The sequence below is a fragment of the Taurulus bubalis genome, assembly GCF_910589615.1.
Source record: "Taurulus bubalis genome assembly, chromosome: 19".
Lineage (NCBI taxonomy): Eukaryota > Metazoa > Chordata > Actinopteri > Perciformes > Cottidae > Taurulus > Taurulus bubalis.
Window position 1 is genome coordinate 7,375,317 of NC_136607.1, and position 66,469 is coordinate 7,441,785.

Consider the following 66,469-nt stretch of genomic DNA (forward strand, 5'->3'; position numbering starts at 1 on the left):
TCATGAGTGGGCACACACAAAATCACAACTGACTTTAGCCCCGAAGGTGCCATCACATCTGATTGCACCAAACCGTTGGTTTGGGGAAATGTAGTGAAAAACAAACATTGACGTTTTACCACCAAAGAAAGGGGTTTATCTTTTGGCATTTTATATCATATCGTTTGAGTTTGGTGTTTATTTAAAAGTGTGGATGATGACATGTAACTGACCTTAGTGCTACTTTGATTGAAGAAATCTTCTCTGGACACAGAAGTAATATTTCAGAATTCAACAACATATTCTAAGTCCCAGAGGTGTCTTTTCAAAATAAACTTCAGTGTTGTTAGGGAATGTTCAGTTTCCTCTGATTTTCTGTGTTTAAAATCATCATTGGTTGCATCATTGTTGGTGTAGTTATCATCAACGCCTACTCTTGTCCTGTTCAACATCATTGCTTTTACATGTTGAATGTATTTAAAGAAGATAATATGTTGCTTTTTTTTTTCCTGGTGTATTCTCCACCCTCATCCTGTATCGCATATACCTATATCCTAATTTCCGTCACATACAATCTACCACTAACACATCGAAAGTATTTCCAAGCACCCACAAGAACAAGACAAACACATTGCCAAACAACACAATAAGGAGATGCATCACCGATAGCTGACTGCTAGGGGGTGGTTTGAGGTTCGGGGGCGTTTTTTTTTTTTTCTTTCCTCCTCAGACATATTATAAAATTAAGCCGACGACACCTCCACGAGACAACAGTTTCTGGCATCCCAGAACCACCTCCACACCCGCTGTCGGTGCTAATCAGACCCCTACATGCCTAAAATACTCCACCGCCATCACCACCCTGGCGTTAAACCTTCGGGTTCGGTTGTGCTTGGCAAGCGATGTTTATTGTTTACCGCAATACGGACAACATTTGAGATTTGAAGATGCTAAAATGAATGTCTCCAAATAGGAGGTGGGGATTTATGCATCTATCAGGGTTGACACAGGAGGTTGCAGTGAGGTCACTGGAGATCTGAATGTGTGATTCTAGAGGGATGAGTGTGTGTGTGTGTGTGTGTATGTATGAGAGTGGGAGGTGGCAAGCAGGGTATGCCACAGGAACATCACCCAAAATCTCTTATCAAAGAACCTAATTGCACCATGAAAAATAGGCAAGACAAAAATAGAAAGACAAAGAGGAAGAAACTGTGAGAAGGATGGAATACAGAAGGAAAGGCTTGGAGAGAGTGAGAGAACATGAGCACTGTGTGCATTTTCTTAAACACATACAGGTAACACCCGATGGAGAGACGTGAGAGAAAAGGAAGATTGAATAGAAGCAGGGATCGGAGCCAAGATGCTATTATCATCTAACAGTTTTATGATCCCATAGATATAAATTAACTGAACACACTGAGGAATCATGATGATGGGACTCTCCTTTAGAGAGCCTTAATCTGGGGCGAGACTGTTTCACTTCAACACATATTTACCCACGAAGCAGACAAAGAAACAAATGCTCTTTCACAGTTATGGTGTGAAGAGTTGGCGGACGCTGTGTGTGTGTGTGTGTGTCAGAGATGGGGGTGTACAGTTAATATATATTCACACTTTGAAGATGCGTGTACCTACAATGTTCTGAGGGACTTTATTTATTGAAGGGGCTTTTATGGGCACATTTAGGAAAACAAACTGTTGCTGTCTCGGTCCAGACGTCCCTTTGTTCAGTCATCTTAAGCTTTCAACCAGGGAGGATATTCAGTGAAATAGCATCCTGAAAACCTGTTGGCTATAAAGGAACACAATACAACACAAATATGTGGATACAAGTAAGTTAAATTGATGTCTATAGCACTTTTCAAAACCAACAATGTGGGTCCCTGTTACAAATACCAAAAAAGAGCTTGTTAATATCATGAGAACAAGTAGAGGAAAAGAAGCATAACAAATCCATTTAGCTACTAGTTAGATAACAAAAATATTGACATCAGGACAGCAGAAAGTCTCTACATCTTCTGCCGCAAACTAAAAACACATCTTTTTCGACTACACCTTGAATAAAGAAGTAGCACCTTAGTAGCACTTAAATGGCACTTACTTATAGCACTTTGTAGTTTAACTTTCTTGAAGAAATTGTACTTTCTTGACTCTTATTGTTCTGAGTTTGTACTGATTGCAAGTCGCTTTGGATAAAAGCGTCAGCTAAATGAAAGGTTATGTTATAATGTTTATATAAAGAACCGAAAAACCCAGCCCATTGTTGCAAACTGGTTAGCCAAGTCACTGACAGCCCCGTCTCTGCAGGCCTCACGCCAAAGCCACTCCAACAAAATTATAATAATTAACATTGACAACTAACACGTCTATTGTACTCACAGGTGTTAGGCTAGCAACTTGTAGGAGCGTCCAGTGACCCGCCATGAGTAAGGTTGGGTACCGAGAACCGGTGCCATACTGGCACCGGTTCCAACACGTCCGGTTGTTAGAAGGTGTGTGGTGTTGAGGACCCAAATGCACAGACACAGCAGTTCAAGTTCCAAGGGCGGACTTTATTGCGACAAAACACAACGAATAGACAAACTAATACCAACGGTAATGTCCAGCGAACACAGGAGATCCACCTCCCCTGCTCCAGAGTCAGGAGGGCAACTCAACCGCTCTTGTGAAGGATGCTCTTGAAGCACGCCGGACGAATTCCGCTCCAGAGTCGGGAGGGCAACTCAACCGCTCTTGTGAAGGATGCTCTTGAAGCACGCCGGACGAATTCCGCTCCAGAGTCGGGAGGGCAACTCAACCGCTCTTGTGATCCACTCTCACCTGAAGAAGCAAACCAGACTGGAACTGGAACAACCCGACAAATGAGCCAGGTGCGCAGTGGTCCCTAAATCACCTGCCGGTGATCAAGGCAATGCACAACAGCTGGGATGAAGGAGAGGGGCGTGGCAGTGGGCAGAAACCGGGGGTGGAGACTTATGAGCAGACAGGGAATCCAACACGGTACCTACCGGACAGAAAAGCAACCCAGATTTCGGTGCTTCCTTCCGGTGCTTGAGCCGATTTAATACTTTTTTTTTTTACACTACTCTGTAAAGTTGCACGGTATATAGATACTAAAAAGGTAGCGTGGTGCCCGTACGCTAAAAACGATTATTAAAATAGCGGATCAGAGCACACTCGCTGCTCTGCTCTCTGTCTGCCTGCATGCAGAGTGGGGCTCGAGGGGGCGGGGCTTCCAGCGCTCACACACACAGCGCGCGCACACAGAGATCGCTGGAGACACGAGCACGAGCTTTTGAACGTCCGTCCTTGGCTTGATGGAACAAATCTCTCCAGTTGATATTAATGATGACGTGTAGTCCAGTAAAGCAGCAGTTTTAGGATCCAACAGTGTCTGAGTTCTGTTGCACCAGTCCCATCAGGCCACCTGATGCTTGTGTCTGTTTTTTTAAATATATATATATTTTATAGTTTGAAGTTTGAAGCCATGAGTGCATGGAAAGAGTGCGCTCAGGCAGAAAGTTAGGAAGGTATAGGTAGACGGGTCATCGAATCATTCAATTTAAAACAATATATATTTATATATTTTATCGCATTTGTTGAGAATTTCAACAAATACAAAACAAAAGTCAAAGTCAAAGTCAGCTTTAATGTCAATTCTTCCGCATGTCCAAACATACAGAAGATTTGAAAGTACGTTCCTCTCCTGTCCAACATATAGTGCATACAGATAATAATAATAATAATAATAAAGTGCAAATAGGTATAAAATAAGAGAACATATAGACCAGTGATTGTCAACCCCCAGTGTGCCGTGAGAGATCGTCAGGTGTGCCGTGTGAAAATGTCCAATTTCACTTAATTGGTACAAAAAAATATTATTTAGTTGCTGCAAATGATTTTCCATTGTTGACCGTCTGAGCTGCAATATAGTAGCTGACAGAGTAATATATAACAGGTCTACACCTTGTTCTGTTATTAAACAAACTAAACGGCCGTATGTAATTGATCTTACACAACAGCATGTCATTTCTGGGTCGCATTACAACTCTTCTCTGCTCTCTGTGTCACGCACGGCGGAGTTCCGCCCCGATGCGCTGCACACAGGTTAGCACACAGGTGAAGGTGAGCACACAGTGGACAGAGAGAGCGCGGCGGAAAGTGTTGCGTGCTTTTCGCAATGGCATTTGCTGCTGAAGCTATCACTATTTTAAGCTATGAGCTCTCACTTTTAAAGCCCAACGGTTCATGTATTTGCAGGTCAAGACAAACATCCAACTGCCGTTTCTGAATTTGCATATCGAGAGGCTCTGGAAATATTCTTCCATACGCCCGACAAACACACTGCAGTGACAAAGCCTGCACACTTTGTGGTCGCCATTAAAATAAATGAACACTCTGTTTCCTTTAAGTCAGTATTTATAAAACTGGGACGGTATTTATTACCGCCTCACCTGTAATTAATCAGCATTTAATTACAGGTGGGGCAAGATGAAATGCTGATTTTAAATGTTTACCCTCCGCCTTTAATAGGTTACGCTCGCGACTCGCCGATTCTTGTCATTTTGCCAAAAGCCGATCTTTATGAGATCTCCGTGAGGCCGGCTTTCTGCTGTCGTGTCTCAACATTGAGCATGAATTGAGAGCCGTATCAAATCTACAAGCCCGTTTATAAAGATGTGTACAGGAAAGCAGCTCACTGCAGCCACTAATACTGATACAATATCTGCACTCATTCTGTTTTGCAAAAAAAAATGTTTATTGTTTTCCAAAATAAGCTATTTAGTAGTAACTAAATATGAGTTATTTTTTGCATGACTTTACTTTAATTTTTCAACAAAGTGATAACACTTTTTTTTTGTGTCTGATGGAGCGATCTGGTTTACTTGAAACACTGAATACTCTTCCATGCCAGTAGGTAGCGCAATGATGACCTACCATACATGCTGTATTATGTTACAATGTGACATTTTGTAACTTTTTAGGTTGTTGGTGTGCTGCAGGATTTTTTTGTTATAGAAAATGTGTAGCGACTCAAAAGGTTGAAAAACACTGATATAGACAACATATGTTATATTAAGAAAACTATCAGTCTTTTGAAGAAGATGACCTACCCTAGCTTTAACCCAATGTAAAACGCCGTTACTTTTGGAAGTGGTAAGGAGGCAGCAGTAATAAAGCTATCATTTGGAGCAGCAGTGGAGTTCACCTGTGGAGGTGTCTGTGATTGGAGAGACTCGCGCTTCACTCCGCCCCCCCCCCCCCCCCCGCCCCGGCGCGCTGCCCGCCTCCCCAAACCCAGAGCGAACACTCGCTCCTCACTTGCTTCCTCTCGCCCGCCGCATAACATGAGCTCCCTTCCCTTTAAGTGGACGTACGACGACACAGATGGTTTCCCAACGGCATCCCGCTTCACGCTGACCGAAACTGCTGTTATTTAGGAGAGATATCCCCCCTCTCCCCCTTTTACCGGTTGTGAGCGTGTGTGTGTGTGTGTAGTTTTTGTTGTGGATGCACCATGCAATCTCGCCGGTGGAGTTGTGGCATTCGGCTGGTGGCATGGACGTGGGTTTGGAGCCTGGCGTTGCTCGGAGCGTGGAGCATCCCCGCAAACGAAGGTAAAAACACGCACGGACACTTTGGTGACACGCGCTGTTTTGCTTCCACGACCTTAATTGGCACCGACTGGTTATCGGTCCGTCTCTGGGGCTCCAGACCAGCCAACAGTTCCGACGCTGTTTAATGAAAAATAATTAGAGCATTAATGTTTTTATGGCAGCTGTGTCCCCGAAAGTCCGCAGACTGTAAAAAGGACCTTTGATCAGAGTCTCTCCAGATAAGCAGTCTGGGTAGACAGACGCGCAGTGCGCTGCGAGATTCTCTGTGAGCGTCTTAAACATCAACGTGCAGCTTACTGTTGGATTGGCATTGACCTTAAAGTGCTTTATTGTGTTTTTGAAATAAAGTATAAAGTCAGTCATTAAACGTCATGTTTGACAGCTCTTATAATAATGGGAACTTTCGGGTTTGTGCTGCGATATTTCTCTTGATTCTCTTTTCAAGGATATTCTAGGTTTAGTCTGACATTCTGTCTTTAAATATGCAGATTAAATCCCTTTGTAATGCTATGAGTTCAGATGGCTTGGATGTTACTTTTCTTGTCAGCTATTAACAGTTTCACTTGGCACCACCACACCATTTGTCGCAATTACATATGCCCGCGGCGAAGACTGTTTACTTCTGAATATAAAATATGGACATTTGCAACGAGGCTGGAAAATGGGAAATAAGTACAACGTATGAATCGGTGTGTGCAATATTGTTCCCACGCCATTGTCCGCAGACTGAGCAGCATTTTAATAGCTCGAGATTGAATGCCATTGTTTGGGGGCTACTAGACGGCATTATCCGGGAAAGAAAGGACATCCATCAACCTGCTTATTCTTCACGTGGCAGATTTATTTAGTTCAGATTAGCTTCACAAAATCGTTTTCCAAAGTGTGACCATGGGACACTGGGGGGTCCTGCAGGGCATCTTTCCATAACACGTAGAATAGTTCACGTTACCTGACATGTAGATGCTACCTCTTTGTGTCAGTGTAGTCTGATTTATGTGACTGTGGGTTTTCTGGTTTCATGGAATGAAAGTACATTTAGTACTGTTGCAAACTGGCATACAAGTTCCACAAAAGAGTGCAAAGTTCAATACAATTACTTGAAAGAAGCAGTAGTTTACTTGAAATCTATCCAAGCCAATTACTCAAGAGGTTTGCTGTCTGTACCTGCAGTTGAAGATACTTGAATTCCTGCCTTGTTAAAATCCGGCTTCAGGCTGTGAGAAGTGTGAATCAATGGCAGCCAGGATCACAAGTTTATGTTTTGACTGCAGTGAGAGAAAAGAGAGAAAAGTCCTCGACAACACATGATCCCTCACATCATCTTGTAATGAGCCAGACGTTTCCTTTCCCCAGCTGTCTTCATTTATCACACGTATCCTTTGTTTTGCTCTGCAACGGCACATTCATACTATTATTTTTTTCCTGTAAGTGCTCTCTGTGAAATTTTGACTGAAAACATTTCCTCTTATATTTCAAAACCCCATCAAATACAACATTTAAACACATCACCCCTTTTTGCCAGATTCAACCAAAGAAATCAGCGATTGTGGCACATATTTGTATCTCAATGGATAATCACACATTAAATGCATAATTGGAGCGGAGGGTGAAGCCCATAATTAAAAATAAGTGCTCTCCTCTCATTGGGCTAATTTATTGTAATTGAAAAAGTCATATGAAACCATTTTTCAGCTCGCTTTAGACGTCTTGGAAGAATCATCGGGGGACTTTGGCCACTGATGTTTTAATGCTTGTGTGAACAGAATAAAAAAGGCCCTGATGCCTCCTTAATAGCAGTGAGGACGGTTACCCTGCAGTGGGGCTCCACCGCTCATGACTGATGCTGCTGAGGAACACTGTACACTCTCTGCCAGCGTGATTAATTCCCTCTGTTGAAGCTAATCCATTCTTATTAAAATCAATCAATGTAATGCAACATCTTGATGCAGAGGCAGATGCCTCACGTCTGTTGTAGATCTTCTTTTTGTGTTTCATTAATAATAATGTCTGACTAATGAGGGGTGCGTGAAGTGACACCTTGGGGAGTTTCAAACTCATAGCGTGGCTTTTTATTGGTAATGGCGCTGATGAAATGAGGACGGTAGATTCTGGTTGTAGAACTACAGTAAACCTGACCTCTTGACCTCTTACCTGCGGGTTCAAACATAACACACACACTGGGAAAATAAAGGCAAAAGGGTTGAGCAAATTACTTATTTACTTTCTTACCTTTGGTTTCAGAAGTAAGATAGCACATGGTTTCAGACAAGATTTTATTGATGTTCACAGAGGTCAAGTTGGCACTCAAACCCCCACCCCCTATAGATTGCTACAAATGTGCAATTAAAAGTAAATGGCAGCCATGTCGCTCTCCGATATTCAGCGTTAATTTCAAGGAGAATTCTATCTGTACTCCCCATGCTGAAAAATCCACTCGCTCTTCAACGTTTTTTGAAATATTTATACTGTCCTTGAACTAATGTCACCACAAGCCTTTTTAAATCAACTCACTCATTTCAACGGCAATGACTTTTAATAATAAGTTCTGTAGATCATTGTCGCGGCTGAGCTCCAACTTGTTCGGTGATTTGTTCCTTAGAGGGAGCGAGTGAGCGTGAACGAGGTAACGCATCCCTTATGATCTAGTTCAGCATCACTTATCTCTTCTTTATGGCCTAATTAGTTGTCTAACCGCCTCCTAAGGACATCTTTTATTATTCTCCGCAGAGCAGCGGAGACCGTAAAACTAGTGTAGTGTTATATATATATATATGTGTGTGTGTGCCTGAGTTCTTGTTCCGCTCATTCCACCTTCCCACTCTGGACGTCTATTCTTTTGTTGACACCGGGGCAGGGTTGATAAGAGGATCGGCCGTCTTGTAATAAAGCTTATCATAGGACTGGAAATATTGTGCTCAACAGCTGCTTTTAAGACGTGGATAGTATTTATGAGGGTAAACCTTTGGACGATTGATTGAGTCTCTTGCAATGCAGTGTTGGCCTTTGTTCTGTATTAATGTTGCGCGAGAACACTTCTTTGCTGGCTGCTCCAACCTGGCTACTTTGTGAAGTTTTATCATAACCAATGGAAGAGAGATGGGGAAACATCTAGCGATGTGGACTCCAGTGTCCTCTGTAACTAACACTCACTCACAATTCAAATTTGGCAGATCCCGTGGGAAAAGATTTGAGATAATCCAATGTTCAAAATTGAAATTGCGCCAATAATATGATATCCACACAGGTTGTCATGGATGGGGCATTAGTTAGGCTTGTCAGTGTTCGGAATTTGCATAGCTACACTTTATAAAACATTTCAACTATCACACTCTTGGGAACATATTCTGCATTTAAAATATTTAGAATTTGCAAATAGGAATATTTTTGGATCGTTGGCCGCATTGCTTGTCAGTGTGATCACACTTTATCCCAGTATTTCAGGTTAGCGGGCCAAGTTATGAAGACAGCTGTGAAGTACAATTTAAATCGACAGTCACGTGACTCATCAGAGGAAAAAGAGTGCATGAACCCTGACCCTTAACTTTCTCGCCCATTAAAAGGAACCCAGAAGCAGATCAGTTACACTAGATCACAAGTGTCAACCAGGTTCAGTGAGGATGATGTGTGAGCGTAGATGACCCTCCAGATATTGCATGGAAAAGCATTCTCCAAACACCTCATCAGGTTATGACTGCTTTGAATTTGTATTGAAGCTCCCACCTTATTTGTATCCTTGAAAAATTGAAGCGAGCGTCTATTGTGACTTTTAAAGCATGTACAACAGGTTAAAAGGGAATTTACAAGTAGTTCAATATTGTGTGGAGGTTCTGAAAGGCAGATATCCCAGACCAGTTGTAACATAAACTACTTGTTCTATTGCTAGTATGCTGAAATGTCGAGCTCTCAATCTGCTCCCATTACACAGAGACGCTTCACACTGAAGCGTTCATTTCGACTTTCCCTTTTATTGTTTGAGTGCCTGCCGTGTCAGACACTGAACAAGCCAAATGTTATCACAGATGAGATAAAGAGAGCTGAACTCCGACCTGACAGAATTTGAGGCTTTTTAAGACAACGGGAAGATGATGTAGAACTCACGAGACTCCGTGGTCACCGGGGCTGCACCAGTGGTCGGGTTATTGCGCTGGACAGCTTTCAATAAAAAAGGCTGATGGATTAACGGATTGGTTCGAGCCGAGAGCACCGCCGAGCCACTGAACCGCTCGGAGGGTAAAGTTTGGCGGTTTTCAGGTCCACAAGATGCACAAAAGAGTCAAAGTAGATAATATCCACTCTTCTTAGCACAACACTGCAGGCCAAGTGTTATGTGGACTCACGGCGTGGCTCTTTCAAACTACTTTTGTACTGAATTCCTTTCTAATGCGCACACGCTTTCATTTAAGACCAGTTTAGTATGTTACAGAAATTGAAAGTGGTCAGAGAGACACTCTGAGTATGAATTCAATATACATTACTTGAGACGTGACAGCACCTGTCCTGAGATCTGGTCTGAGGAGCAGATCTGGAGTGAATACACAGGCCCACAGTTATTTTTCAATCTTCATTTTGTGATTTAAGATTGTGTCATTTCTCCAAACTCGCATCCAGATCTACACAGCAGTCGGGCTTGGTGCTGCACAGATCATATCAATACACATCATGATCATGAATGGTTTTGTGTTGGTCGTTTATCCATACTTAAGACTGCCTGTGTTTTTTATCTTCAACAGTGAACCTGCTGGATTCTCGCTCTGTGATGGGAGACCTAGGATGGGTGGCCTATCCTAAAAATGGGGTGAGTGGCTAATTGCTAAGATCTTTCAATTCTAAAAGAAGAATAGAATTTGACGAATTCTGTTGTGGTGACGTTTCTTGATTGGTTGTCTGTTTGGAGGCTCCTGTTGAGTAGAAGTATACACATGTGTTGTTCTTGTGTCCTTATGACATGACAACAAAGCTATGTAGTTCATATATCTCTGTAGTCTTTGAGAATATTAATTAGCCATCAGCAAGGAATTGATTATGTCTCACAATAAACTTTTAAGTTGTGAACTCACTCTCTGTGTGTGACCAAAGGCACATGTGGCGTTATTATTTCACTCTGAAGTACAGGCTCTTCATTTATTTCATCAAGGTTAGTTCAGGTCATTTCATTTCCAAGAACTCTCAGTTCATTATCAGGGTCAATTGAATCATGAATAAGATGTTGAAAGTCACCATGGGATATATTATTCTCCAGCCAGGAATTTAGATTCTATTACCATGTATTCCCCTGGCAAAGGATAATTAGAGAATGACTCAGTAGAGTTGGAAAATACTTATTTCGTGGTATTATATAGTATACTGTATGTACTAGCATAACAAACTAAAATGTATTAATGTATTCTGGACTTGCCTACCTCGACTCATGAGACAGTAGCTGACAGACGAATCTGCCACCTTTTCTTGAAAATAAATTAAATTCCCCAACCTCCCAAGGGATTGCTAATGCTGTGGTCGCTCTAAACAGGAATTAATTTGTGCATCCATTTGATCCACATGGAGAATCTCTCGCATAGTCACCACTCCTGTTGGCAAATATGCAGCAATACACGCCGGACCAATAGTGCTGACCATAGCGTTTTGTCAGCTCTGGGTATTCAAATCATGGCCCACTCTGTGGCTGTATGTAGATGGGAGAGATAGTGCTGACAAAAGCAGCCGTATGCACATTTCATATTAATGAAGATGTGATTATGGCATGTGGCTTCTCCAGTGCAACTGCATAAATAACAGCTTTTAGGGGGGGGGTGGAGGGAGAGGAAAGAAAAGCCGCGATAATGCGATGGAGGGATCTCATAATGACATCCTCTCCTATTAGCTTGTATGTTTTTATTCAGCTACAGTTTCAAGTTATTCCCCCCCAAAATTCCCTGGTCAAGTTGACTGACACTGAAAGGACAAACATGTCTGACAAAATAGATAATGTATTCCTTGTTTGGCATTTTAAATAACAGACGTTATCGTTGTTGGCCATTATAATTCCCACCATGTATTGCACATATACGGCAGAACCCAATCTGCAGCATACTCTGGCACGTTACACACACACACACACACACACACACACACACACACACACACACACACACACACACACACACACACACACACACACTTGGCAGCAGCAATCTTCCGTGGCTAAATAAGATGTTGAAGTTTTTATTTAGTCATGTTCCAGATGGTTTGTTTCATCCCTCGTTTTCTCCTCCTCCTGCCCCATTATCATCTCTTCTCTCATGCTTCATATTTTTTTCTCCACTTCTCATCCCTGCCCCTCCCATCCTTCATTGTCCCCGAACATTCACTTTTACTGCTTATCCCAGTTTTCTTGTCATCTGCTCGTCTGTTCTTTATCCCGCCATCTCCTTTCCGCCGCGCTCTTCTCCCAAAGCTTCAATGTGCTTTGAAAGTTCTTGAAACATGCATTTTAGCAAAAGGAGATGGGAGTGAAATAAGGGATTTAAAAAAAAAATGAAAAAAGGTTTGCAATTTGATGGATGACCTTGAAATGTTATGACACATTTCAATGAACAGCCTGACACTTACGTAGTAGATTGTAAAACACAAACATTTTGGATTAAGAAGTTGAGTTTTCAATGAAAACCTTTCTCGCCTCATCTATGATGAGCCCCATGAACTGTGCAGAGTTCTCCTTCTCTTCTGCATACACAGCCTTCTTTATACCCAAGCATAATGTAAACTAAAATTATAAAGGCCTATTACAAAATCTACTCTGGAAGTGTGGCAATGCTGAGAGACGAATGTGGAGTAGGACGGAGGTGGAGAGATGGAGATCTGCAGACTGTAAGAGCTTGAAATGGTTTGTAGGAACAACAAGGAGGATTATTAGGAAGAAAACATCCACTGAAGTTTGAGGAATTTACTTGAGCTACATTTGAGCACATTTGATTTATAGTTGGAAGACGCTGAGCTGGTACCATTGGAATTCCAGTTGGCTCACGAAAGTGTACATCCTCCCTATCTATATGAATGTAGTGTTAGACCAAATAAGGGAGAATATATACACATATGAAGGTGTAAAAGAAAATTGGAGGCTCATTTGGAACCATTTGCCTGTCAACCCTTTGTCATCTAATGCCTCCACTATTAGTACTTCCTGTTCCCATTGCATTGGAGGAGTGCTGGTTCGTAGATTGGCTGGGTGGCCAATCATATGCATTTTGGTGGATGCTTTTATCCGCTCTCAGGAAGGAAGGTGCCATTTAAAGGGATGGATCCCACCATATGGATTATTGTATTCTCTCCATCTGTCTCAATTACCTCCCATTTTGCTCCGTCTTCATCCGAACATTAGTAGGCAACGGCTCCCGGGCCTGTAAAGAGGCTGACACACCAAGCCGACCTCAAAGAACATATTGACAGAGGCTGACTGATGACACATGTTGTGATGCCTCGAGTCACCTCAATTCTGCTGTTTTGTGACAAGAAAACCCAAAGACTACTGCCACTCAAGACGAACAAGCCAAACTAGCCCACCATCGTGAATCTGTTAGAATGGGCTTCAAACAGAACACAAAATGGGACTACGTCTGACCAAAAATTGCAAATGAGACTGTTACGTTCTCTTCTTTCCCTGCTTAGTTTTTCCATTTTGCTGAGCGATTTGAGGAGACTATCTCACCGTGATTTTTTTTTTTTTAAATATCAGAAAAACGTTTATCTCTTGTGACTTCAATTGTCTTGTTTTGTAGAACAACAGTCCACCATCCTAATATGTTGTTCAGTTCACAGATATTTTAATAAATAAATAAAAACAGCAAGACCTCCCATTGGAAACGCTGCAACCAGAGAATGCTTTGTATTTTTGCTTTCAGAAACAAATTAAACGTTTAATCAATTATTTAAACATTTAATTTTCTGAAGACTAATGGACTAATCGCTGCCGCTGTAATAGCAAAAATAGTTCTGACCAACATTGCAATTTAACTGAGATTAGTTTCTATCAATCAAACCCAGTCTTGTAGTTGTGATAGACACATATTGCAATGTGTTGCTGGCTTTGGCCAAGTATTTTATGTCCATGTTGTTTTATGACATGATTAAATGATCATTGCCATTTAGATATGGGGCAGACGACCCTTAACGGTTGACAGCTCTGCACTTCAATCTGCTGAAGTTGGCGATGGATGATTAGTTCAAACATTCAGACACAAGTGCGAGAAGGAAAAAAAAAAAAAGAAGCAAGAAAAGAAGCAAAACAGAAAAGAAGGTGAAACGACGCTAAATTGGTGTAACGCGCTCGGCTGAACAGCCGCTCTGAGAGCTCCCTTTCATCGACCGCCTCTTGTTGATGCAGCATGTTCACTTGACCAAAGATAAAGGCGAGGAGCATCAAAGGTGCTGAACACACTGCAGAACACTCTGGGCAGCGGCCAGGCACAGACACCCGATGACGGCTAACAGTTGGCCTGACGTGTCGGGGGGCCTAAACTGTCCGTCCCTAATGAGGAAGGGCAGCGGCTGTTTGAACAGTTCAAGGAGTGTTTGCTTAGGGATTCGTTGTGATGCTCCTCCTATACGCTATTTAGCAGGCTTGGTTTCACATGACAGCACCATGAAGAAGGGAAGACAAGGTGGCGTAAAAGGGAGAGGGGGGCAAGGCTATATAGGAGCATGGCGGAAAATTGGAAGACACAGATGTGACAAAAAAGATGGAGGGAAGGAGAAAAGCAGAAATCAGGGACAAGGAAGAAGACGGGAAGTCGGAAGCTGCAAGTTGAATGGGAGCTGATATGGAGAAGGGGGGAGCGGTCGAACAGTGTTTCTAGGTTAGACTTAAGATTGGATAATTAAAGGAAGAATAGAGGACACAGAGGGGAAATGATGATAGACATGGATGACATGAAAAGGCAGCGGAATGAGGCACAAGAAGAGTGATGTTGGAGTGAATTGGAGGGAAGCAGAAATAGGGGGTGTTCTTGCAGGCATAAGGAGGGAGAGGGACAGTTCTATCACAGTGTCAGGACGGTCAGCGGTAATGGGCGGTAATAATAAGTTGGGGACAGCTTTATAGACTTAGAGCCAGGAGGTCACTCAGCACAGCCACAGGGGGTCTGCTGACGGATGTGACTCGCATGCGGAACCCGCACACACACACACGCTAGTCAACAAAACACACACACACACACACTAATGAGGAGCTAGCGGGATGCCTTTAGGGACAGTTCAGTGTAGGGAGCGAACTGAAATCGAGGCTAGCGCTGCGTGAGGAGGTCTGATAGAGCTGAAATTAAGAACCTCTGATTATTGGGACCATTCACAACCGTTGGGACCAAGAACTGTTGGCTCTTTGAATGGTATCAATTTACCCAAATCCCACCAAAACAAATCGTACTTGCTAGTGGTAGCTGGCCATGCAGATCATTTTGTTGTCAAGGTTTTGAGGTTATCGACCCTGAACCGTCTGCTTCCAATTTATTATAATGTAAGCAAATGGCTTTTTGTTCATGTTGCCCAAAGCTTTGAAAACACGTCAGAAAGGTTTCTTTAAAACAAAAAGAAGCTGCGCAAAGCAAACTGCATTATTCGGAGTAAGTGGGATCTTGAGGAAAGAAACAGCAGGAGTCCTAGAAACTAATATGTGGAAAGTTCATTGGGTGAACCTGAAAGTGTCAGTGTGGCTCGATCACGCAAGGATTTCTTTCTTTCTTGGAATTATGAATGTAGTGACCCTTTTAAGAAGAGGTTGTGTGAATTGCATGACAGTGAGATGACTGGACTGAAGATGTCATGGTCACATTTATAAAACACATGGATGGTGAATTGCACTACAGAATGATTGAGAGACAAAAAGAAATAGGTCAAGCAGAAGTAGATCTGCTGTCAAAATGAACCTTCAATTGACGTTTTAAAAGCTACACTATTGTTTCTCCGGGGCCTCACAGTGTGGGTGGTCCTGACCCCACAGTGTTAGTATGTTGCTCTCTGCACCAAGCTTTGTGAATGACCTCCCCCCCTAATACCATGTAGAATAGTTGTAAAGATCCCATGTTATAAGCATTTGGACTTAGCTCATTCCTGGAAAACCATGCTCAAAGTCAGCACACTCTCTTCTGCGACTACTGTACCAGATCAGTCTTTTTCTCAATATATAATAACCATTTGTTTTTGTTTTTTTGCTTAAGATGTCTCATGCCCAGCCTTGAAATGCATCAACGATTATGGTTATAATTTGATGGAACCTTTTATTTTTTAAACAAAAGGAGTTAAACCCCCGCTTACTTGACTGGAAGTGTGTGTGTGTGTGTGTGTGTGTGTGTGTGTGTGTGTGTGTGTGTGTGTGTGTGTGTGTGTGTGTGTGTGTGTGTGTGTGTGTGTGTGTGTGTGTGTGTGTGTGTCAATGCTCTTTTCAAACTTGCAAATGGCTCCTGTTCAAGTGTCATGTCAATTTACATTAGTAATGAAACACTGTTATTACACTAGAGCTTGCAGCTCTAGTGTAATAACAGTGTTTCAGTGCAAGTGGGAAGACTTCCAGTGGCAACAAATGCAACCACACTTTATACACAGATACGGATCCCATTTGGTTCCAGGCAAAACTGGAGATGGTCGTCTGTTAAACTCCCTGCTGGGCTACTATGATGATGATGTGTGTGTGTATATGTATATATGTGTGTGTATGTATGTATGTATGTGTGTATGTATATATGTGTATGTATATATGTATGTATGTTAGTGTGTGTGTTAGTGTTAAGCTGTGTAAAGCCCGGAGCAGACTGGTGGATCTGTGTGATCTAACCAGTAAGAGGCTTAATGTCTGCACTGGGACTGACTGGGCTGGACTGGGAGAGATCAGGACTCAGTCACACTCGAGCCCCCACAGATCAGGTCTGTGCATCTACAGTGTACTTGTGAGGACATAATGGATTTCGTCTAACCTTTAACTGGGCTCTGTCTAACCTTTACTCTTAATGCACTAATTGTCAACCCTTCAAACTGCCCTTTGACGAATTCAGGTTGGTTGAAGTTCAAAAATGTGTCTTTCTTCACAATGTATTAAATAAATATTATTTCTGGCGATGGGGTTAGCAAACGTGCTAATCCCATTTTAAGGGTTGTTGTTACCAGCTGATTTTGCAGCAAGCAAATGAGTGGTATCATGTCACATCTGGCCCATGTTCACAAAAGTGATCTCTTGAATAAACACAGTACTGTCAGCTCTTTGTCCACATTACCAGACAGGCAGACAACGTGGAAAATAAATCATTCAACTGTTACTTTTTATTTATTTACTAATTTGCTGTTCTCTCCGCAACCACAGAACTATCCATTCGTGGCATAAAATTGCACACTTCAGGATCCTCTTAACCCCGCGTGTGTGCACCAACGTTAATTGTTTGTTAGAGAGGTATTTAACAATGTAGCAGGACGCGCAACAGAAGTAATTCTGGCCAGTCATAAACTACAGGTGGAACGTAATCCATCAAATCACACTTTAAGATATTCTCTTAATAATGATTCGAAGTGGAGGAAAAATGTAATAAAATAAATAAAAATGATTAATTTATCATTTTACTTTTATTTTTAGTCTGCTATTTAAATGAACTGTTTGTTTGGTAGTACTAAAACCTAACTTTTTGAGTTTAATGTTCAGTGATCTAGATTTATTTATTCAGGCATGAATACTTTAACTTCTGTCTGTAATAGTCAGATTGTTCATTTTAAATGTATTGTTCTTTTTGTTATTTCCAGACGGAGGGATATTCCTACTCTAAACTATTGTTACTATATCAGCCTGTAAAATCCTTTAAAATGAAAATGTCCTCACTTTCCACTCTTGATACCTAAAACTCATATTGGCCCTGTAAAGCATGCACGCACGCACGCACGCACACTGACTATACCTTCATTCATCCACAAAAGATTCAGAAACTGAATGATAATACGCAGAACGGAAATGAGGCTGACTAAAGCAGGGCGGAATGAAAAGGAGAAAATCAAGTCAGACCGAGAGAACAGAGAGAAAAGACAAAGACAGAAGGTTGTACACAGCGGCTCAAGCAAGGGTTGATTAATATGGGCTATTAAGCTATAACACCAGATCATAGTCTGGTCCCTCTGGCCATATTACAGTGACATGATGAAGCGCCTGTATTAGCCATGGGAGAGTGCTAGTGATGCAGATAATAGCCACCTCCCAGGAGACTTGCAGAGGGAATTAATGCTGCTGTCTGACACACACAGACACACACGCACATGCACGCTTGAACACTGACGGAATCATTTACATATATGCACACATACAGGCAGGAACGAACACACACACACACACACACACACACACACACACACACACGCTTTATGGAGGTATGTCTGTGCACTACACACCGATGAACACACCTTAAGTGCAAGTTAATTGTTTTTTAAAGAACTCCGCGCCTCATTCATAGTAAATGCATATATACCCTCATAACACTTTCTCATTCTTTTCTGTCTGTTGCAGTAGGAGGAAACGAGGTGGAAGGGATGAGGATTATTCTTTTATCTATACCTAGCCACTCACACTCACTCACTCACTCACTCACTCACTCACTCTCTCTTTATAATTTCCCTGTCAGCGTTAAGCCTCTCGAACAGGTACATTCCATGGTTATCAACTCATCAATTTATTACATGGGTATCATTCAAAAATATTCTGATATTAGCACAGATAACAGAGCTTTGTCGATACATTACTACAAAGTACTGTAATTAAGTACAATTACGAGGTTCTTGTACTTTACTTTATTCCTCTACTTAATTACACAGCAGCGAGAACTATTTTACTCATTACTTCACTACATTTATCCGGCAGTTGCTCATTACTTGTCAGGTTAAGATTTTACCCAAACAAAACATAATGCAATGCAATGCAAAGTTGGAGAATAAACCTTGTTGGCTTGTGACACTGTACAAGAGGTGTGTAGCAGTCACATTTTCACATTTCCAGATTATTTAAATAAACATTTATAGCATAAAAGGTTAAATTATCTACTATTTCACAACAATTAAAGTCTACTATGAATATGATGTTGTCTATCAGAACTTGTTTGTCCCCTTTACGACCCGACCATGTCACGACAGCTGAACTGTATTTTATGACCCTTCAAAGGCACGATTAAACTACCTGAGTGTATATAAAGTCGGTATTAACAAAGTAATGGGGTAACATATAATAATATATCCATCACAAGGGATAATTGTCTTTGTACTTTTTACAGTTTTTACCGTATGCTACTTTTGCAGATGAATACGAATTAGAATGCAGGATTTCTACTTGGAGTGGAGTATTTTCACACTGCTGTATTGGTACTTTTACACACATAAAGGAACTGAATGCATCTTCCACTACTGTCGGTCAGAACCCAAAAAAGTAATGAGGTTGGATCCCTGTCTCTACCTCCCTGTTATCAAAGGGAAGTCCTCCTGTTTGGTTGTATATTTCCTCTCTTTTGTGCTCTTTCCTCATGAACCCCCCTCTGCTCTCTTTCTCTCAGTGGGAGGAGATCGGGGAAGTGGACGAGGACTACGCTCCCATCCACACTTACCAAGTGTGCCGGGTCATGGAGCAGAACCAGAACAACTGGCTGCACACCAACTGGATCCTCACCGAGGGCGCCCAGCGCGTCTTCATCGAGCTCAAGTTCACCCTGAGAGACTGCAACAGTCTGCCCGGCGGGGTCGGGACCTGCAAGGAGACGTTTAACATGTACTACTACGAGACGGACGGCGGCGAAGAGGAATTGGAGGACGGAGAGATGAGGGATGGAACGGGGATGTCGGAGGAGGAGGACAGGGCCATGAAGGAGAGCCGGTACATCAAAATTGACACCATAGCAGCCGACGAGAGCTTCACCGAGCTGGACCTCGGGGACCGCGTGATGAAACTCAACACCGAAGTCCGCGACTTGGGTCCCTTGACTCAGAAGGGCGTCTACCTGGCCTTTCAGGATTTGGGCGCCTGCATTGCTTTGGTGTCGGTGCGCGTTTTCTACAAACGCTGCCCGTTTCTGGTGAAGAGTTTGGCCGAGTTCCGCGACACCATCCCGGGTTCGGAGGCCTCGCAGCTGGTGGAGGTAGTGGGCCGCTGCGTCAATAACTCCCTGCCTTTGTATGAGCCTCCCAGGATGCATTGCAGCACGGAGGGAGAATGGCTGGTGCCGATCGGGAAGTGCGTGTGCCAGCCGGGATTTGAGGAAATCAACGGATCGTGTCAAGGTAAGAGGAAGTTTGTGTGCAGAGTAGTGCTCGTACATATAACTGATTCATTGATTCATTATTATTATTTTTTAATCGACAGCAGTAATTCTGTCAAGTCCCAAACTCATTTTAAAATCTTTTTTTTTACTTAAAACATCTCCCAGGGTTCACACGTTGGGTCTTTGTTGGTTTGTGGGTGCGTGACTGTTTGCTTTGGGTTGCAAGCTTCATCCTGTTTGTTTATTTTTACATCCATGCACATGTTTGTTTTTAGTATTGTGTGCTTGAGTGTGTGTGCACGGACGGGTTTTATTCTTTGACTAAAAGTGTTTCTCGCTGTGCATCTGTGCGTGTGTCGCTCCCGAGCTTAGTGGAGGGAATTCCCCCGAGCCCAGCAGCACTTTGCTGCTCTCATCCAGCCGCTGCTCTCTGCTCCGACTTCGAGCCCAAACATTCTGACCTTAACTGCCATTTCCACGGGCGCCCAGATTCTCTCTTATTTTCCTCTCCTTCACTCCTCTCTCCAATCTTCCCCCTGCTCCATCTTTTAAATTACTCAATTTTCAGACTCAAAACACTCGACTCTACTTGTGCGACCAAGAGCATCTCTGAGTGGCGTGGTGAACATTTCTGAAAAGATTCCAGAGATGTTATTATAGCGGCATAAGGCCGCGTGGTAAGGAACATCGAATTGTGTGATTATTTGGTGGCTCTCGAGTGTTTCATCTCCACCAATCGAGTGTCCGCCTCAAGCGATGAACTAAAAGATTGCTCTCAAATGCTCAACTTCACCTGGCCGACTCTTGAACAGTACATGCAGAGGTTTTGTTTTCATTTTTTTTTTGCTTTCCGAATTTGCCCCTTGCATATGGGTGAGTGTGCATGTGCAGTATGATACATCATGTCTTGGCGTTGATAATAAGAGGGAGGCTGGTTGGTGGCGTGCAAGGCTCACTGCTTTCAGGGAGCACTTCACAAATCAGATGTTCTATTGAATTCATCACACCAAGCCTCCAGAAGTAAAGCACGGCTTTTAGGAAGCAGCATATGTCTTCTAAAAAAATAAATAAAATAAAAAACAGTGTAATAAAGTGGGCACTATCTCCAGCTTAACTTCGTAAGACATGGCGTCTCTGTGGGGAGATCATTAGGGAAGAGCTGTCAGTGTGCCACTGGCCTGCCTGGAGTCATACTGCCACCGACTGTACGGTAACACAGACCTGTGGCTGACAAGCCTGGGAAAAATGAATACAATAAATATCTCTGGTGTTTTTGTTTTTTTCTGTACCGTGTCCACCAGGTTGTGGCCATGAGTATTAAAAAAAAACATCAACCCAATTTGTGTTTTGTGTTTATGAGAGCAGCATCTTTGAGGATTTTATGTAACTGTATACTTTACTCAAAAGGAACATATACTGTATTTATATAGCATACAAATGTGTGCACTTTAGAATCAATCAGAATACTCAGAATTAAATATGTATAGTATTGTCATAAAACAAAAATGACACTGTGGGCTCTAAGGATTGGACTTCTAGCTTTCTGCATTATTGGCAATGTGCTTTAGTTGTTGACATACTAATGCTGACAGAGTTACTGGCTTCGGATCACCCACCACCTTGCTCTAGACTGCAAACTAATTAGATGGGTTGGCAGGGATTTTGGACAGACGTTAATTGACTTTTTTTCTTTCTAAATATTTACAACTGTTGGATGGATCATCGTGTACATTGATGCGTGTATTCTAACATGTCCTCACTCCCAGCTGCTCAAATACAGCAGCTTGGACAGTGGCCTGACGCTCAAAGTAGTAACGTTATGCAACTGGAAAAAAGTCAACATTGACATTTGGTTTCACACGGGACACCAACACCAGTCTCCCGGGTGAAAGTCCCGTGTTTGTTTGACCCCTCCATCCATCCATGGTGAGCTTTAGCATGGTGACGCTAGCAGTAACGTCTATAAGTGCAGCCTCACCGAGCCACAAGCATGGCAGTAGACTCGTAGTATTGTTCATCTTAATGGTTATTTGAAGTAAAATACATATTTTTTATTATTTACTGCACATCCAGCACCATGTCAACTGCATGTGCAACATCTGTTTATGTATACTGTGTGGCAGTTATAGAAGTATGGGTTTTAGCAGCACTTTAAACTATGAAATCAAGCGCAGGAAAAAGATCATTTGAATGCATAGTTTTACAAAGAGTATATATTTTGTATTTTTCCCTGTTCAAGATTTAGATATATTATCAGAAGTGTCATACTGTGGACAGGCATGTGTTATAAACCCAACATGGAGGACATTATTTTTCCATCTTCATTTTCTAGTGGGCAGATGATGCTAAATGATCATTCACTAGGATCAAACGCCTAGGAATGTATTCACATCCTCTTATCGATTTAAAAAAAACAAAAAAAAAAAAACACTACTTGTGTGACTGGGAAGTGGTTTGCGTTTGTGTGGAGCACCAGCGAAGATTAAAACGTTTTTTTTTGTTTCATCAGACATCAATTAAAAACCACAAGTGAATCTCTTCTGTTGTAGAACGGGCTTAAAAGAGACAGACGGAAAGTGGCATTCCTTTTGAACCTCTATCTTCAAGTGGTGTGAGTGCGTCGGTGAGATGACGATGTGATTAAAGTCTGACCCGGCCGCCGTGTTTCACACGACGCTGACCATACGCCTCATGACGCTTTTTCGCCGCCATGTTGCAACAGAGGAAAGTTTTGAAGCGGCCAAAAGGATTACATTATTTTCATTTTAATGAGTTCTGCCTTCCATGAAGATGAAGCTTTGTGATATGCAAATGTGTTCCATTGGTTGAACGTTGAGAATGAAAAACATATCCGGTGGTCACAGTAGAATTGATTGATTTTTCTTTTCCTTTTTTGTTGTTGTATCGTGGTTCATACGTACAGCCGAGGTAAGTAAACAGACTTAATAGTGAGCAGTCTGAGTAGAAACAGCCTCCAAGCAATTATTGAAGCTACAAGATGATTTTCAGTTTCGTATGCAGATGAGACCGACGGCCTTTGAAAGCGTCTTCAGAGAGAAACATGGCAGGATTTCCTCTCTCTGAGCTTTGTAACCATATGTGTTCTCTGCTTTTGAAAACACTTCTTCATGTGCATTTCGCTCACTCGCATCGCTGTATTAAGAGTTGAATTCCCTTTTGAGAGCTTGCCTGGACTCCATACTGCGAGGAGTTTTGTATTCAGCTTCTTTGTGTATTTTGGGGACGGTTTCTGCTTTTCAGATGTGAACATCTGTTGGTCTGGATATGAGAACCTGCACTGGGTCTAGTGGCTTCATCCCTACTCTATTATGTCTATTTTACCCTCTCGGTGAATGTAAAAAAAAAAAAAAGTAGAAGCGTTTTAACAAAGACATGCAGCATTCATAATATAACCAACTTCTTCTCTACAGCCTGACCAGCCGTTTCAGTTAGTGCTTTGAGCATGTTTGTGTAACAGTAGTCTGAGTCAGTGGGTTGCAGGTCGGAGTACAGTACAATGTGAGAGAAAATGTGTGTGGATCCCGGCTGTATTGGCTGCATGTGCTGCCTAGTGGAGCGTGATTTTAACGCAGCCTCGGTGAATGTAGGACAGAAATCGTTACGTACAGTTCCTCCTCCCCCGCTTTTGTCTTTTTTCTTTCTCGCATCAAGTTCTTTGTCTCACTCATTTGCTTTCTGTCTCCACCTCCCTCTTCTGTCCTTCTTCCCCTGTCGTTCTATCTCTCACTTTATCTTTCTCTGTATCACTCATTGCTTCTCCATCCCTCCCTTCCTCTTTCTGTTGCCACTTCATCAGCACTCTCCTGTTTATTACACACAAAAATAACAGTACTACTTCTCCATCAACAATCTTATTCCGTCTCCGTACTGATTGTTGGACATAACACTCGCTACACAATAACATCTTTCCAGAAATGCATTGTTGGATTTGTGTTGTTATTTTGTTGGTTTTTTCTGCTATTGTCCAGACTCCGTGTTTTGTTTATTGGAGTACTTTTTATTATCTCCTCGTATGGCATCAGAGGATTACACTGACCATGCGTTTCCATAGTATTTGTTTGTCATTTTTGAGTGCCAGCGTAGCAAGAGTGAGAGACACAGACGGTATACATTTACATACGAAGCGTGTCACAATGTGTCTCCTCACACCAAGGATGGATGCTATTGTGTCAGATGACATCTAAAGACATTGCATGTGGTTGTGTGAGATGTATAGATGTAGGCACAACTTTAGCTGGGATAATTGGTGATGGCCTGCAGCACTGTCAGCCCAGTGAGACTGAAGAGAGGGGATGGGGGAGGAGGGGAGTGCATCCACGGCTAGATGGATGGATAGAGGGACGGATGGGAGGATTACAGAGAGGGGAAAGTGATGGCACAACAAGGGGACCCAAGATAAATTGAAGGTTTCTCACCACAGGGTGTGAGGGCAGAGAGACAGAGAGATGGATGAGTGTTGTTTCAGCACTGATTGCAATAGAGGAAGGATAACTGAGGATAGAAGTGGGCAGATGGATGAGGTAGGAAGGGAGGGAGGGAGGGCATTGTAGATTGAGTTCAGCCTCGCAGATGTGATTTAGGCTGAATGAACACTAGAAGGAATGTGGGAATAATGGCTGAATGAGACATTGGAGGATCGTTTGACTTGAATGTTGGTTTCTTGGAATGAGAGCTGAATGGTTTGGATCATGGTCGTGGAGTGATGTTTGCATGGAGCGTGAGGAATCCTGGTTATGTCTGTAGTTTATTCTAAGCCAATTTCTGTCATTGCTTTATCATTTGTTTACTTTGAGCAGTTAAGAAAGAACCAAGTTTGTAGTCCTGGCTGCCAGGACTGCATTAAACCCTCCATGCATTACAGCTTCTCCATCTGACCACCAGTAATAGAAGATGAAAGCCACAATACCATACAACTAAACCTTGATATAATTCTATCAAGATTACATAATGTATCATTTTCATTTCATTTTTTATTTTATACTAGGCAAATTTAGCTCGGATGGAGGAGCATGCTGACCAGAGAACTGGATAAGGTGTTTATCTTGATAAAAGTCGGGTCGGTTAGAACTACTTTAAGAGATTTTTGTCATTCTGGGACCAGGATATGATGCATCCACGTGCATCCACAAATACAAAACATTAAACCAAATGGTAGAGTAAGGAAGTGAATGATTGTTTGTTTGACTTATGGGTTTTTGGTTACAGACAATGTTGCTGTAATGAAATGAGTGACACTATATATATATATATATATATATATATATATATATATATATTTTTTTTTTTTTAAAGATGGATGAAAGGTTGGCTGTTCCTTGAATGATGGCATATTTGTCACATGAGCTGAGTGAAATGTTGTAATGCCACTAAAAGAGCGTTGCACACTGTAATGCTGGAATAACGGCTGGAATTCATTGTTGGTTTAATGGAATAAGGGCTAAATTGGATGTTGGAAAGACGGAATAAGAGTTGAATGCCATGTTGGGAAGATGAAATACAGGCTGAATGGAATCCTGTGATTGACAGCTTTGTGATGTTCGTATTCAGGCTGCGCTGGATTCAAGTGACAGAAGAAAAGACTTAAGGTATAAGATGGGCAGCGAGAGGGGGGAGGGCGTTCGGGAGTAGGCAGAGAAGAGGAAAAAGAATGACAGAAGATGAGGAATACGAATGACAACGAGGACGACTGATAGCATCATCAATTAAAAGGCTCGTACGAAATGATGAACTGCCTCTCACTGGGAGACGAACAATACCGCGGAGCATTCCTTTCCTCGAGCGTCGTCTTAAGTGTGTCGCGGGTAGAGCTGGATTCCCCTCGACAATACTTTGTTTCAGTGTCAGGACTCCCCTGATGTGCCTCCGTGTTTGCCTGCCTGTCAGACGTCACTGCAGCATCATGTCAAACTCGATCTGGTCACGCTGGTGGTGCTGCCGCCGTCAGAAACTGTCTCACTGGTGGAGTAATGCGAGGAAGCTTTCTGCCTTCCGCCTCTCGGGAATTATGGGGTAGCGAACGAGCGGCTCACACTCTCAGTGCGGGGCCTGCGGTTGATGGTGACAAGGGCATTACAGTGGCTTGCGTAACACAACAGAGGTACACTCATGATCGTGACGACATCTGCCAGTTCAATATGTGCCGATAAGGGTCTGACCTCCAACACCTCCTTGCCATGGGTTGCTTTCCTTATTTAATTCAGTTGGGTATTTATTTCAATATCGTTTTATTTTAGTGTCGAGCTAAACTTTGTCATTGGTGGGAAAAAAAAGATAATTAATATATTTTCTTATTTCTCATACACGTTTTGCCCATTTAACCGCCAATAATAGCCCCACTGTCATGGTTGCATTGTGTGCAACCGAAAAGTGCAGATGCAAATGTCTTTATCTGAACTCGCTGAACCTGAATGGCATCGCGAGTCAGATATTTGCTCCCTGCAGCTATTGCAGTGTGCCTTTTTTGAATTCTCTCCATCGGTATTCAGAAGGCTGTGCTCATCCCCGAGTTCCACAAGAGACAGAAAGACGTGGTGAATGATAGAGCAAAAATCTGCAAGTGGCAGGAAGCCTTTTTTTGATTCTGTCATCTCCTGAAATATGAATCGACTGGATTTATTGCATAAAGAGCTGCCATTCATCTTTTAAGATCCTGTTCAATTGGAAGCTGCTCCCGGACTTCTTTCAATACACTACTCTCTTTTCTCTGCCTCTCTCTCCCTCTCTCTCTCCTCCATCTTCCTCCCCAGCTCCCTCTCCATCTCCCCATCAACTCAACGTGGTGATGCTGTCATGACAACTAAAGTGCTTCCTGAGTGCTTGTTGGGTAAACTGACTTTCCCAGAAGTGCTTCCTCCCTGTTCCCCCCCCCCCCACCCTCTCCCTACATGCACACATATTCACTTGTTTTTTGTTATACTTGTGAGGACCCTCATTGACCCAGTGCATTATCCAGCATCTTCAGCCATAACCAACATAGCTAGGTGCCTCTCCGCATTAGCCCTAACCTTCACCGGAACCTAATTCTAACCTCGCCCCTAAAACCAAATCGAAACCCTCAAACACGTCTTTGAAGAAATGTGGGCCATGTCCTCTCAAAGATATAAGCGCACACACACACACACACACACACACACACACACACACACACACACACACACACTCCTGCAGTTGGTGAAATATTAATAAAATGCTTCATTCAGCAGCACCAGCTTCTTTCCATGAAAGCCTGGTCGTCTCCAGAGTCCCAGTCAGCGCCGGCTCGTAGGACTGGTTAGACTGGTAGTCGTGGACACGTTTGATGCATTTAGGTCAGGCGATGAGTTTCCCAAATGATGCGCTTCGGCAAAACCATAACAGTTTGACAACATTGAAAAAAAAAATCTCCTTGAACCTTCTTTAGACGTCTGGAAAGAGGTGAAGGTGAAGTTGAAATGCAAATTTTTGCCTCATTGTTGGATACATATACAGTCACTGTAAAATATCCTGGCTATACATTTCTAATGCAGATGCTGAAAAAAAGAGATAAAAGTAACACAAATGTGTCTGTCTCTAAATTACCTGATCATTTATTACAACATCTGACTGTTAAAAAAAACATCAAAACACATTTTCCTGGGAATGGAATGAAAGTGCGAACGGCATCTGGTGACTTTAGGTTGGGACTTACATTCAGCACATGTGCGTCTGCAAACCTATCATAGCAATGTAATATTGATGTGCAAACAAACACAAATGGCCCCGCACACATTTAAATGGGTCAAAATAAATTATTATTGGATTCGCAGCCGATTTTGCACGTCCATCTCATGCACTCATGTCTGACCTGACGGCCCTCCAGCACATGTCTCAGGAGTATTGTAATGGCACTGAGATCCTGACCCTTGCACACCTAATCTGTGGGCGCTTGTAATGTGTGTTTGCAGTTGTGCGTCCGTACATTTATCAAGTGAATAAAAAAAAAAGCTGAAAAGGCATCGTTGTTTAGCATACTCTTGACACTTGACATTATGATGTATTGCTAATGTTTAATCTCCCCCGACTGGGGGAATAAGTTGCTTTATGTTGGAAAGCTATTGTGACCTGCCGGCCCTCTGGGTGTCGGCTTGTGGCCTGAGAATAAATGGGTGCTGAACAATGACCTCCTCCGCCTCTCGACAGACAAGAAACCCCATTGACTTGATTGTATATTGTTGTGGTATTATCATCTGGCTTTTGTTTGTGTTCACACACAGACACACACAAATATCGCCACATACAGATGCACACATGCGCACAAACGCAGCAATGCAACAGTAATGCATGAAGGTATGACACCATCATACATGCCAACACACACACACATGCTCTGTTTATGTTCCTTTTAGGCCAGTATTTCGCTGTGGGACAAATGCAGGAACAGGATATTTACTGTGTTTCCTTGCCCGATTTATTAGTTCACAATAGTATCTGTTAACAACATGAGCTTTGTGTCGAAACTCAGCCTTGCCATTTTTTTGTCTGTTTTCTGTCAAAGTTTACTTTCATGTCAATCCTGCTGAATCCGTGCACAGTTGGAAGAGTGACAGGAAAGATGGAAATATGAGTCCATGTCACGTTCGATAAATAGTGGGGGAAGTTTTTTCTTATTTTTGTCTGAGAACCTGAGGTCGGAGCATAGAACCTTGAGATCAGGGCATCCTGAGGTCAGACAATAGAACACTGAGGTCACTTTAACCAGCATGCTATTGCATAAGTATCAAGCTAATAATACACTATTTTATCATGTAACAATGCCTACATAAAGTGTACTTTGATACGTTTAATTCAGTTGCATCTGTACTTTGAAAGCATGAATTATGTAATTGGGTCTTCACACATTTTGGAATTGCTACTTTTGTTCCTTGTCCACTGCAGACAGTTCTCTCCTTACTATTGTCTACTATTTAGTTAGCCAACCACCCAACTGGCACTAGTCATGTCTTCAGAAGGTGAATACTGCCCCTTGATCCAATGTTGTTTTAGGAATTTATTTTAATATTTGCATCCTTACTGCGTCTTTGAATAAATTAATTTAAATCCAACGTTCTCTTGATACACACAGTATGTGGCCCTTAACTTCTTTTCTACCCCCTTCCCCCTTTTGAGTATGCCTCTCTGCCTTAATCGCTTACTCCCTCTAATCCCACCAAACGACAGCCAGTCATATAAATCAACATGTTTACAATGAAATGTTTCCAATTAAAGAGGACGCTCGTTAGGAAGCATCAACGGACACCGCTGGATCCTTAATTGCTTGGGATGCCAGTGTGTGATGCATATTAATTACGTATTAACCTCTCTCACACACACACACACACACACACAGACGCAGGCACATTAGTGTGTGTTGCATATTAATTACCTATTACCCTTTGTGCTGTGCATTAAGAGCTGCGTGGCATCAGAAAGACAGCTTGCCCAAGGGCAACACACACACACACTAATACCATCAACGCCGTTTATTCACGTAGCATTCTCAATGAGGAATGAGCCATTTCAGCCAGCCGCCCATGACCATAACTAATGTCACCCCAAAAAGTGTGTGCATGTCTGTGTTTGCTCGAATACAGAGATGAGTGAGTGGGTGTGTCCCTTTAAGACAATTTAACGAGTTTCATCCAAAGATCTAAGCCTTTCCTTGCATCTGGAGTTGTTTCATTCCAGGACATCTAACAGGATGAATAAGGAAGAGATGATTCAATTAAGTGAAGAAAATAGATTAATTCAAAGTAAAAGAGAAAATTTATATGAAGGGAGTAAAACTGTGTGGGTTTGAGAGTTGAGATCTATGGTACAGGTCATTTTAAAGACTCTGGAAATCTGTACTTCATTTGCCATTTTAGTAAAAACATATACATGGATATGGAAATTCTCCATCAAGAGGTCACAGTTGGCCATGTGCGCTCCATATATGTATTTTTTTTTGTGTGTCACAGATCATTCTTTGATCTTTCAACAAGACTTGAGTCAACAGCAACGCTAACATGCTGATGTCTCGCAAGTCATATTTACTGTGCTCACTTCTTGATTTAGCGTGTGAACATGTGCTAATGCAGCGAAAAGCTGAGGCTGATGGGAGTGGTCGTTAGTTTTGCAGGTGTTGGGTCAGGGACGAAGACATTGGACATGTGGAAATGTAGACATGATGTTGGCTCAAGATGAAAAGTTATTAAATGAATACCGTCCATAGAGCCACACTAGTTGCACTATAACCATATCTAGTTTCTTCAAATCACTAGATGCACATTGGAATTCAAGCTTATTGAAAGGTGTATATAGGTTTGTCATTTGAAGTAGAAACCATACAGATGTTTTCCAGCTGGTCCATACAGTTTAAATGAAAGCAGTTATAAGTCGCATGCACAGTAATCCAGTTGACATTTCATAAATGTGATTCAGTCAACTTGTGTTTTAGTTTTCCTGACAGCCACACCACGGACTTTAAGGCTCCCCTTCAGCTCTCAGATTCCACACTGAACATACATACATGTTCTTATTAACTCCCTGTCGCCTTTTAATCGCTTCATCCAACTTTCAGCCTTCAGATGGCTGCCCTGACCTTTCTGCCCCCTTTAGCCTGCGGCTGGTAAATCCTTAGACGCATAATTACACGAAAATAGTCAAACGGAGCATGATATCATGAGACTTGACTATGTATATGTATATACTATATATGTAGTCACGCTCGCCCATATCGCCATGTCACACCTCACAATGCATGTGTGAAGCTCATTTACAAACATGTTTTCCTGTCGAACATGGATAATCTATTCACCCGAAATGAGCTAGAATTAATGATAATAAATACCTTAACGTCTACACTGTTGCCGCATTTTAGTCAACTGGAAATAACTTTCATTAAAGTGGCATGCCACGGATTATTAGTTTTTTTTTCACACCAATTTGCACATTTTAATTGCAAATGTTTATATCAGTCTCATGATCATTTGCAACTATGAAGGAAAATATAAGCATCATTTTAATTGAATCGCCACAAGACTTATGATCTTCGACAACACATTATCCTCAAATGTCTATTTGTCAATGATTTTTCTATCTCTTCAGCGGTAACATTTTTAAAATAAATCCACCGAGAGTCAAAGCTTCATCAACAAGAAATCCAAGTAGGAGCCATCAAAGTATCACACTGTGCCGTGAGCATGCTGTTTGATTACACATGTGAGAGGCATAGCCACACCAGGAGGTGAGGGTTTAGCACCAAAAATAAAATAATAATCCTGCTCGTTACACTGGCGTGGTATCTGACCATATCTATCTCAAATTATGAATGCATTCAGAGGGTTTTCCCCATGTGTCAGTATTTTTTATCACGCTCCTTATTCTCTACCCTCCAGTCTACTTCACTGCCTGCATGTGTGCCCGTCTTTGTGAAATGAGCTGCCACCCCATTTTTTTATTGATTTGGCCATGGGGGTTTTGGAGGATGAAGTCAAGGAGAACTAGACACCCGACTACGGCAATAAATCTGTATGCAACCATAAATGTGTGCGTGGCAACGGGCTGAAGCAGACAAAGGATCAGGTGTGTCCTACTGCCCTGAATGCCGCAGCCCTCCACACACACTACACACACACTACACACACACACCTACCCATACACACACGCACACACACACACGCACACACACACACGTACTCACAGAAGGTGATAAGGTTCTACATCATTACGCTGCAGCGGTGTAAGATGAAGTAAATGGACATTCTATAAAAATCATACATTTAATAACTATGGATCCAATTTTAATGTCTCACCATTTATCCCTTCAACAACAAAAAAGAATAGTAGCAAAAAAGCATTTAGACCATCTTTTCACATCGGAAAAAAAATCCGCCCTAAAGACGCACATTACTGTCTGCGCTTTGTTGAGCATGAATGATGTCATCAGCTGCATTACGATCTGCTCATTCAAAACTAGGCCAGGCTCGTGAATGCCTCAAACGCAACGTCTTGAGTCGATCAACTCAGTTATGGTATGTGTGGCATTCCACATGCTAAGCCAATCCACACACAAGGCCACATGGAGGGTGTGTGTGTGTGTGTCTGTGTGTGTGTGTGTGTGTGAAGCAGAGGTGAGACAGAGAGCGATCCAGGGCAGAGGGAGAATTTTTCAGGCTTAATGTTCCATGACAGTGGACCAAGGTTCCGTCAAGGGGAATCAGAGCTGTTGCCGCCTAACGCCTACAACACACACACATGCACACACTCCTTTGTCTCATCTCCTCTCTTCCCTCCATTCTCTTCCCTCTTCTTATTTGCTGTTCACCTACTTTTTCCTCTCCTATTCATTATCCTCCCGGCCTTTTACCTGACGTTTAATTATGAAGTTTTTAATCCCAGTTGCAGCCTGAATGGGCTTCAACCGCATCTAGATAGACGGGTGAAAACAACAGCTCCTAACCTTTTACGCCCTTCGAGGACGAACATAGATGTAACATCTCCTCGCCTTTGTCCTCGACTGTCTCTCTCTGCTTATCGACAGTCCAATCCCTCCATTATTATTTCATCCTCTATTGCATGTGTCTATTTGTATCTGTCTGGGCGCAACAGCAAAATCAGAAAGAAAATGATCCTGTGATAAGTCGGTGATTGGATGGCTTGGGGGCGCAGCCATGGTGACAGAGGTTGATGATGTATTTTCCCGTGTTAACATTCAGAGTGTGTCACCCCGCTGTCTACCTGCCCCACTTAGATCAACAGAGTGAATGCCTGTGTGGGAGGAAGAGAGATTATGTCTGTTTCAGTGCTTGTTTGTGTAGGTTTCCCATATGGGGCCGGGTGGGTACATTATTGTGCAGCAGATGCCCATGATTCTTAACCAGGTGATGTTCTCTGAATTAAGGGAATCTTCTCCACAATGGAACAAAAATAATCATATTTTTTTTTGGTTAGGACAAGAAAACCAGAGGAAGGAGAGCAGGTTGGAAAAAAGAACTAATCCCTCGAGGGAAATGAGAAAAAAATCTGACAACTATGTGTTAAATGCTTCTTTTAATTTCAACTCTGCAGCTACAGTGGTATCTCTGGTGAGAAACCTCAAAACAACCACAACCACCCAGGAAAATTGTTGATGCTGACCTCCTTTTTATTTATTTTTGTATTTATTTTTTCAAAGGAACTAACCATGCTGTCCCGCTTCTTCTCTCCCCATGACCCCCTTCCTTTTCCTGTTTGTACGTCTACTCCTATCTTCTCATCTCATCTCCAACCCCAAACATCCCGTGGCATCCGCCCCCTCCCCTCCTCGTCTCTCAGTCTGCAAAGTGGGGTTTTACCGCTCGCTGCTGGAGTCCTTGGCCTGCAGTAAATGTCCACCCCACAGTGTGGCCAGGCAGACAGGGGCCACTTCTTGCAGTTGTGAGGACGGATACTACAAGATCGACTCCGACCCTCCCAATATGGCCTGCACACGTGAGGGTTTATATTTGCATGCACTTCTGATTTTACGACTTGGATATCATGTTGCTGTAGTGACCCCTTTCTAACCTCTCTTTCCATCTCTCAGGCCCTCCGTCTCCTCCACGTAACGCCATCTCCAATGTCAACGAGACCAGCGTCTTCCTGGAGTGGTCCGTTCCCATGGAAACCGGTGGCAGGAAGGACGTGCGTTACAACATCCTGTGCAGACAGGTCTTGCCGGATGGAAGGGGCTTGGAGGAATGCGGCCCCAACGTACGTTTTTTGCCGCGCCGCGTCGGCCTGTTAAACACCTCGGTCATGGTGGCCGACCTGCAGTCACACACCAACTACAGCTTCCTGCTGGAGGCTGTCAACGGGGTGTCAGAGCTGGCCAAAGACCACGCCAAGCAGTATGTGTCACTGAATGTGACAACCAATCAGGCAGGTATGTTGCGCCAGATCTGTCACTTCTGTCAATACTTTTTTCGTTTTGGTTGCTAATCACAGCCTCCCCATGAATTCTCCAATCAGCATCACAGCTGTCCTGTTTTAGTTCGTTTTTTTTTTTCTTCCCAGTAATCCAACTTGTTCTGAATTTTGCCAACACAAATCATCACCATTTTGTCTTTTATTCTCACCCTCGTTATTGAGACTTTCACAGACCTACCCTGCAAGTTGGATTCCTGGCGCATACATCTTAGTTTGGTAACAAAGACACCAGATGATCAAATTATCGCAGTAGTTTTCTGACAAATCTGTCGCTGTGTTAATTTAGTTTCATGCGCCCTCCTTGCAGTGAATGAGGGAACATTGCACAGTGGAAAGCTATGTTTTTTGGGTTTTGCATTTAGATTTGTCATTGAAAAAGCAGCTTGGTCCCCTCAATTAGGCGGTGCATTCCATCAACAATCTTTGCAGGAATCGGGGGCATAATAAAAGCTCTTGATTTGCAGGCTGTGTTTTGTGTGGGAGCAGGTGTGTGTGTTTTTTTTTTTTATGCATGCCTGTCAAAAATGATGAAACCAGCTGATGATAGGCAAGTTATTTGTAGGCTGGGAAATACTTTTATTAATTTACTTTGAGCAAAGAAAGAAATCTTCCGCTGGTATAATGTTTTGCACTTGTAGCTTGCTGGGAATATTCCATTATCTGCCATGCCTGAGCATTTTATACATTCTGTGTGAATATAAAGTGTTCTTGAGCAAGGCCTTAAACCAATAACACTAAAGTGAGCAACATAGTTGCCAAACATAAAAGACCACTCTAATATTAGACAATGAAAGAGTCCAAATACTCCCCATAGCTGTAAATAGTGGAAGCGTTGCTGACTTTCCTTTAAATGGAGATTCAAATTCATATGGGCTTTGGGAGATTTTTATTTATTTTTTATGGGAGGTATGTGCTGTGTAGTTTATTTCATCTGCTTGCAATGAAATGGGTAGCACATAGTATAATGAAATGAGAAAAAAATATGAGACTAATGCTCGCCTTCCCAAGGATTCCATCTGTAGGGAAGACGAGAAAAGAACAGTTTTGAAGGAGTGTGTTTGTTCCCGTTTGTTGAACAAATGGTCCATTGGCAGACGAGTAACTATAGGAAATAGTAGCAGCAGTAGGAGAGAGAATGAGCGAGGGCAGATGGTTGTCTGACAGTCAAGAGTACTGGCGGGCCCTCTAACTGTGTTGTCTTTGTGCCCGTCAGCAGACTGAGTGGATTACACCAGACTACAGAACCCACATTCAGTTTATTGGAGTTGCGGCTGGATTAAAGTTGGCCAGTCACTGGACCATGTAGAGATTAGGAATTACAGTAGATTAGATTACACATGGTTGGCTGAGTCACAGACAGATACAATGTGCTGCTCTCTGGCATGGATGTGGGCCGGGCTCGGCTCGGGCGTGTTTTTAATTTCTGTCGATGTTGGATAAATATACTCTCTTTAATTTGGGAACACAATGAATGTAAGAAGCAGTCGCTGGCACCGCTGAGTTTGTGCCAGCGATCAATAGAATAACATTCATTAACGGACCTGTTGTGGCTGAAAGGTTGTTGTGCACTGCACCACTGTTCCAGCGTTATTCACGGATCTTGCCAGAGGTTTTGTTGCACCTAATTAAACCACACCCAGCCGGGATGTCAGGGTGTACGAACCCTCCATCGTGAACTCATCTGTACTCATCATATTGTGCCTCATGGGAAGAAGCCACAGGCAGCCTTTTGTGTAGTATCTCAGCGGTTAAGTTAAGGCAACAAACTCACTTAGTAGGGGTAGGAAAAAATATAATGATTTGGTTTAGAATAAGTATGTTTGTAATGTAACGCAGGCTACGGATGTAACTTCATGAGACTCAAATATAATGAGACAATATGGCGGTGCTATGTCTCAATTCAATGTCTCTTTCCAGAGATCATGACCCGGTTAGTCAACATAATCCACAGACCTTGTGGTAATACTTTGCATTAATTGTTATGAGCAGTTTACCATCCCGCCTCGCCTCTGTTCCACAGATACGCAACGAGGACTTTGATCGGCGTTGTAAACATCTGTGTTTCTTTGACTGAGCTTCTGCTTGTGCGGCTGCAGAAGGCAAAAACGAGATACCGAGACCGAAGTACCGAGAGACGGGGGCGTCGGGTAGGCTCAGATAGACGGAGCGAAAGAGTCAGAGGATCTGCCGTTTGATGTGTGGGAAGTGTCACACTCTATAAGGGATCCGTGAAATAGGTGATTTCACAGTGTCCCTGAGAAGACCTGCTGAATAATAAAGTGTTGGTAAAGGCAGGAGGTAAGGACGGAACAACAGGACAGCGGTAGAGGAAGAAGCTGTGGAAATGATGGGGAGGTTGTGATAAGGAAGGAGAAGGTGAGATTGCAAGAAGCGGTAAAGGAAAAGGGAAGTGCAAGGAGGTAAAGCGGGCCAAGGAGAAAAGAAGGTGATAAGGTCGTGGGAATTAACTTCCAAAAAGAAATCACCAAACTGACGTTTCTAAGCATTTATAGTTTAAGTGTTTCTTCGTGCCTTGTGAATAAATCTGTGACGGTTTTATTGGCAGTAATCAATGCACTGTTCCTTCTACACGAGGAGGAAATGTCAATTCAGTCTCTTGTCAGCCGATAAGCTTGATGATCATATAATGAGTTCCTGCGGTAGCTCAGCTCTATTATGCCTTTCTTTCTGCCCGGTTGTTCTTGTTGTTCACAGTGCCAGAGCGCTGCGTGGTAACTGCACACTAAATGCTCCCATACATTGTTTGTGTCGTTGTGGGCTATTAATCAAATGAATCGTGATGCATTACCTTGTGGGTGGTACAAAAAAATAAGAGCACATCCTGGGGCTCTGCCCATGTGTCTTACTTTGGTGTTTAGTCATATATAATAGGTATACAAGTAGTGAGGGTGTTTGCACTAACACTGAACAACTGCTAATTTGGGAGTATTTTAGCTCTACGTTTAGTGACTAATAACATTTGGTTAACGCATTTACATTTGGAGTCTCCAAATGTGCTTCTTGGACATCCATCTGTCGAGTCACACTTCAACTTGAGAACGTGTTGGTTCTTTCACAAGAAACTTTTTTAGGAGGTTTATTCTCCGATTTTTGGTTTCCCTGATGTGCGCGTATAGTAAGTATGGCTCAGGAGCAGCAGCCATTTAAATGTAGGTTTGTCATTTTAGGTCATTTTTTTTCTGGAGTGGGAGACGTTCTCAAAGACGGATAAGACATTTGGATGATCAGAGCAGAGGAGATAGGCTATAGGAAAGAAGCCAGCCAGGGGTCACATGGTCCATGTCGTTTCCTATGACTTTAAGATGTTAAACTTCTGTTGAAGTATAATATGCTTTTTGTTACGTTAAACATATAAGAAGATTGCCTTCGAACCGGTTGAGTTTGTGCATTCAGTATTCTTTTCAACTTCCCTCTGAATTATGCCTTCATTAGTCGGACGAGAGATGACAGGAAATACGTGAAGAGAGACGGGGAATGACATGCAGCAAAGGTCTGGGGACGCTACAGTTTATGGTCGGACCAAGAAGGCGCCCTGTACTTCCAGTCGTCTTCCTGTTGTGACTTTTATGAATTCCTGATTGACTGAAATGTACCAATATGTTGTGTGACGGATTAGTTCCTAGGCTGCCAAATGACTCTGACTGTTGCAATTGTATGAAACGTATGAGAGTGGGATGAGATGAAGCAGGCAAGCAGACGGTTAAGTTGCAAATAAAAAAAAGATGAGAGCAGCTTTGGTGCTTTACAGCCTTTTAATAAAGCCATCTCTCTCTCTTTGTCTCCCATATCGCTTTCATTCTGTCTCTGGGTCTCTCTGTCTGTCATTCTCTGAGGGTAGTTAAGGGATAATAAACCAGATAGTTGAAGGTCTGTATTGATTTTGGTGATGCTCCAGACAGATAGCGGTCTGAGAGGCTTATGTTCTGCACGGTGATAACGTTGCTCTTATCTGAGGCCGGAGTTGTTGCACTGGAGGGCTGCACTCGTCCGCTGAATAGCTTTCTAGACCTGTGCCTGCATGAAATGGAAGCTCGATTTGAAAAAAACAGAAAATAGCTTCATAGACATTTAGAGTTTAATTTGTGGCCTGCGATGCCGTACTGTAGGTGCTCATTAGCAGATGTAACAGGCACTGGAAGGGAGTGTGAATCCTCTGTTATCCTCTGAAAGTGTTGCTGGGGCCCTGTCGACACGCTTTCACCAGGTCTCGCTTTTTTTCCCTTTTTGTCAACCCTCTCGCTTTTATTCCATCCCCTCCTCCTCCTCCAGCACCCCCGCCGTCTCTTCCAGCACCTCCCATTCTCTCTCTCTCTTTCTTTCGCTGCACTGGCGTTTCTCAAATCCGTCAGCGACTGAGAATAAACAAACAAGTGTTTTAAAACCTGAGTTGTGGCACTAAAAGGTGTCTCATTGTGTAAATTCTGTTGACTAAAATTCTGCCTCGGGTGTTAAATATGGACGTTGTGCGTCTGTGCCGTTTGGCATTTGAGTGATAGGAAAGGTTAGGGCTGGGAAGGAACAATGTGATAATTAGATCTGTTTGTTGTTTGGAATTGTGCTCCAAATATACACAGAATGACTAATGCGTTAGAGGCACACGGAACTTTCCTAAACTAAAATGAGAATAGACATGACTTCCTGGAATGTATGTACATTTTTAGTTGATGTCGAAAATGAAAGTTAGTTCATTAACAGAAAATGCATCCATTTAAAATAACAAATGCAGCATTTCAGTTATTTTTCAATAACTGGTTGGGGAATTTGACTGTTCCCAGCTTTTCAAATATCATGGTATTTGCCTATTTTCTCTTTTTTTTGTGGGGCATAATTACTGCAAATTGAACACATTTGGGTTTGCATTTGACAAAACAAGCCATTTTAAGACCGTTTAGCCTCTGGGAATATGTTGTATTTTCTGGTATTTTATTTTTTGGAAAAACATTTGACAGAATTATCAATTATAATATAAATATATATTTAAAAGCAGCAGCCATAGTGCAAATGTATACATATGTTATAAGTGGAATGGCACATAAACTTTGTTTTTATAGACCCATATCAAAAGTTTGTAGAGGGCTGTACAATCTGCACACGACCCTCTATTCTATTTTTGATTAAATGTAGCATGGCGATCTGCCTCCATTTTCGGAGGATTTAAACGTATATTGTGGTGTATTGTTACCCGCTAAGCTGCTGGGAAAAGAATCCCTCTCTCTCATCATCGCATCCCAGCATTTCTACCATTTAAGCATTGAGTGTGTGTGATTGGGTCTCTGGTTTCAGGCTTTTAAGATGTTGCAGATAACACTTCTGTGCGACCATCCACTCAGGATACAGTTACTGTGTTTGTAGCAATGATTTATTCCCTGTGGAGTTCTGCTGAGGCTATTGAAACCAAAACGCTGTTTAGCATTTGCAGGAGAAGCACACACACACACACACACACACACACACACACACACACACACACACACACACACACACACACACACACACTATCGGGATGTTGCCTGAGGGAGCATTTTGCCTGGTGAAAAGCTCTTTATGTGTCAGAGAGTCTCCAACTGTCCCTCTGAGAGATGGGCCAACGGTTCAGGTTACAACTGGATGGCTCGACGATTGATGCGAACACACACAACTGAGCTCACTTGACATCAGAACCTAAAGAATAAATTACCAAAAATCTTACAACGGAAATTAAATTTTGCGAAGAGCCAAACCCCAACTACTACTTTTCTCCTTTTATCTGCAGACTGCCAAACATGCAACACTAAAAGCTGTGTTCCAGATGTGTAGTGTCATCGTTGGCTTCATGGGCTCCTCTGCCAGCAGCTACTGAATAGCAAGATATAAAGGGATGGTTTAATTAGGCACAGGTGGACCTTGTCGCCAGATTGCAGACATTTTTTTTCAGAGTCAAAGCTGCTTTGGTACCAGGAATAGTCTCAGTAGTTGAGATAAAGCTCAATAGACTGTGCCAAATAACCTCAGAAGAACTTTTGTAACGAACACACTTGAATTCATGAGAAGAAACTCTGGGGAAAATATGTTGAAAAAAATGACCCAGCATGACAGAATTAACACGGCAGCAAAAGACCAATGTACATCACCGTGTGCTTTCTATTGTAGTAACAAAAACTCTTTTCACCATCATGTTTAAAATCATTTTTGGTCTTTTTTCTTTTTTTAATGATTTTGTTCTTTGATGTTTCATCTTCCGCTTAATATTTCATAACCTACAACCGTCGCAGCAAGCATTACAACTAGCTCTGTGCATGTAAACGTCAAAGAATGAGGTGTCTTCAAAAGAGGGATGTCTTCTAGAGGCTGATGGTACCCAACCGGTTTTACAACGCTGGCACCATTTCTCTTGTGTTTATGAGGATGTTTTGTATGTCAGTCGTTGAAAACTGGACTACAAAAACAAAACAAACATGCACTGGCATGCTTCTTATTAAACTGTTGGATTTGTACTACTGTTCCTGAAATTGTATTATGTCTTTTTTTGTGTGTATTTGCAGCACCGTCCCCGGTGAGTGTGGTGAGAAAAGGCATTACGGGGAAGAGCAGCATCTCCCTTTCTTGGGCAGAGCCTGACCGCCCCAACGGCATCATCCTGGAGTACGAGATCAAGTATTTTGAAAAGGTACAAATCATTTTGCTCCTTATACTAAAGATCACATTATTTGTCCACAGGTACTGCCAAAATCAACACAAAATTCATCTTCCTTATTAGTAACTTTCAAATGAAGTCTATATTGCATCCATTTAAGAATTCACCATTATGACCCCTGTCGGCGGTAGAGTTTTGCCTCATAACAGCCCCGTGCGCCTCATAATCGACGTGTTAAATGACTGGAAACTTGTTGACAAAGATTGTTCAAATTGCCCTCCAGAAATGCAGCTGAATATACATTCAATTTAGCTTGAAGTGTCTTTTATTTTTCTGAAGTGGCCTCTAAAAAACCTTCGCCTCAAAAAGACTTTCATTTGACAGAGCTATAGCTGTGTGGGGCTTTTATTTCCTTTCTCTTTTTTTTAAGTTGGATTTGGATAGAGGCAGGAATTTGATACTTCTATTCAGATCATTGTTCCTGTGCCCTTCCTCTTTTCTCTCTTTAGTCGCCTGATGTCGTCTTTTCTGGGAAGGTCAGAATAAAGGTATACAGGAGAGCAGAGCAGGATTTGTGGTCAGCGGTTAGCTAATGGCTTCTGGCTAATGGAGGGGGCATTTAGCTGTGTTTTTAAACCTGATGTGGTTACAGTTCAGAAACTGATCCTTACACACTCTCGTACTCACACACGTACTACAGGTAGTATAGGGAGGCACCGACCGGCCTTTTTCAGTCCCGATACCGAGTACTGATGCCAGTGTTTGATTATTTTGCCGTATGCCTCACTGTGTAAAAGTGACTTATTTTATGTGTCAGGTCAAATCAGAACCAATTAATATAGAGATGAAGAAGAAAAAATACCTTGTAAAGAAACCTTTTTAATGCAGTGACACTGTGGTCAAAACTTTAAACAGAAAATCAAAGAATGTAGAATATAGTTGAATAGATTGACCCCTATATCCAATCCAGCGATGTGAATTAGTTTCTGCTCTATATCTAATATTGATGCATCCCCAGTAGCATAGCCATAAAAATGTGCTGAATAATGGAGGAAAATGTGCAGGCAAGAAGACTCAAATGTGCAACATCTGCACCAACAAATAATCATCAACCCTCCTCCGTCTCTCCCACAGGAACAGGACTCCAGCTACACCATTATAAAATCCAAGGAGACCGAGATGGTGGTGGAAAGCCTGAAGCCCTCTTCAGTCTACATCTTCCAGGTCAAACATGGGTTAAAAAAAACTAATAAATAGAAGAAAAAAATATGAATAATAATGTGAGGGCAAAAATCACTTTAGTCTGAGATGAGAAGAGGTAAATAAGCAATTAAAAAGACGTTGAATCAAAGTGTCAAATGTGTGATACATAGGAATAAAAATAGTCTTGACTGTCTTTGTGATATATTTGCATATGCTGCATTACAGGTGCGAGCCAGGACCTCAGCAGGCTATGGCGCATTTAGCCGACGTTTTGAATTCCAGACCAGCCCTTACTGTGAGTACACCAGAGAGAGAGAGAGAGAGAGAGAGAGAGAGAGAGAGAGCATACAAGTTCAACTTGTACGTGACTCCCACCTGCTTTTGTTTGGGGGATCTGCATCAACAGCAGGTGGCAGGTGGGCTTTTGTGTGTGTACTTCTTGTGTCTAATCCCGCCTCTTCCTTTGGCAGTAACTGCGACCAGTGAGCGTGCTCAAGCTTCAATAGTCGCGGTGGCCATCACGTTGGCTCTGGTCCTACTGGCGGTCGTCGCTGGATTCCTGCTCAGTGGACGGTGAGTCCTAAATACACACCTGAAGGAACACAGACGGACGCAACAAGGGAAGCGTGATCTCTGTGTGCAGGTGTGAGCACGTGCACTCACATTATATGCCGTCTTCCTCTCGTCTTGTGGGCGCCTGTGGCTTGTCCAGTAATCTCAAGATTGGCGGTTTCGGTCCTGTGAGCGTGTGTGAATGAGCGTCTGGATTAGACCCTGATGAGCAGGTTGGCATCTGGCTTGCTGCCATCACTGTTTGAATATGTGTGGGAATGGCTGAATGTTGTAAAGTGCGTTGAGTGGTCGTGACGCTAGCACCTTGCTTTATAAATGGCATTTATATGCCAATATTTTCCAACTTTTCTCCCGCGAGAACTCGGGTGATGAGCACAGCTGCAGCTCATTAAAGGAGACATTACATGCTCAATTTCAGGTTCATGCTCATATTTTTGCTTTCTCCTACAACGTGTCTACATGCTTTTTATTGTAAAAAAAAACAAACACTTAATTTATCTCGGTCTCTCTGAAAATGCCTCTATCTCCCTTCTCTGTTTTGATGCACTCTGTTTTAGCGCCTGTCTCTTTAAGTCCGCTTCGATTCCTCAACGCTTCCTGTCTTCCTCGTGTGTGTGTGTGTGTGTGTGTGTGTGTGTGTGTGTGTGTGTGTGTGTGTGTGTGTGTGTGTGTGTGTGTGTGTGTGTGTGTGTGTCCGTGTCCTTATGGAAGTCCCGCTCGTTTAAAGGCACAGTTTCTTAACACTGGCAGTTCTCTGAGAATTGCGTGTTTTGATACTTTCACAATAAGTATATAGTGCCTAGCTAGACCTGCTTCATAATAAAAAAGACATGGACATTTAACTTTATACAATATTGGACATTTAAATGTTCTCCTAAATGTCTGTAGTGACACCCCTCATCCTCTCATATTTGGAGCAGGTGACATTTTTGGACAATGAGAATAACTGTTGGTCACTTCAGGGGAATAATGGCGAAACATTGTGATGTAATTTATTCGTTCTGATGAAAGAGGATGCTCAGTGTGAAACCTCTGAATACAGTTATTATCATTTTATAAGATTAACTGTTCTGAACCTGTGGATAAATGTTATCTCAGTCAGAGAATATCCACTTGCCCTCCTCTGTCCTATTGCTGACGAGAAAAAATGAGCAATATCAAATCTAATTTGTGACCCAGATATTTTCTGTGTTGCAGAGCAGCATTATGGGATTAGATACATGGCTTGAGGTTAGAGATTTGTAATAGGTCAGGAGGATTAAGGGTTTTAGGTTATGGCTTCAGCGACGATGCATACAGTCCAGTGGAATCCTCTCAAGTTTGGTGTCACAACTTCGGTTTTACAGCAGCGTTTATCACTCCTGACGTTACACACTGCATTAATGTTGGATCTGCAGGCCTCCGGTCTTATATGACCTTCACTTCATGGTGTCTTGTAATTGATACTACCAATTATATGATTTCCTTTTCACATGTGCACACATACTATTTACGTGAATCCAAATAACAGAGACGCTTTCAAACACATGCAAAAGTAAGAGTAAATGTATTCAGCCTGCTGTTTTGTCCATTAAAGACCCTCAAAGCTATTGTATTTGTCTGCAAAAGTTCATTACACTTTTGCCTGATTCCATCTTCGCAAGCCACATTCTACTGTGACATGTATCTAGTATAAGTTCATTAAGAACTATTACGTCCAAACGCTTTTACTGAACCATAATTAATACAGATGAGGGCAGTTTTACGAGGCCCAGAGTATGAATTCATGCAGTTGTTGGACAGAACGATCAGATGGATAGACAGTGGGGGCTCTGGTAATGTTCAAGGATTAAAGAGCAAATCGGCTGAGGAAACAGTGGTGATTTTGGGTTCAGCCGAAACGGGGGATGAGGTTCGCTCTGGTTTCGTGTGGGGGAGGAGAGATGGAGGAATGCCAAATTTTCCAGCGATGGATTTGGAACACAAGCGCCACAACCCCCTCTAACCACTGTATCCCCGCCCGCCCTCCCCTCTCCTCAGCCTGCGTGACCCTCCAGACTACACGCACATGCATAGACACAGCACACATGTGTACACAGCACACATGTGTACACAGACGCAGATGCACGCGGATGCATGTGCTGTACGCATGGGTTAACACACAGACGCACACATGTAGGAAGTTGGAGGGCCGGCTGGGGCATGAGCGAGCTCAAACCCCTTGACTCGACAGATCTGGCAAAATAAGCAGCCTCGGGCAGACATGCATGTACAAAACACACACACACACACACACACACACACACACACACACACACACACACACACACACACACACACATACATAAATCGACTCCCCTCCCCCAGACTATCCAGCTGTGCTCACCAAACCCCTCCAGTCAAGCCTGGCCGTCCTGTGGACATGACCCTGTGTGTGTTGTGGGCTTTTTTGTCTTCAAACTCCGGAAAACTCGGGCTTCTAAAACATTCAGTTGAGTTCTGGTTTTGCAAGTCCAATAACGTGCATCAATGCATTTCCCGCTAAAGATATACAATGTTTGATGTGTGTCTCTGTGTCCGCCCGGTCACCGCCGCCATGTGTTCGCGTGTGAGATAACGTTCATCAGTCCTCCTGTCCTGTTTTAATCTGGGTCATCTCTGATTATCTGTGACGCTGCTTGTCCAAAATATGGAAATATGGAAGAAATGGACACAGATACGCATTCGCACAACAAGAAATGTCATGCTGGTTTTGGCCTATACATCAAGGGATACACACAGGCAAGAGAGAAGGATATGATATGTCAGCAGACACAAGGAATATCTCTTCTATTCCCTTCTACTTTCGGGCGACTCCAAAAAAAAAGTTTATTTTGTTCAAGACTACGCTCTCTCCTCTGCCAAAAGTCAGATTTGCTCTGTTGACGAGGGCTTTCTTTGAAAATTGTATTATTTGAAAACTGCAGTCCTTTGCTAATATCTGCAAGGCTGTAAGTTTCCAGCAATGCTTTTCGAAAACCTTGAAATGTAAGTTAGCAGAACCTGGAAATAAAGAGGAAATAAAAAGCTTATCTTCCAGTTAGATCCAAGTGTGATTGTGCCTTGTGTTGGCCAGGATTTGCTTTTATGTGTCTGGGACATTTTATGGGATCTTTACTGGTATCTCTGTCTGGTACCCTTTTCTTCTCTGAGTGTAAATGCCACTGCTCGCTCTTTGTTTAGATATACAGGAGATAAAATATATAAGGGCACACAGCATTTTTATGCTGTCCTATACTATACATTGAAAATGTATTTGACTGAAACTAAGGTGTAGTCATTGTTTTGTCAACCCCCTGTAGGCCCTCAGTATGAACCATTAACACAAATATATTTTAAGTGTTTTTTTTTTTTTTTTTTAAAGCAATATGAAATGCCGTTACATACGTGCACATATCAAAACTGTGGCATGACATTGACTCCGATGCTCCCTCTCAGGCGGTGTGGCTACAGCAAAGCGAAACAGGATCCCGAAGAGGAGAAGATGCACTTCCACAACGGTCACAGTAAGTTCACAAAGCCCCAAACTCATTGTGTCATCCAGTGTCCACTACATGTACAGTAGAGGGTTCAGACAGCGGTCATGTCTGTATGAGTTTGTTCAACCCCGTAGGTGTGTGTGTGTGTGTGTGGTTGTTTTGTACGAGGAGCTACTCTTTAGATGACACAGCTACAGACCAGCCCCACGGCAGCCGTGTTGGCAGAGGACACACAAAAGCTGTGATGATTTATAGGCCGTGACAGCTTAATATATTTGGCCACATTTTTTGGCATCGCATCCTGCCATCCATCTGCTGGCGTCAGAGCCGACCATGACGGGTTCATCGGCGCCCGAGAGCTTCAGGAAAAAATACTGACTGCTGTCATCACGATTACGTTGATTCTTGATTGATACGTATCATGCCTACAAAAAGCAACTTAAAGAGTGTCTTGTTTCAGGGATAATTCAAGTGGTGAATCATTATATTGAGTTCTCTATATGTATTTATTGTCAGCAGATTGAGTACGAGTAAAGCTTTTTATAAAAGCTAGACTAAGTATTAGGGCTATTAGAGTGTTCACTAAATCACATCCATAACAATATTAAAAGGAATACATTATGTGTTTCTATCACAGTATACATACTTGTATGATAATTCAGACCATTTTGGAGACATTTAGAAACTGACAAATCAAGATACTACTCAGCTTTGCTCCAAAAAATGTTGTCAATATTGCTGTAAAGCTCCTTGATTTGCAATATTGCCTACAATAGCCTTTATTTATGTCACATTATGCATTGCAGGCATTCTGGATGCAAGCCTGAATAAATGTTGGTGATGGTAAACGACATCTAAATGGTAATGATGCCATCAATGTGTGTCTGCAGTAAAGTTCCCAGGGGTGCGGACCTACATTGACCCCCTCACCTACGAGGATCCCAACCAGGCCGTGCATGAATTTGCCCAAGAAATTGATGTCTCGTTCATCTCCATAGAGAGGATCATCGGAGCTGGTGAGTTAACTGTGTGTGTGGGGGTGTGTGTGTGTGGGTGTCTTACACTCATTCTTATTCTAAGCGGTAGTTTGGGGCTGATTTGGCCACAATAATGTCTCGCAGAATACATTATGGTTCATTCTGAAGCGAACCTGTTCAGTCAAGCATACTTAAAAATACTATCATCCTGTAACAGCTGAATTTAAACAATGCTGTCCTCATAGACTGCATAGTTCGACCATTCTCAATCTTGTTTTCTAGCAGTTGGCACTTCCTTCTTTTGCAACCAGAAGTGGTACAAAAAGAGAGAGCTAAGTACAACAGAACACTGAAAAAACACGGACAACTCCAGGGCCGGACAACACTGTGGTAGTGACCTGTCAATCACAAGATAGCCACGCCCTGAATCATTATCTGCTTTATGGTCTATTTGACTCTAAATGGGACCATCTTTTACTAAATGAGCATCAAGCTGTATTGCAGAACACTTGAAACTAGCGACCACTTGAGACCATAAACTCATGTGTACAATGTATACTTAGGTAATAAATCAAGTGAGAAGTAGAGTCATTTTCTCATAGACTTCTATACAACCAGACTCATATTTGTCACCAGAGGAGTCGTCCCCTGATGGCCATTAGAAAGAATGCAATTAAAAGTCACATCCGCATCGGTTTCACTTTTGAGACCCGGAGATAGCCACCCGGCTGCATTAAAATGCACTCAATGTACAGTAATAACTGTGAGGATTCTGTCATGTTGTATAAAATGTAGCCATTTCATTAACTCTACAATTGGGTGACATGTTTTCTTCAACTTCCGTAAACGAGTCATTGTATAGAAGCATGCTTACGCGCATATTCAATTAAGCCAAGCACTGCTAGAAGATGACAGCTTGCAGGGCTGTGAATGCTGTTTGTCTCCTGCTGACAAACGTTGTTTATTTGCAACATTTGTGAGCCTCACAAGCTTTCTAGCTGTGCAGCAGCTTAACTTCAGTTGGACACTTCTTTTGGACTCTTATGTATCTATCTGTTGTGATATAGAACACTGGTATTTTATTTAAGTAAAAATGTGCTTGTATTGCAACTCTTATCCCAAGCAACATAAGGCAAGGCGAGTTTATATGTATAGCACATTTCAACAACAAGGTGATTCAAAGTGCTTCACATAAAACCATTAAAAGCATCATGTAGAAGAAAACAAGATTTAAAAAAAAATTAAGAACATTCATTTTAAAACATTAAAAAACAGTCAAAGAGCAAAAAGGTTGCAGAGAAGTTTAGGAAATAAAATGCAGTAGTGAGATGCAGAAATTGATTAATATCCTTGAATCTGGTTCAATTAAAGGCAGCAGCAAACAGAAAAGTCTTCAATGTGGACTTAAAGGAGCTGAGGGTCTCAGCAGACCTGCAGCTTTCAGGAACCTTGTTCCAGATATGTGGAGCAGAAAAGCTGAACGCTGCTTCTCCATGTTTAATTCTGACTCTTGGAACAGAAAGTAGACCCGTCCCAGACGACCTGAGGGGCCGGGATGGTTCATAAGGTAGCAGCAGATCACAAATGTATTTAGGCCCTAAACCATTCAGTGCTTTATAAACCAGAAGCAGGATTTTAAAGTCAATTCTTTGTTGGACAGGGAGCCAGTGCAAAGACATCAAAACTGGAGTGATGTGATCCCCTTTCCTGGTCTTAGTGAGGAAAGCTGCAGCTTTCTGATTTACTTTTTACCGAGGCATGTGAACATTATTTCAATTGGTTGAGGTTTTAAATAACAGAAGAAGAAGAAAAAAAATGAATCAGCTATGCAAGGTTTGTTTCGTCATTTCATCATGACTTTTGCAGATCAAGGTGAGCTGAAATGGTAAGGCCACAGTTAAGCTCTGTCTCTTTTCCTCAGGGGAGTTCGGCGAGGTGTGCAGCGGACCGCTGAGGCTGCCCGGGAAGAGAGAGATGCAGGTCGCCATCAAGACCCTGAAGGCGGGCTACACCGAGCAGCAGAGACGCGACTTCCTGTGGGAGGCGTCGATCATGGGCCAGTTCAACCATCCAAATATCATCCGTCTGGAGGGTGTAGTCACCAAGAGTGAGTCACCAGCATGTCTGTTTCTAGTCAGACTTTGCCCTCTTTGGTTTTTGGTTGTGAGCCTAAGAATCCCCCTTCAGGATTTAGAACATATGTCACAATGCAGATTACTGTGATCTCTCATATGACAGTTGTACTGTGTAGATGTTTGGGAATCTCAAGCTAAACTTGTCAGACTCTGCTCTGATTTCTTCAGTCTATGAGCTGTACTTAGTCAGGGTTTTTCATCCAGCTGTTCTTCATCAGTCCGGTTTGGATGTGCTTTGACGGCTCCAACTGTGCTTTTACCAAGCTCAGTTGTACTTTGAGTTGTACTTTTTAAATAACCTTTTCTCTGACATACTACTTATGTGTTTATATGGTGAATACAGCATTAACCAAATTAAATGTAATACATTTCAGAAAGCTCCAACATTGCCATTCTGAGTAGCTGAATCCTCTGAAACGTACACAGATGTGCTATGCTTCTCGTGGTGAAGTTGTTTTTCGTATCTTGTTTCTCAGGCAAGCCGGTGATGATCATCACTGAATACATGGAGAATGGATCACTGGACACTTTCCTCAAGGTAGGACAGAGGGGACAAGGATTGTGAAGAGAGGGGAATCTAGGGACAAGGGAGTGAAAGATGATAAGGTGATGGGAAGGAGACGGTGGATAAAAAGGATGATGATAGAGAGTATAAGAGAAGAGGAGAAGGAGAAGGGTATATGGAAAACCACTGATTCTCAAGAATCAATTTAAAATGGGAATTTTTTTTGCAGCATATTTGTGGTATATATGAAAATGAAGTGGTGTCTGCTCTCAGACACAGATCAGTGTTGGTCTGTACTGAGGTAATTGGCAAACGGGCACAGCTGGAGATTCACCAGTTGCTGAAATGCCAAGTTGGGAGGACAATTATCACAGGGGTGAATGAAAAAAACAACATTTAATCCTTTGGAGAGGAAAATACATTTACGAGAGCTGTTTTTCAGGGGAGATAAACGCACCACTGTGGGAGAATATGTCCACCAAAAGCTATCATTATTCCAATTCAATACCTCATCATTCTACACGTTGAAGCAGAAAAGAACTGCAGAAGAATATGTGATAGCCATGAATGTCTGTGGGAAGAATTAGCCTGTGTTATGCACAATGTGTGACTGTGAAGAAAGACGTTGGCAGGTGTCAAGGGGAAAGCAAAGTTACATTATCACATACTGAAGGCGGCGTGAGTATTCTTTCTCTCAAGCGTTCTCGGAAACAACAATTAATTACACCGAATAAACACCAGTCTACATGGTGCAGACTTTGAAGTTACTCTATAATTGTTTTTAAATGTTTACTAGCCACGATTGCGAGATCACTTTACCAGAATATATGAAAGACATCTGAGCACTCGGGGCTGGAATCACGTCTGCATTGTCTAGACAATTTGGACTTCACTGAGTAGAGAAGGTAGGCTTATAATGAAGGCTGGCAAACCTCTGAGTTAAGTGATCCCTCTCCAGAGCACTTAAGTCTATTCACTGGTTTCAATGGCAAGATGCTCAGTTGGCGGACAAGGCTAAATCCTGTGAAAAAAAAAAGAGGGTAAACTCCTGCAGCAGATGGCTAATGGAGAGATGAGAGAAATAAGGTCATGTGATTGCATGATGGAAACAGCTGCAATTATGGAAATTTGGGAAAGGTGAGAATAATGTGGTGGGGTGCTGGAAAGGCAATGCAGACTGGAAAGGCCTGGATAAGATGTCCTCAACCGGAATGTGTAGAATGTGTAGAATGTGTGGACGCTGTGAGACTAAAGACAGAGGAAGGTGCTGCAGGGCTGCGGTCAGTGGAAACTGCTCGGGCAGCGATGCTACTGGATGGCAAAGGGAAGCACAGGAGCTGGGAGACCAGCAGGCGGAGCAGCCGGACAACCCTGTGAAGTAATTACATGGATGGCTGGTGCACTGAGGCTGGATGGAAATGACACAGCCATGAGAGGAGCAAAGGCCGGACTTTTTTTTTTTTTTTTTGTGAGTCGAGTTAGATGGAAGTGACCCTACCAGACCTCTGCGGCCCTAAGCTACATGAGCTACAACGAGCATAACACACCGGATTCTCTGATAAAATGGGACAGGATGGCATGAAATAAAACAAAACGTCTATCAATGGATATCTGTAAACCTTTTGCAAAACGGTATTTCAGTGCCATACTCCGTTTCGTCTGGCAGCTCCTTCAGGGAGCTTCCTCCTGACCAGCATGTAAAGGTAGAGAGAGAGATAACCCATTCTGTCCTTGGCAAAAAAAAAGTTCTTTGCCCCATCATCATGCTGCCTTGGTTATTAAAAAAGACCTAATTATCAACCTTGGGTGTGGAGTTTTAAAGGTCCCACGAGAGAAGGTTAAACCAGGAACAAGAACGTGGCCGTGACTTGCTCGAGGGAGACGAGGCTTGGCTGGTGTCTGTTCCAGAGCCTGTTTCATAAAGCGTGGTGAGACTCTGACTGCAGGGCAGCTCGAAGCTCTGTGCAGGATTAGAAGAAGCCTTAATCATAGTTTGGGGTACAAAAGTGCACAGGTGATACCAAACAGAGAGATCACCATTGCCATAACATGTAGGAAATTATTATTATTAGAGATAAATTATTTGGAATTTATGTTTCCAGGAAGGAGAAGCTTAATAAAACCCCCACTGACATAAAACCGTGTGTTAAAGTTGGACGTGCAGTGAGGCTATAACTTAGAGTAATTGTGGCATTAATGGCTTTCATGCTACAAGGTAACTCGTAAGCGGCCGTTAACAGAATGCTGAGCTCTCATTTTACAATGCAGAGGTCATACGTGTCCTCTTATCTTACGCCTCTTTCTATTATTTTTGCAAGCTGACCTGGTTTTGCAGTCTACACACAGAAAGAAAGAAAAAAAACACTCTGCATTGAAGCAAATTGATTCACTGCATTGTTTTAGGCTTTTTAATACTAAACCACGTGGGAACTCGATCAGCATTACAGAACCAGTGTGTATATAATGCAGATATCCAATGCAGTGAAGACACTATGGAGAAGCACTGCGTTGACTACATGCTACATTACTGAAAGTGCATACAGAGCATCCTGTTTAAACAGCATTCATATAGAAGTTTACTGGCAGGCAGTATGTGCCACATTGTTGATTTTAAATACTGTTTGTCGTGTGATATGTTCCCATTTGTTTCCGACACCCCTCCTCTGAAGGTTATCTGTTCCCAGTTCTCAGGGAGCCAGATATCAACAAGTCTTTGTCCCTTCTTTTTCTTCAGAAAAACGATGCTCAGTTTACCGTCATCCAGCTGGTTGGTATGCTGCGTGGCATTGCGTCTGGAATGAGGTACACAGAGACGCAAACAAACTATCTATTACATCATTAGGGCACAGTGTTTAGATTTAATACATTTTTGTTGATAAATGCAGATACCTGTCCGACATGGGCTACGTCCACCGGGACCTCGCAGCTCGTAACATCCTGGTCAACAGTAACCTCGTGTCTAAGGTGTCTGATTTCGGCCTGTCCCGAGTCCTGGAAGATGACCCGGAGGCGGCGTACACCACACGGGTAAGATTGGTCATTTTTGTAGATGTATAATAGGACTTCAACTATTTTTTTTTTATTTTTTTTTTTATTTCATTGTCACTTATGGTATCAAGGCTAAGATGATGGTCACAATTTCCCAGACCCCCAAGGTGACATCTGCAAAACGCTCAAAGATATAATTAAAACGACATGGAAATGGATAAAAGCAGCAAATAGGTTTGAGTCTCGAGCAAAGAATCAATGGTTGTCAGTTTTGTACTGATCCATTAATCGTGTGACTGTTTCAGCACCACTGTGAGAGGCAGAGGAACGGTAAAATAGAGGGCACACTGCTGTGTCTTTGAGGACATTTATATTCAATCCTGTGTGTGTGTGTGTGTGTGTGTGTGTGTGTGTGTGTGTGTGTGTGTGTGTGTGTGTGTGCAGCGTATTGTGTTACATCAAACTTTGGATTAAGTTGAAAACTCTTACGTAAGAGTCTCGCTCAAACCGCAAACACACACAGACACACACACACAGACGGCAGCAGGTTTTAAATTGAGCTGTGTGTCCCGGGCTGAGTGGCGTCCTGTCAGCCAGAGACTGGCTGCTTCCTGCAGGAAGAGGACCAATTAGTTCTCAGCTCAGTCTCCCCAACACTCAATTAGCACCGAGTCTTGCTGCCTTAGCGCCAAAAATCCTGTCACTCACCTCTCACTGCCAGGCTCCATCGCTTCTCTCTCTCTCTCTCTCTCTCTCTCTCTCTCTCTCTCTCTCTCTCTCTCTCTCTCTCTCTCTCTCTCTCTCTGTGTCCTCCTCTCTGACAGCAGTGAGAATAACATAATTCACACCCTTCATATAATCAGACCATGAGACGTCCCGCTGCTGTGTTCATCAATACGGCATCAAGCTAATTTCCCTACTCATCAGCCGAAAAACACATTTTCCTCTGGAACTCAGCAGTCGCCTTGTGAACTTTTCTATCTTTGCAATGAAGGCGCGATAATGAAGATGAGGAAAACGAGCCGAGGAATGTTAAGCCCCCCAACAGTTAGGACATGGGATTTGTTCAAGGAAATGAAAGTCTGCATTGTGAACTTGTTCATTAGTGTAATTGTAAGTTGGACCACATGCAGCACAAGTGTCTCAATTAAGGTCTGTTCTTTGTTTCCATTTTCGGTGTTTTGAATGCCTGCAGCTGTATTTATACACGGAAGGTCATTTGTATAAGTGTGGCGCTGAGCTGTTGTCTTATTTATGTTCAGCACCACAACGAACTAAAGTCACAATTCGAAGCGTAGCTACCTTTTGAATCCAACAAGGTGTTTGCACTATGTATGAAAGTTCTTGCTTGTCGTCACAGGGCGGGAAGATTCCTATTCGCTGGACGGCTCCGGAGGCGATCGCGTACAGGAAGTTCACCTCAGCCAGCGACGTGTGGAGTTACGGGATTGTCATGTGGGAGGTGATGTCATACGGAGAGAGGCCATACTGGGAGATGTCCAATCAAGATGTAAGTTTGACGTGACGTCGTCTTGGAACGTGTTTTTATTTGTTCTTGTTTCAAACCCCTGCAATTTAATCACCAAGTGGAAGGTAAGTTGTTGACCTTTTGGGAGGTGCATGCAGAGAAAGCAGGATTGTACAGCAGCCATGAAATGGCTAGAACAATTTACCAAACAATCTCAACTCAAGGTCCATTTAGTCCCGTAAAAGTCGGGTTACAAGCCGCTACTACCTTCGGTCGGTGTCCCGGTTAGCTCCCTGCTGCTGCTGCTAGCTTGCGCTGCTGCTAGCTTGCTACAGCAGGGACACCCACCGGAGGTAGAAGCGGCTTGTAACATGACCTTTACGGTAGTTGTTCTGGTGCTTTCAATAATATTGCATGATCTTCGTCAGCAGGGGGAGTTTGCCCACTGTTCATGGAATTATATATGGCCAGATTTCCTTTTGTTCTATTTAATAACACAATATATCTTAGCTATTTCTTGACAATTTGCTGTTTCATAGGGGGTTATGTGCCGGAGTATTTCTTGGCCGCAACCAATAACTTCCTGGAGTATGATTGCCTGGCAACTGCCCAGAGCCGGGCACATGATAATTAGTGACTTTTACATTTGTTACCATTTGACAGAGCCGAGCTAGCTGTCTCCTGGCTGTAGCTTTGTATTTTAACAGGTCGTTATGAGAGTGGTATCGATCTTCTCATCTAACTCTCCGCCAGGAAACAAATTGGCGCATTTCCCAAAATGTCAAACTTTTGCATATTCTACTGTTTTAGAGCAACTTAACTTGGGACAGCGATGAAGACGTAAAGGGAGAAACAGACAAAAAGGTGAAACATGCATGTCTCCTGTCTGGAGGCTAAATTGAGGTTGGAATAAGGAGGGCTGTGCAGGAACCTATTGTTACGAGTCTATTACTGCAAAGTGTGGACAATGGGAATGAATAGCTTCAATGGAAACACACAGAGAGACATTGCGGGATGTAGCAAAAAGGCGTGCGTAAGCAAAAGAGTGAAACAGGTGAATACGCATGGAGGTGCAGAGCTCAGCAGAAAAAGCCATGGCAGGGCGAATAGCAGCCTGTAGACCCACTGAGGCCGACTGTGTGTCTCACATTAGGCCTTGAGGTTTTTAGAACACTTGTAAACAAAACACAGCAATTTTGAACCTATTTGGCCAAATTAATTGTTGTGCTAGCGGGTTAGCTCGACTCAGCAAGAACCCAAATGACCTGTGTGTATCTGTGTGTGTCTGCACATCAGAGAGGAGAGGGTGCGGGAAAAGAGGAGGAGCGGCTAGCATCTACATTATAATGCAGCCCGGAGGCCATTTTAATGAGGAGACCTGCCATCGCGTCACACACCGATGAGCAGGAATGTCCCATCTGCCTCAGACGCCCCACACGCGCACTCATTTCCCACCCACAGACGCACACGGACGACATATGTGCGCACAGCCCTCCAGTGACCTCTTCATCCCCTGCTTCAGACCCCTCCCTCCCTCCTTTTGGTTATTAGGCTGTCTGTCTCAGAGAAGTCTGGAGAGGGAGGGAGTGAGAGAGGAGAGGAGGATGAGAGGAGAGGAGAAGACGTTTGATGTTTAATTGAAAGCGTTATGCTGGATTTTCTCTGATCTGTGCCAGAAAGTGCAGGCTCTCGCACTCCTCTTTCTCTAAGCTCCCTCCTTCTGTTTCCCATTTCTACCCCCTTTGCCTCCGCACTGCTTTCCGTCGCGCTCTCGTTTGTCTCTCCAAAATGCAAACTCTGTCAGTATCGTTTCCTCTCCTTCTCGTTCATCCCCGCTCTTTCTTTCGCCAACCTCGGCCTCTCATTTTCCCTCCTCTGATCTCTCCTCCCTGCCAGTCAGCCGTGTGTAGTTCCTCTCTGCTCTCAGCGCGCCGATGACTCGATGCCGTGCTCCACTCTCGCGCTTTTTTTGAGAGCGTACGTGCGCTTTCATGTGTGCGTGTTTATTAGGGTGCTATCACGTCAGTGTTTTGTGTGAATTTGACACAAGCAAAGAGTGTCTGAACTCAACAAACCCATTCCCTTCAGTTTCTTGCTCTGGCAGAACTAGGCTGAAAACTCCAGACTGCTTTCCACTGCAGGGTCTGAGGAGAAAGCCAGGGTTTATTTATTATTCATCTAATTCAATTCCCCCCTCCCCAAAAAAAAACATTTCTGTGATTTCAGTGCCGCGTCTTGTTACTTGCGGAAATGATTAACTGGGCCGTGCAGCGTATCAAATACACAAATTATGTTTTTATGATGTATTGCTTTGTTGATCTTCACAGGGGGGTTAGTTTTTGCTTGCTAACTTCATGGAGGTTTGAGTGCAGGGTCAGATAGAGAGCAGGAGCATCCCTGGAGCAAACATTTGGGTTCAGGAATTTGCTCCGGAGATTTCAAATTGGAAGTAACATTACTTCTGCTGAAGTTTGTCGCAATCATGCTGTGAAAAGGTAATAACATGTCCACAAGGACCACTCGATACCATGGAAATGAGTCTGCTTCAGACTTTGTCCGTGCAGCCGTCTCTCTTTCCCAAACCTTCCGTCTCTTTAAATGTGTCTCATTAAAAGTTGATCTTATGGTGCATCATCATATTACCTCATTACTTCCTCTTAAAAATACAGCTGTTTGGTCATCATTGTTCACTATGCGGGTCAAATTCTGTCACCTCTTCCCTTCAGTCCAGAGTCTTTTGAACAAACTTGATAACTGATCAGCATAATTTAGAATGAATCAAGATTCAGTAACTGCACAGATTCTGGTTACCGCAGGTCAGGTCTAACAGGGATAGGATAAAACCCCTGGTGACCAGAACAACAGACACAGTGGGAGAGTCTCTGCTCAGGTACCAGTTATTTTAATGTTCTGGACATTACATTTTGCACCTTTTTAAAAAAAATAAAGTCATCCTTTGGCTGGAAGGATTGAGACTTACATGGGAGGTTTCACTGCTGTGGCTGGTCGCTACTGTGACTCCTAAACCTTCTGGACAGCCTATTTAAACTCGGTGTTACTTTCTCACTCCTATTCTCAACTTCTAAATGAAGGTAACTCATTTGTTAGCAGATCTCAACCTGATAACAAAACCTAACCTCTCTTTGTCTTTGTCCACCCCCGTCTGCCTGTCTGCAGGTAATAAAGGCAGTGGAGGAGAGCTATAGGTTGCCGGGTCCTATGGACTGCCCTGAGGCTCTATACCACCTCATGATGGACTGTTGGCAGCGAGAACGCAGCAGCCGCCCCAAGTTTGATGAGATTGTCTGTCTGCTAGACAAACTCATTCGCAATCCCAGCTCGTTAAAAAAACTGGTCAACTCCTCACACAGGTATGAATTCAGTCTCTTTTTTTTGTTGTATTATTATATTCAATGCCAACACAAAAATATATATTTGATGGTTTAAGCAGTCAATGTAAAATTGTAACACTGACATATGAATATGATTTTCCTTTCTGTTAAAAAATTGAATGTATTCAATATTTTAGGGTTTGATTTTCACACCCACTGCTCGTAAAAGGCTACTAAATGTAATGTTGTGTTGACTTTTTCAGGAAGAGATAATGTCGGTTATTACAGACATTTTTTTGATCTTGAAAATGCATTTTGTTTCACTTGACCAAATCATCCTTAAGTGACTTAAATCCAGCTCTGCAAGTTAATAGACTCGTCACCATTGAGATGAAATAGAAATGGAGTTGTATTAAAGTCTTGTGGAGCTGCATAATTAAATCAGGATGGACACAGTAGCTAACTGCTGCATGCCTGCAAAGAAGACGAGAGAAATAAATGAAAGTGGCTCGATTTTCCTAAAACCACACATTAGTCTGAATTGTATTCAGTGGGGTATCTTTTGATTATCGTAACATTTGAATATTCAATTAGTATTTCCCAACTATGCACATGCATTGCATTAGTGTATAATGGCATGAAACGGCTATAAGTGTTGGGAAACAGACATTTAGTCAGACGCCCTCATTACCTGATTTTCTTACCCGAGATAATGAAATAATGTGATTTCACACACACACATACACACACACACACACACACACACACACACACACACACACACACACACACACACACACACACACACACACACACACACACACACACACACACACTTACAAAGACGTCCAGCAACACAGTTAATAAATCAGTGGCATATCTAATGGCCCATGGAATAACATATGACAGTTAGCCAGATTAAAGGGAACCCAGTACTTGTTCCACATAACACTCTTGTTCTATCTACAGCGTGGAGAATAGTATTAGCTTGTTTGAAAGCGTGGAGTGTGAACTGAATGACAAAGAGTTTCGAGTGGACAGCATTTTCAGCTTTGCGTGATGTTGCATAAATAGCGTAACGAAGACTCGCTGGTGACTTTTAAGCTCAGCCCTGGGCTTCAAAATGGAGTCGATCCAACTCCTTAATGTTTCTTTTACATTTGTGCTTTCATTTGATTACTGTCTGACTCTTTCTTTGACTGTGTCTTTGTCTTCCTATGCACCAGGGTTTCCAACCTGTTAGTGGAGCATGCCAGTGTAGAAGGGAACTGCAGCACCCTGAGCCAGACCGTGGGGGAGTGGCTGGACTCCATCAAGATGGGTCGTTACACTGAGCTCTTCATGGAAGGAGGTTACTCTTCACTGGAGACAGTGACTCAGATGACATCAGAGTAAGGCCACTGCCACACACTCGCAGACAAAGAAATAAATAAATAAAGAAATAGTCCTCATTGTCGTCAGTTTATATAGGGATCTTTTTTTTGCGGTTAAAAGTTGTCCTTACCAAAATGGTTGGTGAACTGACTCTTTCAAGTAAACGACATGTAGTTAAACGACATGATCCAGACTCAAATGACAACTATCAAATGCTCAATGCAGCGCATACAAAGCAACTCGTTTTTCATTTCTGTTTTTTATTTTTTATTTGGAGAAGCAACTGAGACTAAATGTTGTGAAGGTTGAAACTAAATGAGGCTGCAGGATTTAGTACAAGGTTGCAAGTCTGCTATAAATTTCTAAAAAGCAGCTATAAAGATAGATAATGCTACAGAATATGAGTATGACTCGTGAATGCATTACTCCACCATCCAGAAACTACTATATCAGTATAATCGGGATGTCTACAAGAGCTGACAGGCCTTGTGAAAATATTAATTGCAAAAACCTTATAAAGGAAACATTTTTAAGTTTAAGTACTGTGTTTTTTTATTTGTATTACTTGCATCATATATGTCTTTACTTATAAGCACAATGCTTGTTAATTAATATGGGCCGGTTGTTTCTGTGCTGTTTTTCAGGGATTTGCGAAGAGTAGGAGTGAACCTTGCTGGACATCAAAAGAAAATCATCACTAGTATTCAAGAGATGAGAGTCCATATGAACAACACCAACTCTACTGTAAACATCTGATGGATATGTACAGGCATGCACACACACGCAAATGCACACATATGAACATACACACAATATATGGACCTAGTATTTGACGAAAAGACTTGCTGTTGGACCTAGAACGGCTTAGCACTTTCTACGGACAAAGAAGCCCAGTGTATAAGGAACTAAACTGGAGGATCCACATTTTTGTGGTTCTTGTGTTTGGAGTTTGCTTTTGGTGTCATTGGGGATTGTTGACATTGCAGCACTAAAACCAAACTGAACTGAGCAGAGTGGTGCTACATGAAGGAAAGATGATGATGAGCTCAACTGAGCTCAAGTGAAGAGTTTTATTTCTAATTATTCTATTTGTGTGAATCTTGGGGATTGTGATATATCTGTGCACTGTCTGGATTCTTTCAGATCAAACGTGAAACACAGACCGCAGATCTGGCTCTGAGAGCAGCCAGCACTTTTAGGCTGTATGGCAGATACAGGGGGTTTCATGCAGCGGGCTCAAACGTAACTTTTTCAGCCTGTCTCAGGTGATCTGAACCCCGTGGATGTGAACAGTTTCTCTGGCAATTTTCTCTGGAAGTGCACCTCCATCACGAGTCATTGAACTGAACATCATTCTCAGGCGGGGGAACAAAGTAATAATGGGCCAAGAGCAACATGTTCATTAGTTTCAGTCTTTGCTTTTGCCATGCTGATAGGCTTTGGATTTTGTTTTTCTGTCGCTGGCACGTCTTCATGCAACAAGACTGCAGTTAAAACCCAGCTGTACAACTCATGAACGGTCCAGACTCATATTCAGGATCATGTTCTTATTTGTCTTCCAAAGCGATGCAAGACCAGACTGCATAGTGCAACCTTCATCGTTTTAATGAGGCTGAAATTTTAAAATACAACAAAGTAACAAGGAAATCGTCTGGGTCTGGCTTCTTCCAGATGAGTTTGGGTCTTATTGAACCTACAAAAGAAAAAGTGTGAAAAGATACAAGGCTTGAAGCATTATGGTACCCTATAACTGCTCTTCTGGCTGAATGTATAGCACTACACAAAACACAACACTCGGTTGCCACATCATTCTATTTTGTTTGATATGAAAGTTCTGTTAAATAGAATGTGATCAATCTGATCCTTAAAACCAGCTTCTAAATGAAACTGCAGATTGTAAAATATATTCAGCTGGCTATCTGTCATCTTCTGCCGAGAAAATCTGTAGGAATCTCCACAAAGATCTTGATGGGTTCCTACAGAACTCATTCAGCAACTCACCCCTAAACCATGAGGATTCTAGTTGAAAATCACTTCATATGACTGGATGCTTCACGCATGTTTTAATGGAACGTTCACTCAGATGCCGGGCAACCTTCGTGTAGGTCCGCACAGCTTCACTCAGAGTCGAAAAGAATTGTTTACTGAGATTCCACTGGAACCTTAACTGAGACCCCAATGGATCCTTCACACAGATTCTGAAGAACCTTCATGCAGACTTTACGTGGGACATTCAAATGGAACAGTCCCACAGGTTCTAATGGAAATGTTGCATGTTCAAAGGTGGGATTCAGCTGGAACATTCACTCCAACAGTAATATAATTCCATGGAAGTGCATGGGAAGTTGATCCTAATGGAACAGTTGCTCGTGTGATAATGGAACCGCCAGTAAGATTCCAGTGGGACTGTTTACTGATATTCTAATAGAACATTCACTCAGATTCTAATGGAATCTCTACTAGGATTCCAATGCAGCCTTCACTCAAGAGTGCACTCAGATTTTCATGGAGCCTTCACTTAGAACCAACAACCTTCAGGTACCACAGAAAACCCTCAACAGTTCACCATGCCGTAGAGTCTCTCTCACCACCTGTCTGCTACACCACAATAAACCTCACTCTAACAGGACTGCTGAAAATAAGGGGGCAATATTGATCAACTTGATAATCATCTATTTATTTATACTTGTTTAAAAAAAAAAATGTTAAAATGATGTAGACAGTTTGTTTCATCATAATACTCTTTTGGACTACTGAGCAGCTCTGCCTACATGTCTTTCATGTATATAATGTATAATATATTTAAAGCAGGGAGCATTGTTCTTCTGTCTACCATTATGTGGACAAGTTGGTTTTGATCAAGTATCTCAGAGTAGGACACATTATTAAATTGTGAGAAATATTCTAAATCAGCATTCCTGCTACTTAGACCTGGACCACTGTCAAGTGGGTCAACCAGCACATCTGTCCCTGTCAACAGATAAGCAGAATTACCAGATGTTCATGTTATGTTGTTGGTGATTGTATTTCTTTTCAAGTTTTGGTACAAGACCTAGAAATATTTTCAGCGGCCCTAAATGAGACCGCAATAATGACTCTGCTGTCTCTAAAAGCCAGAGGAGCGTGCACAGGGTTTGGCATATGAACTTCTGGTATGGTTTAAATGTATACAATGATGTCAATGATCAAGCCCTTGCTTTACTTCTCTTTGGTATGGTATATTATACATTGCTACTCAGTGCTTTATTGCTTAAACTTGACCCTTTTCCACCCCATTGTGTTCACCTAAGCAGGAACTGAGTTCTGACGGTGTATATATATTTCATTTTTGCAGATGGTGATATTTTCTTGGTAATACACAGTGCAATGCAGATGCTGAAGCGAGTCGAAACAAAATGAGATTGTAAAGATAGTTTTATAAGAAGTGGTATCATTTGACTGTTTGAAAAGCATAGGAAAGCACACACGAAGAATGTAAGGTTTTAAAGGGGTGTTTCACTTTTTTAGAGGATATGTTTCGCATTTTTAAAACTCAAACCGTCCGCTGAATTCCAGAGGAGTCAAAGTAAAAGCCCTCAATGGCAAACTCACTTGTGACTTTTGAACTTTCCCACCTGCTGATGAAGATTATACTTCTATATGGATATGCGTTTTTAAAAGTCGAAATGTTTTAACAGAGTGAAAGTTTGCTTGAAAGATAAACATCTGCAAAGTCTCTTTAGTCTACATATATCATTTTGAAGGTTTGGCTCCTGTTTGTGTGATTTAAAATATGATATGAACAAAAGCCATTCTGCAACATTAAACCTTTGGTTTTATACCTTTTTTAAATCACACTGTAATTTTTTTTCAAGCATATCCTCGTCTTCAAAACTGCAACCAACTTGTTGCCAGTAAAACATATGCAGTAGTAAGGAGACTATTGTGGCTATGCAGATCGTTAATGTAGTGGGGGGAATGCATCAATAATATGGTGCACCTTTTTATATTTGACAGTATAAGGCATGTTAAGTGGAAGTAATTGTGCTGGGTGGTCTCCTCAGTTGTTATCTGATGAAGTTTCACAGTGTTTTGATCCCACCCAAATTTCATTGTATTGGCTTTCTACAACCACCCTTTTCAATTTAAAAACCTATGCCTGGGCCATGAACAATTGGTGAATAGTACACCCTTATAAGTGCCTCTCATCTTTCAAGCACCATTTTTTTCCCCTCCCCTACCAAAATGCTATGGCCCAACTTTCTATGTATTTACTTTTTGCCAAGAATATCTTACGGCAATAAGAAGAATGTCAGACAATGTGTATGTTGGAACTAATTTAATTTGCACTTTATGATACATTTTGTGCCCTTTTTTGTTTGACAAAAAAATGTCTCTAGGTGACTGACTTTCTAGTTTTTCTTATTGATTTACTCTAATTACTGAGTTCCCTTATGCTGAGTATATCACTCCATATTCTCAATGCTTCCCATAGTATAACATTTGACAGTTAAGCACAAGGCATTGGTAATATTTTTAAAAACAAATAAAAGATATATATATATATAGAAAACTAAAGCATCGTTGATATAGAGCACCACATTGTGTACGGCACAACAATACACCTTCAGAACGTAAGCACAGGGTTCCAGAGAAATCCGGATGATATGACTTTGTGCAAGCATCAATAGCACGAGCCCTTGATGTCAACAAACTTTGGCCAGACATTTTGTCTCAATTCCCACTGCAGGTATTGATTTGTTGTCTTTCAAACCACAATACATGAACGGTTTAGTTGATTTGTGTTGCTGCGCAAAACACCTTCGTTAATTCAATTTATTTATTCTCAGCGCTTTTGCAATGGCATGATTTTATCCTCGCCGTCTCTTGTTAAGTAATTTTCATTTAGCAGGAAGAAACAAAGCACAGCAAACCAGCAGAGATGTGGAAAGATGTATTGATGTGTTTATTACTCTACAATGACTGTCAGCTGGAACTCCATGCAGTGAAGTTTTACACAGGAGCCACATTTTGAACTGTCAAATTACATTAGGTAATGCATTTGATTTAACATCTGAATAAACAACCTTGTTGAAGAGGGTAGTCTAATTTCAATCAATATACACATTAATTTCCATAAATTAAACTGAATTCTAGCAAATGTACAAAAGCAATACCTGATATCATTAGCAAAAACAATATCATATAATTGCATACACTATTAAGTGGGGATATAAAAACCATGAAAGCTTGCACCTGATAGCTAAATGGTTTTAAGACCTTTTCTAATTTTGGGGAAAATGTTGGTGTCCTTAATAACCACAAAAACAAAGAGGGTGGGGTTATATCTGGGTCACAGTTTTAGTAATAACAGTCCAAATGTTTTCCTTGGACAATATAATACTGTCTGTTTGAGCATTTCCAACAATTAAATTTATGTCGGGCAATGAGAAACTGTGCAAAAAAAAAGTCATGGGCATAAGACTGAGAAAGCCAAAAGTCTTGTTCCGAGTGCGTTTGGGATGAGCTTGAACTGATTTCACATATTTAGCTGACATTATGTATCATGACAACAGCCATGGATAAATAGCACTGTTGGGGGGTGAACTAATACTACTTTTAGTTAAAACATAACGATTTGTGCTAAATAAACTTATACTTATTTTACCAGTAGCCCCACCCACTTCACAACTGTATAGTTAACTTCTCAGGAAGTGGAAAATGGGTACATTTATTGGGACATGGATGCATTGTCATGTGCACTCGAAGTATCAACATACAAAAGCAGGTATTTGGTTATTAGGTTTCCCCAAGGTCAAAGGCAACGATCATCTTATCAGTTACTCACACATAAGGTTTTAAAGATCTGAATAACTGTTTTGTGAATCTTTGAAAGCACAGTAATGATACAATTGATGTGCTGTTGGTTTGTCTTTGAGACTGTCATGTATTATGTTTGTGTTGATGTTTTTGTAGTGTGTTATCAAATTCTATATTTTTGCAATAAAACCTTTAAAAAAAAAATAAACTCTTGAGGTAGGTGTCATTACAATGCTTTACAGCCTGGGCCGCTGCTACATCGTAACACATCCAGAGGTAGGGTTCATTGATTATGGCTTTACTTTGTGTAAATAGTGCTGAGGGAATGAGCCGGAATGTCTGTGTTCCAGTTTCCGAAATGTCCGGGTTCCAGAATATCCGAGTTCCGAAGGTCTGTGTTCCGGGTTCCGAAATGTCTAGGTTCCGTTACGCAATGTCTGTGAATATTATCTTGCAAAACACAACGTGTAAGTATCATAAACTTGTGTTTTTCGCAATAATCCGAAATCGAAGGAACCAGTGCAATGCTAACTTCTGAGGTTGGCTTACGAAAACGTATTATCCCTGCATCATTTTATTGCACCACTACCGGGGAATGGGTTTCATATCAGTTATATGCAATCTCATGTTCAACTAATACCTGTTGAACAGACAGATTCACTCAATTACATATTTAGCTGTGCTAGTGGCACTTCGGTCCAGACTGAAATATCATATAATATAACAACTATTGGCTGGATTTTCATTAAAGTTTGTAGAGACCTCCATGTTCTCCACAGGCTGAATGCTCCAGACTGTAATGGTCCCCTGATATTTCATCTAGCGCCACCAACAGCTCAAAATGTAAATGTGTCCAATACTTTAGTTTATGACCAAATACCCTTAAAACAAACATTCTTATCAAACGTGGGTGTACTTAATTTGGTGTTAACTAGCAAATGCTAACATACCGAACTAAGATGGCAAAGATGTGCACATTATACCCGCTAGCTAAACATCAGTATTTTATTGTTGTCATTGTGCGCATGTGTTACGTTAGCATTCAGACACCCATGCATGTTTTGAGTTTTCCTCATGGAAAGTGGCCAATGTCAGAATCAAAGGCTTGTCTTGCCATCTTTAGCCTGGTTTTAGATTCATACTCATTTAGAACATATTTCAGCTAGTCAGTGTTGGGGTAGTTACTCAGAAAAAGTAACTAGTTACATGTAACTAGTTACTTCTGAAAATTGTAACTAGATTATTTTACTAGTTACTGCATTTGAAAAGTAACTTCACTACTAGTTACTTTACTTTCCATTTGTTTTAAGCAAATGTCCAAATTAACTGCAAAGATACATTTTCAATAAAAATGTATTATTAATTAATATAATTTCCAATAATAATCGCGCGAGTCACACGACACTTCCTGCATGAACAATCTACCGTAAACGTTGGGTTACGAGCCGCTACTACCTTCGGTCAGAGTCCCCGTTAGCTCCCCGCTGTAGCCAGCTGGGGCTCCTGCTAGCGCTCCGTCACTTCCCCGCTAACTTCCGCTAGCTCCCCGAAAACCACCGAAGATTAGCAGCAGCAGCGCTAGCTAGCAGCTTGTTGCTATTGTTCATGCAGGAAGTGTCGTGTGACTCACGCGCCACTAGAAGAGAACTTTTCGGACTGGTAAAAATGGCTTGGGTAACGCAGGAAAGCGCGTTACTGAGGTCTAGTAAAGTAGTGTAGTTACCAATATTTTGAGTGTAATGCGTTACTTTACTTTGTTACCTATAATAGTAATATCGTTACTGTAATCCGTTGCTTTGTAACTCGTTACCCCCAACACTGCAGCTAGTAATGATATATATTTTAGGGAAGTAGCATTGTGCATTGTAGTTTGACTGTCATTGCTGAATTTTACCCAGTAATAGAGCAAACTACAGGCTGTGAACTTAATTGAAATGTGATTTGTGTTTTGTCTGCATTTATATCCCTTGTTGGTTTATATGTAATGAGCTATTTCAGCCCAACGATGTAATGGCTAAAAGATGTTTCCAGGCAGTGCAATTAGACACAGTTTATTGGTTGAAATGCCGATTGTCAAGGTAACAAGGGAGCTAGTTAGCAGTTTTTCTCTTCGTCAAGGTGCAGACTGAGAGGGAATGATATGTGAGACAGATTAATGAACACGGAGGCCGTTTTTGATTGAAATGAAATGAAATACTGCCCT

The 66,469-nt window shown here is 42.1% G+C and overlaps 1 protein-coding gene across 1 annotated transcript; it reads left to right on the top strand.

Moving 5' to 3' along the window:
* Positions 1-5,497: 5,497 nt before the first annotated feature.
* Positions 5,498-59,223, top strand: epha5 (EPH receptor A5; the record flags this gene model as incomplete). Its single annotated transcript, XM_079235187.1, has 19 exons — positions 5,498-5,597; positions 10,328-10,392; positions 19,136-19,856; positions 33,149-33,304; positions 33,399-33,737; positions 40,324-40,448; positions 41,550-41,639; positions 41,844-41,913; positions 42,089-42,191; positions 45,648-45,715; positions 46,579-46,704; positions 48,587-48,772; positions 49,277-49,338; positions 52,040-52,107; positions 52,191-52,332; positions 53,654-53,803; positions 56,939-57,132; positions 58,320-58,484; positions 59,112-59,223. 19 exons carry the CDS (start codon positions 5,498-5,500, stop codon positions 59,221-59,223), a joined length of 3,042 nt encoding a protein of 1,013 aa, XP_079091313.1.
* Between the last annotated feature and the right edge of the window lie 7,246 nt (positions 59,224-66,469).